Raw genomic sequence first — 63,600 nt, forward strand, 5'->3', positions numbered from 1 at the left:
TGCATATCGCACCCTCAAGGTTAGCTGCCGTAGCCTAGCAGCAACGAACATCGATGACTCGCACTGGAGAGTCCATCACGATAGCATGCTGGCGCTTAGCCAGTTTCCCGAGTGGTCCTCGCCACTCCCTTTGTCCTCGGAAGGCGGGCAGGGTCAACCCCGCCCGCGCCCTACTGCTGAGCGGACATCAAGAACTGATGCCCACATGCAACCCGATCTGACCTGCTGAAGGCAAGGGTATCACTACCCTTCAGGCCTTATCAGCTGCATCCGTAGGTTGCAGACAGCAGGGTCTCACCTACCCCGACCCTTGCCGGGGACCCCTTTCCAACCGCGGGCTCAGATCCAACCCAGTAGACTGACGCCACGACAGCACCGCTACCGGGACTTCCTCTCCGCGGCCACTTAATCGCTGTAAGGGTCGATCTCGACCGCAGGGCACCGGTATGACCTACGAAGCCGACTTCGAACCCCTGGACCACCTCTTGTACTGCATCTGGACTAGCCATTCTCCGAGTCCACGCGCCACCTCCTTTGTAGCTCCCAGACGATATGGGTGATAGCCGTTGAAACGGCATTCCAGCTAATCTCATCCCTACACATTCTCTGGACCAAGTTGTCCGGAGTTGTGTCCTCCCCGCATGTGGCAAGCATGCGGTCACGCATTGTGCGAAAACGCGGGCACACGAACAAAACGTGTTCCGCCGTTTCCTCTAAACCATCCCAGCCAACAAATTGATTCACTTAACTCTGCTACACAGGGCCGGATTTACAAATGTGGGGGCCCGGGGCCACAGCGTTGTGGGGGCCCTTTATAATGAAGATAAATTTTGCTCATATAACATGGAAAAAAAACTATAATATATTAATCTTTCTTGCAAATATGTTAATGAAGGTATTAATGTAGTTGTGGAAGATTGTGAATTTATAACAATAAGCAGAACTATGAAAAATGTCCAACATCCATTGAATTATTTATAACAGACCTAAAATTCTAGCGTGAAAGTAATGATAATTATTAATTATATAAAGTAAACAATTCTTTTCAAGAGTACATTCGCCGCATTGGGTCCCAGATTTAGTCGAAATTCAAGCCAGAGTTCATAGAGAAACTACAAGAATTTATAGCTGAAATGTTCAAGAAATTTCTAGTAAAATTTGTAGCGTTATCGATGGTGTCGTTTTTGTGAAATCCAAAGCAAATTTATATTGGATTTCTGCGGCTATCACTGTAGAACTTGCTGGTCGATCACCATAAATATAGAACACTTAACAAAAACTTGTTCTAACGCGACTGTTAGGGATGGTTTTGGCGGCCTTTCAAAGGAATTTTCCACATTACTCTGGTATCACAGAGAATATTCTTATTTAAAATGCTAAAGAAACTTTGGAGGAAGTTTATGATAAGTTCCTGAAGGAATTTTTCGATTTTTCAATTTTCAATAAAATTTTCTATTAAATTTCTTAAAAATTTCAAGCAGAAAACCTATACAAGTTTTTGACCATTTTCTCTACAAATTTCTACTGAAATTGTCTTAATCCATTTCGTCCGAAGTTCGCCATGGATTCATCCTCATTTCTGTGAGCAAATCTCTGTACTCAAAAAGTTTGGACTGAAACTCTTCACAATAATCTGCCTTAAATTCATGCTAGATTTCCCCTAAAAAATGATTCAACAGATTTGGTGTTCTCCGATTTAAGTAAATCGTAAGCTGTCTAAGTATAATCAAGCACAAGAGTTTCAAAAACAATTCTAAATTTCGAAAAAATTCCTTTGATTCTTTCAAGAACTTTGTAGAATATTCTACAAAATGTTTTCAAAAACTGCATACAAAAAAAAAAAACAAACAAATTTAGCAGGAACTTTATTGTTCTGTAACTGTAATTTGGAGTTCCTCTAGAATTTAGTTGAAATTTTGCTTTCAGGATATCCGGTGATTTTTCTTAAGCAAATGCACAACAAAAATAAATGTTAATATATTTTGGAGGCATGCAAATTTAAATTTTATAAATAGATGGACAAATATTTGCAGTCTTACTCAAAATAATCACAACATATCACATACATCTTGCCAGTAGACAGTAATTCGAAGTTCTTATGAAAAAAATCAAATCAAGAGATATTTCTTGCAATACTCTTTTTTTCTTGCTTCAAATTTTTTTTCGTGAAGTTGAATTTTGTGGGGGCCCCTAAAATGTGGGGGCCCGGGGCCCTGGCCCCCCTGGCCCCCCTCTAAATCCGGCACTGCTGCTACAACTGTGCTAAGTGAACTCCTATCCATCCAAAACACATTATATAAGATGCACCAAATATGCTCTATTCGCACAAATTTGGAGGCCATATACGTACATTTTCGGAAAACAATTTTGAGTTATACAATTTCAGGCGAATTCATTTGGCATGCAATATAACTTCTTTTTATAATTTTGCTTGGCAATATATACGATTTCATTGTCACATATTCAAATATAAAAAAAGAAGTATACACGCCTGGATATTCCAACCTGCACCTTATTAATGAGATACCATACCACTGAGTCAATCACTGACTGTTGTAGGACGTGAAATTTCAGCAAATATAAATAATTAGAATGCTGGTCTGTGGGTATTCAGTATTGGGTGACAAAACACTCAAACCCAACCAACAAATTGGTTGATATTACTCTATTGCAACTCAGTTATGTGCATATTTATTCGTGCAAAAAGGGTTTTTTGAAATGCACATAATTGCTTAATTTATATTAATTGCCGATATCATTTTGATACATACAATTCTACTCGAATTCATTTGGCGTATTATACGATTTCATATATAACTTAGTTTGACACTTTATATGATTTCTTGTTCACAAACAATATAATAACAACAAGTCGTGCAGCCTCTTTGATAAACGTGTGAAAGTTAGCCAAAATAGGTGGTGAAAATGCAAACTAAGTTTGAAAACGGCTTTGGTGGTTTCGTAGATTTCTTCAATTATGCCCAATATTGATTGTGCAGCAGAAGCTGGTTGTATAAACCATTCGCGAAACAAGATAAACATTGACCAATCAGCGGAGCTGCTGATCCGCGATACGGCTTTGTTGGAACTTGCACAGAGCTGCCCTTGGAGTTACCAGTAGGACATTGAGGTAGGTGAATGTAATTCAAATCACATGCATCTGTACTTATTAGAGTTAAGCGATGCGCCAAGCGAATATTTCCAAAAACACTTAATTTTCATCATCTACTGGCTGTCCAACTGGATTCCCTCAACTAAAGACACTGTATGCATATAGCGTCTTTACCCTCAACGAATAATTTTATTTTTACAAATATGGCCTCATATGTAATCTCGCATTTAAGATTATAATGAAGTCGCAACAAGTACATTTGAAGTTGTTGAAGAATGTCAACTTGAAGTTGTGTAATTGTTAACACAAAGTTGAAGTTACTAATGCTGCCATATGAAATCGGATAAAATTGTGGTGTTCGTATACGATTTCACGCAATCTGTTATTGTACCTTATATAATTCTAACTAAATTTGTTCATTAATATAACTTTAGACTAACATCCTTATATGACTTCTGGTTTGCTGGGATTGCACACTGGGCATTCGGGAGAATCCGCATGCCCGAAACGGTGTAGATACTGTCGGAAGCAACCATGACCTGTAAGGACCTGTGTCAGGTGGAATGAAACTTCCCCATGGCGCCTATTAATCCAACTATCTACCCTCGGTATCAACCTATAGGTCCACCTTCCTTTGGTGGAACTGTCCCACGCGCGCTGCCATTTGACCATAGAGGCCATCCTGACAGTCTTGCGTATGCCTCTTGTGCCGCGCATTTCGAAGCACTCCATATCCTCACTGATAAGAATGCTGATGGGCACCATACCAGTAATGACACAGAGAGCGTCGTGTGACACGGTACGGTACGCGCTTGCAACCCTCAGACACATAAGCCTGTAAGTACTTTCCAGCTTCCGTCGGTAGCATTCAGTACTTAGCGCGGTACCCCACGCCGGGCCGCCATACCTAAGTATGGACGTAGCAACACTAGCCAGAAGCTTGCGCTTACTGGCGTACACCGCTGAGCTATTGGACATCATCCGGGACAGTGCCGCAATAGCTGTGGAGGCTCTTTTACAGGCATAATCGACGTGGCTACCGAAGGTAAGCTTATCGTCGATCATCACGCCCAAGTGCTTGACAGAGCGCTTCGACAGGATAGTGCACTCTCCTACACTGATCTCCGTCTGCTGCGCCGACTGCATGTTGTTAACAACCGTCACCTCTGTCTTGTGGTGAGCCAGCTCCAGTTTTCTGGACCGCATCCACGCCTCCACAACCTTGATCGAGTGGTCGGTAGTCAACTTCACCTCCTCGATCGTTTCACCGTAGACTTCGAGCGTAATATCGTCGGCAAATCCGACAATCACCACTCCCACTGGGTACTCTAACCTCAACACCTCGTCGTACATGACATTCCATAACACCGGACCCAGGATGGAACCTTGCGGGACTCCTGAGGTTATGTGAAAGCACTTCCGACCCACCTCCGTGTCGTATACTAGTACGCGATTCTGGAAGTAGCTTCCGAGAATCTTGTACAAGTACTCCGGTATCCCCAGACGCAAGAGCGCATCAGCAATAGCAGCCCAACTGGCGCTATTAAATGCATTCCTTACGTCCAGAGTCACTACCCCGCAAAAGCGAATTCCCCTCCTTTGGTAGTTGATCTGCCCCAGTGGCTTTGTTGTTTTTTAACCGGCCAACCTCCTCCTCAATCTCTTGGAGGTCAGGGGCCGGAAGTCTTTCGTCCTGTGCACATACTCCTAAATCTGTTACCACGACACCTTAGAATTACGTCAAATTAACTTCTATACAATCAAAACATGCGCTGTCGTACCTCTTATATAGCATGTGTGTTGCTAGGGTCTTCCTTTGGTAGGGCCACTGCTAACTGCTGCGCGTAGTTTTGAGCCACTTCTACGTTACGCAGCTGCTCGAAAGTCTTGAGCGCATGCATACAGCTACTAAGTAGTGATCCGAATCTATTATCGCACTGCGGTATGTGCGGACATTGGTTATATCCGAGAAGAATTTACCGTCGATTAGAACGTTGTCGATTTCGTTTTCTGTTTGATGGTCGGGTGTTCTCCAGGTGGCTTTGTGGATATCTTTGCGGGGGAAGAAGGTGCTTCGGATTACCATACCACGGGAGGCTGCAAAGTTTACGCATCGCCTGCCGTTATCGTTCGATACGGCGTGCAGGCTGTTTCGCCCGATTACCGGTCGGTACATTTCCTCCCTTCCTACCTGCGCGTTCATGTCGCCGACAACGATTTTCACGTCACGCGGCGAGCAACCATCGTATGTTTGCTCTAGCTGCGCGTAGAACGCATCTTTCTCGTCATCAGGTCTCCCTTCGTATGGGCAGTGGACGTTGATGATGCTGTAGTTGAAGAAACGGCCCTTAACTCTTAACATGCACATCCTTGCGTTGATCGGCTGCCACCCGATCACACGTTGTCGCATCTTGCCAACACTATAAATCCTGTTCCCAGTTCATTGGTGGTACCACAGCTTTGGTAGAAGGTAGCCGCTCGATGCCCGCTTTTCCACACTTTCTGTCCAGTCCAACAAAGTTCCTGCAACACCACAATGTCGAAGTTGCGGGGATGTAGTTCGTCGTAAATTATCCTCTCACATCTTGCGATACCTAGTGACTTGCAATTCCATGTTCCAAGTTTCCAATCGCAGTCCTTATTTCGTCGCGTGGGTTTTTGCCGATTGTATTGAGTCGTATTTTCTCCTATGTTATTCGCAATGGAGATTTTTACGGGTGGCTTATTGGGCCTACGCCAACACTCCTGTCTCGCCGGAGGTCCATCGTGCCAGTTCTGTTTAACGTCCCAACCAACACTGGGACGACCACGCTGATGTGGCTACCACCTTGGATCTAGCTGGGTGTGGTGCAGCGTTTCTTACTCAGCCGCTGGATGCCAGAACAGACGCTGTTTGAGCCGCACCTCCTTGGTGAACAGACGCTCGGATCGTACCTCCTCAATCTAGCTGAAGTCAGAAGGACAACAGTGCCCAGGCTGCACTACCAGCTAAGCACACAACTCTCAGCTGGCGGTCTTTGTCATCGCTTGACCCGTGGAAGCATGAGGTAGGAACTTGTGAGGTCCAGAGCTATGTTTGACGCTCTCCTTATCGACTCATCGTTTTGCAGCCCGCTCGCATACGCATAACTATAGCAAATATCAAGGCGGCATACGACAGTATCGACCACACGGCTTCTCCGGGTAGCTAACTAGACTGATGAAAGCGACGATGGACTTTTTTTTTGTTTCTATTAACGTATATTTTAACTTATGGCTGATTCTACACTTAATCGATGGACGGTGTAAAAAACTGCGTCAAGACTTCGAACGATCTGTCTAGATCGTGCTATTCAATATCGCCGTGCAAGGTGTTATGCGTGAAGCAACAAAGATCGCACTTGTTGTGTACACGTCAAAAACGAAATACATACTGGCAGGTGGAACCGCGATCGACATAGCAAGTCTAGGCAGCAGTCGAAGTTGTGCCTACAAGAGTTCCACAAGAAACTGTGGTAGAAAAAGAATCACCCTCACACCAAATGTATGATGGATATAACGATGATAAGACGGATGGTTCTGTACGGGCACGAGACATGGACTGTGCTCAAAGGGGACAAGCAAGCGATCGAAGTGTTCGAACGTTGGGTGCTTTGGGCCATCTTTTACGGTGTTCAGGAGAACGGTGCAGGGTAATAAAAGATGGACCACTATACGTCAAACCTAGTATCTGGAAGTCGCAAAAACTGGAATGATACGATGGGCAGGGCATGTTGGGAGAATTCTGGACAACATTTCTGCAAATCTGGTGTACGCAAGAGATCCGGATGGTTCAAGCAGGCCGGGGATATTAATTCAGATTTATTATAATGTTTTAATGCTAAATGAATGAAATTAATTTTCAAAAATTAGGTACTTCTTTTAAACACTAGCAAATAGATAAATTACTCTATCATTTCTAATCCACAGTTGAAGACTACATCCTTGAACAATCGCACACCCCCAACAACAAAACCACCGACACACAGCCAGCGAAAACATCCACTTGGAAAACTCTCCCCTTCTGTTGAAACACACACTTTCTCACTCAGAGGAAATTCAGCTATGTGACGTTGAAAGTTTTATTTTCCACCATTCGAAAAAACGACCGTCACGAACAGGGAAATTTTGATCCGAAATTAAAGAATTTTATATCGAAAAATTCGTCAACTCTGCTAGGTACACTTCATCATAAGTTAACAGTGCACTGCTTGAGCATAAAAAGTGAACTCCAATCGATCCAGTATGGTGTGAAAAAGTGACGAAAACGACGGCAGTCAATCGCCCCTCGAACGCGATACTGCAAAGGAATCCCTTTAGCAAGTTTTTCCGTTTTTCACCTTCCGCCGCACCGCCCTTCTCTCCCCGTCCCTTCCCATCGTGGTCTCGCTCTCGCGTTCAAGCTCGCCCAGAGGGTTCTTTCTTCCTCGGAAAATCTTGCTCGCAGTGGGGCAGAGTCCTTCCCGACCTACCAGCATACAAATCGCTCGGGACGGGAGGAAAATCGACGTCGTCGTCGTCGTTGTCGTCGTCGCCGCGGCAAGGAGAACGTCATGGAGGACGAAGAACGGTTTTACGGATTTTCCCTGTGCTCAGCATAAAATTGCGAAAATTTCAGTAGTGCAGACATGGAAACTTGGAAGTGCTAGAAAAAAAGTGTAAAGGGGGGCGAAAATTGACGAGTTCGTAATGGTGGAAAATTTTAGCCTGGTGTCGTAAATGAAGGAAAGGATTGATGCGTCCAGAGGACAACGAAATGTTGAGTTAACAGCAGTAATGGTAGTGTCAAGGAAAATTCTTTAGGATCGTTCTTTGCCTACAAGAACGACGTGTATGCTTAAGGTGAAAAAGGTGGCAAGAGAGAAAAAGTGAAAATTGCTCGATAGTGAAGAGCGAGGGATTTAATAATTATCAAAATATTTTTTTCGCCACTAATCGATATTTCTAATCTTCGTCGACATTGTTATTGTTGTTGATGCTTTGAGCAACGCTGGTCTTCGTTTCGGAACATAAGTAGAAGGTGTAAGTGCCAGAGGATATCCGTGCAAAACAGAAGAATATGTGGGCGTTAAAAGTGAGGCAGCGAGTTTCGTTTCTCTAGACAATAAGGATATGTCTTCTATGGGGGACTGCTCGGAATATAGCAATCCTCACCACCATTCACAACAGCAGTCACACCATCGACATGGACACACTCAGCAACAACCGCAACAACAGCCGCAGCAGCAGCAGCAACAACAGCATCATCATCAGCAGCAACATCATCAGGCCAAGCTATCAGCTGCGTTATCATCCAACGCACTATCACATCACCAGGCCTCGGGACCGATTCTACAATCGGCCACCGGACCACCGAGTTCGAGTGCCACGCTTACCCGTGGCAGTCGTCGATCGTCCTATGGGCCCAGTCACTATCAGCAACAGCTGGTGCAGCAAACCGTAAATTTTCACGATGGATTGAGTTTGGGCGATAACATTTCCGTGGGCAGCGGCAGTATTATTAGCAACCATTCCGGGCAACGATACATGCCTGACCTCCAGTACGGGACGCTTAGTAACCGGATTATCCATCACAATGAGCGGTACGTCATTGACGATAGCAGCTGTTTGCAGCCACCCTCTCCGGCTCCAAGCAACGATCACTATGTCATGGGGATGCCATCGCCGTCGCCAACCACGGCCGCACATCACTATCCCGATCGGCATTTCACGCTTCAGGCGAGGACAATGAGCCCATCCAAAAATAGGTAAAGATATAAATGTTTCGCATTCTTTGGCTTATTTTTATTGCAATATATGTACGTACATGTTATTTTTTGGAACAGCTTGTGAGATGAACTTCATATTTTATCGAAAATAAACTCAACCGAAATAAACTTACTAAAATTAGAAGTACGATAAATTACACGACATTTATGGAGCAATTCACAGTGGATGTCATCACATACACTGTTGTCCACTGTTTTTCCTTCATAGCGGAATGCCTACCCGAGCAGAGGAAAAAAAAAGCTTAATAGTAGCAAATTTTGATATGGAGATCAGAAAGTGATATGTGTTTGTTTGAGATAAGAGGTCATTCATCTCTTCATTTGTTTAGTTCAACATCAAATTCATGATAACACTGAATCAACTATTTGCCGCCATAATATTCGATTTGCAGCTGCAGCTCTCCAACGTCGGTCACGCCCAACGCTCGTCAGATCACGCTTCACCTGGTCCGCCCATCGTGCTCTCTGTGCTCCACGCCTTCTTGTACCAACCGGATGGTTAGCGCACACCAACTTTACAGGGTAGTTGTCCGGCATTCTTGCAACATGCCCTGCCCACCGTATCCGTTCAGCTTTAACCGCTTTCAGGATGTTGGGCTCACCGTAGAGTGCAGCGAGCTCGTGGTTTATCCTTCTCTGCCACACACCGTTCTCCTGCACGCCGCCGAAGATCGACCTTAGCACGCGTCGCTCGAAAACTCCGAGTGCTTGCAGGTCCTCCTCGAGCATCGTCCATGTTTCGTGTCTGTACATAACCACCAGTCTTATTAGCGTCTTATACATGGTACATTTGGTGCGGGGGTGAATCTTTTTATTGTCATCCGTTGGCAAGGAACCGAAGTAGACGAATCCTTCTACTACCTCGAAATATCCCCGTCTATCGTAACATCGCTGCCAAGGTTTTTCCTGTCTCACTCAGTCCCACCTTCCAGCATGTACTTTTTCTTAGCCGAATTCACCACCAGTCCGACCTTTGCTGCTTCACGTTTCAGGCGGGTGGACTGTTCTGCCACCGTTCCAAATGTTTTAGCAATAATATCTATGTCATCCGCAAAACAGAAAAATTGACCGGATTTCGTGAAGATCGTACCCCGGCTGTTGAGCCTGGCTCGTCGCGTAACACCTTCCAGGGCGATGTTGAATAGTAGGCAGGAAAGTCATCACCTTGTCGTAGTCCCCGACGAGATTCGAATGAACAGGATATTTCACCCGAAATCCTTACGCTGTTCTGCACACCGTCCATCGTTGCTCTTATCAGTCTGGCAAGCTTCCCGGGGGAAGCTGTTTTTGTCCGTGATTTTCCATAACTCTGTGCGGTCGATACTGTCGTATATGTCGCCTTGAAGTCGATGAACAGGTGTTGCGTTGGGACCTGCTATTCACGGCATTTCTGGAGGATTTGCCGTACGGTAAAGATCTGGTCCGTTGTCGACCGGCCGTCGATAAAACCGGCTTAACAACTTCCCACGAACTCATTTACTTTAGGTGAAAGACGACGGAAGATGATCTGGGATAGCACTTTGTAGGCGGCATTCAAAATGGTGATCGCTCGAAAGTTCTCACACATTAACTTGTCGCCTTTCTTGTGGATGGGACAGATTATCTCTTCCTTCCACTCCTCCGGTAGCTGTTCGGTTTCCCAGATCATGACAACTAACCGGTGCAGACAGGTGGCCAACGTCGCTTTGTTGGTTTTGAGCTGGTGGATAGCATCCTTAACCTTCAGCGTGGGAGTTGGTTTGTCCCCGTCCTTTGCTGCACCAACATAGTCATTTTCTCCGCTGCCTTGATCCCCCGTGCCTACATTCTCTTCGCCATTCAGATGTTCGTCGAAGTGCTGCTTCTACCTTTCGATTACCTCACGTTTGTCCGTCAGGAGGCTCCCGTCCTTATCCCTGCAGATTTCGGCTTGCGGCACGTAGCCTTTGCGGGATGCGTTGAGCTTCTGGTAGAACTTACGTGTTTCTTATAAACGACACGACTTTTTCTCTAGGAAGAGACGGGTCTGCTGCTTCCGCTTCTGTCTGTATCGCTCCACATTCTGTCGGGTTCCATGCTGCAGCGTTACCGCCCGCGCTGCGTCCTTCTCCTCCAGAACCGTTCTGCACTCCTCGTCGAACCAATCGTTTCGTCGCCTCCGTTCTACGTACCCGATGGTGCTCTCGGCTGCGTTGTTGATGACTGCTTTGACTGTACTCCAGCAGTCCTCTAGAGGGGCCACAACGAGCACACCCTCGTCCGGCAACGCTGCCTCGAGATTCTGCCCGTATGCGGTGGCGACATCCAGTTGCTTCAGTCGCTCTAGATCGTACCGAGGCGGCCGCCAGTACTGTACATTGTTAATAAAGGAGAGATTTGGGCGCAGCTTAACCATCACCAGGTAGTGATCAGAGTCGATATTAGCGCCACGATAAGCCCTGACGTTGATAATGTCGGAAAAGTCGATGCGGGAGGCTATGCAGGAAGAAGGTGCTACGAATGACCATGTCCTTGGAGGCTGTGAAATCAATGAGTCGTAGGCCGTTTTCGGTCGTCAGCTGGTGGGCGCTGAACTTACCAATCGTCGGTCTGAATTCCTCCTCCTGGCCTACCTGCGCGATCAAATCTCCTATGATGATCTTGAAGTCGTGGCTTGGGCAACTATCGTACTCGCGTTCGAGCTACGCGTAAAATGCGTCCTTGTCATCATCAGTACTTCCGGAGTGTGGGCTGTGCACTAGGCTGTGCACGTTTATTATGCTGAAGTTGGAGAATTGGCCCTTGATCCTCAACCTGCACATTCTTTCGTCGATCGGCCACCAACCGATCATGCGCCTCTGCATATCACCCATCATGATGAAAACTGTTCCCAGCTCGCGTGTGTTGCCGCAGCACTGGTAGATGGTATGATTACCTCTAAACGTTCGCACCATGGATGCTGTCCAACACACCTCCTGCAGCGCTACGATGCCGAACCCGCGGTCCTTCAGTAGATCGGCGAGTATGCGGGTGCTCCCAATGAAGTTGAGAGATCGGCAGTTCCACGTACCGAGTTTCCAATCGCAAGTCCTTTTTGTTCGCTGGGGTCGTTACCGTTGGTCTCGGTACTTATTATTCTGTTGCTGATTTCCGTTACAATGATTTTTTACGGCTGGCTCGTAGGGCCTGATCCCAACCCCCTACTTTCCGGAGGACCATAGTGCACAGTTGAGCTTAGAATCCTTCTCTGGCACTTGGACGTAGATCAGCCGCCCCTAACATGGGGATCAGACGCTCCTCCTGGAGAACAGACGCTCAGGTTTGTCGAAGCAACCCCCCCCCCCTTCCCTGTCAGCCTACGACCAAAGTTCCCACCGGGGTTGGTTACCCGATTTTCCCTAAGGTTGCTCATAGTTTCCGCCCGGTACCACGAGGAGGTATGAATAGGAGTTGCTGGGCAGAGGCTAGTGGATCACAATGGGATCTGAATTGCGCAGCATACCCAGCCTTTACCGTCCCCCTCCCAATATTCATTTATTGCGTTCTACCGGGATATCTTCATAAATATAGCCAAGGTTTCATCTAGACAAGCTTGCTATTTGGTGAAAACATTCGCGAAATGGTGCGATTCGCTTTCGACAACGAATACGTTTTCACCCTTCCTCACATTATCAAACCAACCTCCCGTACGAATAGCATACGAACAGACTCGGCACTGATCAGCACTGTTGGCTGCTCCTTTTCGCCGTTGAGCTGTTGCGTTCCAGTCAAGCCTGTCTTTTCGTCGCTTTCGAAGCTTTTCGATCAGCTTATCGCGAAGCATCGTAGGCTGGAAACGTTATTGGTGTGGTGTCGGTACATGCGAATGTTCTCTTTGTCTCTGGTCATCGCTGAGCAGTTTACAGTTCAATCGCAAGCGATAAAAATAATTAATAAGATGATTGAGCATTCGTGAGGTGAACTGATGCTCACGTGCAACCCGATTTGACCTGCCCGCAAAGGAAGGGTATCACTACCCTTCATGCCCTATCAGATGCACCCGAAGGTTGCAGACAGCAGGGTCTCACCTACCCCCACCCTTGCCGGGGACCCCTTTCCAACCGCGGGCCCCTTTTCAACTGCATCTGGACTAGCTATTCTCCGAGTCCACGCGCCACCTCCTCTGTAGCTCCCAGACGATATGGGTAATAGCCGTTGAAACGGCGTTCCAGCTAACCTCATCCTTACACATCCTCTGGACCAAATTGTCCGGAGTTGTGTCCTCCCCGCATGTGGCAAGCATGCGGCTGTTCGGGTTCGTTTGGAAGTTGACCATCAATGTTAACTTCTTTTCCCGATCAGCCTAGATAGCTGTGTAGTGTCGGTAGCGGTTGTCGCAATTGGCTAAGAATAACACTACGGACCGCCTGATCCAGTGGTAAGAGTCCACTAAACAGGTGACCCCTAATTCATGGTGTTATGCGGCTTTATGCTTACCGTGCCAAAGAATTAATGGTTAGGGGGGTCTAATAAAAACCTAACCACAAACGGAGCCTGTGGAGAATTAGGGCGTCCTCCACAGTATTACGCCCTTACTGCGCTAACCGGAGCAATGGTGCAGTGGACCTTGCGTTTCTCCGAGATAATCAGTTGCCCTTCTTAAGTCTCAAATTTAAGGCTAAATAAGGGCGGGGTTATTCAAATGTTATTAATTAGTTTACATTACTGTCTATATGGGTTCGCTTAATGCGTTTTCGCTATTGGCGTTTTTCAATTGACCAAGGTTTGGTTCGTCGTTGATTTTTCCTTTTTGTGCTGTGATTGTGAAGAGTAATCCTGTCTAGTTTGGGTAGTGGCTACGGCAAGGAAACCTCAGATCAATTTTCAGCGTAAAAAGCGTATGTAGCCCAAGTGTTCATTTTCGTAGGGTAACTTCTGTTTAGGTTACCTTGTGAACCCAGCTTTGCTTTTTTCATTATAGATGAACTGTCGTGCCTCGAGCATGCTCTGTTTTAGAATAACGTTAACAGTATGTTTCAACCTTTCCTTATGGATGCCTTCAAGCAAGCTTTTGTTTTCAGCATCTTTTCGCTGATATTTGGCATCTGAAGTAGCTCAAACATTGATTTGAGATGCTTCAGTTTGATGGAATACTTAGGTAGTACAGTTCATGGCTAACTTAACATAGAAGTGCACCTAACCCAACTCTGCATGAGCAGAATTTGTCATGAGTTGACTGATTGGCATGTGTCAGATAAGGACTCTCCATTTGACCTTTTTGCACTTTGGAGTGTTCCTTCGCAAACTTTACGTATTCAGGCGCCCCTGCTCAACAAGCTAGGGAACCTGTAATAACACAGCGTAACAAAAATTAACTTTTGGTGTGTCTCTAGAGCAAACTTATGTGTCTCTAACAGATTTTGGGTCGCTGAATCCGAATCCGGGCTCAGATTTGCTCTAGCACGTCACAATTTTGAGCTATACCCCAATTTATAGGGTAAAATATGCGATTTTGGGCTTTTTTGACTTCAAGCCATTAAGCATGGAAATATTGTTTTTAAGCAATCAAAAGGTAAATTGCTCATTTAACATCTAAACTAACGACTCATGCAAAATATTTTGTTTTTCCAAATCAAATTTGATAGTTTTAAGCGATTTATGTTAGGTACGATATTTCCCATACAAGTCACCCTCCAGAAGTTGCATGCAAGTTTCGATACTAACATAAAATGCTTAAATCTATGAAATTTGATATGGTAAAATGAAATATTTTGCATGAGTCGTTAATTTAGATGTTAATTGAGCAATTTACCTTTTGATTGCTTAAAAAAAATATTTCCATGCTCAATGGCTTACAGTCAAAAAAGCCCATAATCGCATATTTTACCCTATAAATTGGGGTATAGCTCAAAATTCTGACGTGTTAGAACAAATCTTAGCCCGGATTCGGATTCAGCAGCCCAAAATCTGTCAGAGACACAGAAGTTTGCTCTTGAGACAAAAAAAATGTTGCGCTGTGTGGTTGCGTTCACATTTTATGGATAACTCGCTTCCATTGCTACTCCAAGAGAGTTTTATTATGGTTTTGTTATTACAACGCCCTTCATTGTGGTATACCATAGCTACTGCTTTGAAAGAAGCTTGTCCTCTGCGGTCTGTGCGGACCGCAAGAGGTATTCCTGAATGGAACTCGGACCTGTTCACGTTCTAAATATCTTCGGATAAATCAGTCTTTTGTATAGCTACGAATCTTTAGCTTCTACCCCGAGGATTGTAGCTATAAAATCAATTTAGTGAGCACTAAAAAGCTCTGCTTACTTCAAATCTCCTGGAGCAAATGGGGCTTTATCCTATTTTTCTCCAGAGGGATTTGAGTTTTTCAAACATGTTTTGAACTCTTGAGTTTTCTATTGGGTATTTTCATGGCATGAAATTACTCTGTAGTTTTATCCCGAAAGGGTGCGTGCGTTGTAAAAAGAAGGAATAAATTCCAGATTTATCTGGTTACGTCGTTCTTTCTGAAATGCTCGAAACGCATTGTCGATTATCACATCTGTGATGTTCGTCTGGCTAACATGCCTGTTCATGTGAACTCACATGTCTCCCAATTTGGGATGTCCACAGTGACTCTTTTACATAAAATTACATAAAGACACATAAGCCTGTAAGTACTTTCCAGCTTCCGTCGGTAGCATTCAGTACTTAGCACGGTGCCCCACGCCATACCTAAGTATGGGCGTAGCAACACTAGCCAGAAGCTTGCGATTACTGGCGTACACCGCAGAGCTATTGGACATCATGCGGGACAGTGCCGCAATAGCTGTGGAGGCTCTTTTACAGGCATAATCGACGTGGCTACCGAAGGTAAGCTTATCGTCGATCATCACGCCCAAGTGTTTGGCGGAGCGCTTTGACAGGATAGTGCACTCTCCTACACTAATCTCCGTCTGCTGCTCCGACTTCCGGTTGTTAACAACCGTCACCTCTGTCTTGTGGTGAGCCAGCTCCAGTTTCCTGGACCGCATCCACGCCTCCACAACCTTGATCGAGTGGTCGGTAGTCAACTTCACCTCCTCAATCGTTTCACCGTAGACTTCGAGCGTAATGTCGTCGGCAAATCCGACAATCTCCACTCCCACTGGGTACTCTAACCTCAACACCTCGTCGTACATGACATGCCATAACACCAGACCCAGGATGGAACTTTGCGGGACTCCTGAGGTTATGTGAAAGTACTTCCGACCCACCTCCGTGTCGTAAACTTGTACGCGATTCTGAAAGTAGCTTTCGAGAATCTTGTACAAGTACTCCGGTATCCAAGGGCGTAGCCAGGGGGGGCAGGGGGGGGCCGTGGCCCCCCCCTGACCGAGCAACTATATTCTAACTTAACCGAAAAACTTAGATGATCAGAGCTGTTTCTGACTAGTAAAAATAAAATTCTCCTGCATCCTCGTATTTTTTTTTTCATGTATGCAGGAATTCCTTCGGAAGAATATCTTCGAAAATTCCTGAGGGTATTCCTTCGGAAATATCTGGAGGAATTCCTTTGGAAATTCCTGAAGGAATTCCATCAAAAAATCGTGGAGGAATCCCTTCGGAAATTCCTGAAGGGTTCTTTCGGAAATACCTGGAGCAATTCCTTCGGAAATTCCTGGAGGAATTCCTTCGGAAACTCCTTGGGCAGTTCCTTGGGAAAATCTTGAATGAATACCTTCGGAGATTCCTGGAGGAATTCTTTCAGAAATGCATAGAGAAATTTGTGAGGAAATCCTTAGGTGAATTCCTTACGAAATTCCTGAACAAAAAATTCCAAACTTCCTGGAGGAATGCTTTAGGAAATTCCTGGAGGAATTCCTTCGGAAATTTCTGGACGAATGTCATTGAAAATTCCTGGAGGCATTCCTTCGGAAAGTCGTGGAGGATTTTTTTCCAAAATACTTTTTGGATTTTTTTTTTGGAAATTCTTGCAGGAATTCCTTCGGAAATTCCTGGCGGAATTCCTGGAGGAACTCCTTCGGAAATTCCTAGCGGAATTCCTGGAGGAATTCCTTCGGAAATTCCAATTCCTGGAGGAATTCTTTCAGAAATTTAAGGAGGAATTCCTTCGGAAATTGCTGGACGAATTCCTTTGGAATTCCAGGAGGAATTCATTTAGGAATTCCTGGAGGAATTCTTTCGGAAATTCCGGGAGGAATTCCTTCGGAAATTACTGGACGGATTTCATTGGAAATTCCAGGAGGAATTCCTTCGGAAATTCCTGCAATAATTTCTTCGGCAATTACTGGAGGAATTCCTTCGGAAATTCCTGGACGAATTCTTTTGGAAGTTCCTGGAGGAATTCCTTCGGAAATTCCTGGAGGAATTCCTTCAGAAATTCCTAGAGGATTTTTTTCGGAAATTCTTTTTAGATTTTTTGAAATTCCTGTAGGAATTCCGTCGGAAATTCCTAGCAGAATTCCTTCGGAAAACCCTGAAGGAATTCTTTCAGAAATTCCGGGGGGGATTTCTTCGGAAATTTTATTAGGAATTCCTTCAAAAAATTCCTGGAGGAATTCTGTCAGAAATTTCGGGAGGAATTCCTTCGGAAATTGCTGGACGAATTCCTTTGGAGATTCCCGGAGGAATTCATTCGGAAATTCCAGGAGAAATTCCTTTAGGAATTTCTGGATGAATTCTTTCGGAATTTCCTGAAGGAATTCCATCGTAAATTGCTGGGCGAATTCCATTGGACATTCCTGAAGGAATTCCTTCCAAAATTCTTGGAGGAATCCCTTCGCAAAATCCTGGAAGAATTCCTTCGGAAATTCCTGAAGGACTTCGTTCGGAAATTACTGGAGGAATTCCATCGAAAATTCCTTGGCGAGGTCCTTCGAAAAATCTTGGATGAATACTTTCGGAAATTGCTGGACGAATTCCTTTGGAGATTCCTGGAGGAATTCATTCGGAAATTCCAGAAGGAATTTCTTTAGGAATTCCTGGAGGAATTCTTTCGGAAATTCCGGGAGGAATTGCTTCGGAAATTCCAGTAGCAATTCCTTCAAAAAATCCTGGAGGAATTCCTTACAAAATTCCTGAAGGAATTACTTCCAAAACACTTGGAGGAATCCCTTCGGAAATTCCTTGGGGAGTTCCCTCGAAAAATCTTGGATTAATACCTCCGAATATTTCTGGAGGAATTCTTTCAGAAATCTATAGAGAAATTTCTGAGAAAATCCTTGGATGAGTTCCTTAGGACATTCCTGGAAAAAAATCATTCTAAACTTCTTAGAGGAATGCTTTTTATGATTCCTGGAGGAGAATTCCTTCGGAAATTACTAGACGAATTTCTTTGGAAATTCTAGGAGGAATTCCTTCGGAAATTACTGGACTAATTTCTTCGGAAATTACTGGAGGAATTCCTTCGGAAATTCCTGGAGGTATTCTTTCGGAAATTCATGGAGGAATTCCTTCAGAAATTCATGGAGGTATTCCTTCGGAAATTCCTGGAGATTTTTTTTCGGAAAGTCTTTTTGGATTTGATTTTTGGAAATTCCAAGAGGAATTCCCTCGAAAATTCATGGATGAATTCCTTTACAAATTCCGTTAGGAATTCCTTCAAAAATTCCTTGAGGAATTTTTTAGAAAATTCTGGGAGGAATTTCCTGAGAAATTCCTCCATTAATTTCCGGATGAATTTCTTCAGAAATTTCCGGAGGAAATCCTCCAGGAATTTCCGAAGGAGATCCTCCAGGAATTTTCAAAAAAATTCCTTCTGCAATTTCCGAAGGAATTCCTCCTAGAATTTCCGAAGGAATTCCTTCATAAATTTCCGAAGGAATTCCTTCAAGAAATTCCGAAGGAAATCTTCCAGCAATTTCCGAAGGAATTCCTCCTGGAATTTCCGAGGGAATTCCTGCAGTTATTTCCGGTGGAATTCCTCCAGGGATTTTCAAAGGAATTTCACCTGGAATTTTCAAAGGATTTCCTGCCAGAGTTTCCGAAGGAATTCTTACATGAATGTCCGAAGGAATTCCACCAGGAATTTTCGAAAGAATTTCTCCTGGAATTCCTCACGAGTTTCCGAAGGAGTTGCTCCATAAATTTCAGAAGGAATTCCTCCAAGACTTTTGCGAAGAAATCGCTCAAGGATTTTCTGAAGGAATTCCTCCATGAATTTCCGAAGGAATTCCTCCAGAAATTTCAGGAAAGAATTTCTCCAGGTATTTCCGAAGGAATTACTTCAGGCATTTCCGAAGAAATTCCTCCAGGAATTTCCGAAGGAAATCCTCCACGAATTCTCGAAGGAATTCCTCCAAGAATTTCCGAGGGCATTCCTCCAGGATTTTCCCGAAGAATTCCTCCATAAGTTTCCGGAGAAGTTTGTCCAGGAATTTCCGTAGGAATTCCTCCAGGAATTTTCAAAGGAATTCCTCCTGGATTTTTCAAAGGATTTACTTCTGAATTTCCGAAGGAATTCCTCTACGAATTTCCAAAGAAATCCCTCCCGGAATTTCCAAAGAAATTTCTTATGGATTTGCCTTGAAGTACCTCCAATAATTTCCGAATGAATTCCTCCAAAAATGTTTGACGGTTGTCCTCAAAAACTTGTCAAGGATCCTTCGGTGGAATTCCTTGAGGAATTTCGTAAAGATTTATAAAAAAAACCTTAAATATTCCTCTACGAACTTATTAAACAATTTCTCACGAAATTTCCGAAGGTATTCCATAAGACATTTCAGACATATGTTAAAAAAAATCCATACGAACTCCTTTAACAATTTCCGAATTTTCATTATCAAGGCATTTTTAAAGGAATTCTTCAAAGTATTGCCGAATGAGTTCCTCTAGGAAATAAAAAATCACAAAAAGCATTTCTTCAGGTAATTCCGAAATATTTTTTCAAGGAAGTTTTGAAAGGTTTTTAAAGAAATTCCTTATGGAATTTCAGAAGGGATATCTCATGAGACTTTTAGTGGATTTTCTTCAATATTTTCGAAAGAATTGTTTCAGGAATTTGGGAAGGAATTCTCACAGGAATTTCCTGATGAATTCCTCCAAGAATTTTTGAAGGTATTCCTCAAAGAATTTTCGGAAGAATTCCTCACGAAAACTCCGAAGGAGTTCCTCAAGGAATATTCTAAATCTATTTCAAAGAAATTCCTCAAGGAATTCCCGTAGAATCTTCTAAAGGAAATCGTAGAAGAACTCTCGAAGGAATGTCTTATGGAATTTCCCAAGAAGCTTTAGAAATAAAGGAATTCCTCAAAAAATTTCTGAAGAATTTGTCAAGGAATTTCCGGTGGAATTCCTCAAGGATTTTTGAAATAAATTCCTGAAATTATTCTTTAATTGATTCCTTTAAAAATTTCCGAATGCATTCCTCTAGCAACTTCCAGGATTTTCAGAAGAAATTCCTTTAGAAATTTTCAAAGATTTTTTTCCGGTAATTTCGAAGGAATTCATTAAAGGATTTTTCGAAGAAATTTCTCCAAAAATTGCTTAGGGTATTCCTCAAGGAAAGAAATCTTAGTTTGATTGGAATTTTTGAAAGAATTCCCGGGGAAATTCTTAAAGTATTTTCTGGAGCTTCTCAAATGGATTTCTGGTGGAATTAAGAATGATATTTGTAAAGAATTACTGGGGAAATTCTCAAAAGAATGCATGGTGAAATTCGTAATAAAACTTTTGGAGGAATTATTGAAGAAATTTCTGAATGTATTCCCAACGGAATTACTGCAAGTTTTCCGAAGGTAATTTCTGCTGATATATCTACATTAAAATAACCTGGAAAAGTATTAAAGAAATTTCTGGAGAAACTGCTGGATAAATTCAATTTCATGATGGCATTTGTTAAGAAATTCCTGAAGCAATATCTTGAGGAATTCCTCAGGATTACAATCATATATGATTCTTCCATTGAACCATTCCTGTTAATCACCCATATTTCATACTTCACTTTTATTTTTTTTAAATGATGAAGTATTTGAACTCCTTTTTACTGCAAAGTGGTTTTCAGTGTAAGGGTGCTCGCCCCCCCTGGCCGAAAAGCTGGCTACGCCCTTGCCGGTATCCCCAGACGCAAGAGCGCATCGGCAATAGCAGACCAGCTGGCGCTATTAAACTCATTCCTTACATCCAGAGTCACTACCGCGCAGAAGCGAATTCCCCTCCTCTTAGGCTCGAGTGCTTTCTCGGCGGTTTTTGTAACCGACAAGATAGCGTCTACGGTGGACCTCCCCTTCCGGAAGCCGTACTGGTTGCTCGAGAGACCATTTACGCCCTCAGTGAACTTCAACATTCTATTGAGGATGATCTTTTCGAGCACCTTCCCCGCCGTGTGAATCAAGCATATTGGTCCATATGCCGACGGGTCTCCGGGTGGTTTCCCCGCCTTTGGCAATAGTACCAGGCTCTGCCTCTTCCAAGCTTCTGGGAAAACTCCCTCGTCCAGGCATTTCTGCATAGCAGACCTGAACATCTCGGGAGCCTCTGCAATAGCTACTTTTAAGGCCAGGTTCGGAACTCCGTCCGGACCTGGGGCCTTACCTACGCTAAGGGACTTAGCTATCCCCGCAAGTTCCACATCGGTGACCCTTTCCTCATCGCCAGCCCCAGTCCCCGGCTGTTCTACGAAAGGAGGCCAAGGACTAGGATCATGACGCGGAAAAAGTCCTCCAATGATCCCCTCCAACATCTCTGGAGATTGCTCTGTAGGAGCCATCACACCTCTCGTCTTGGCCATAACGATCCTGTAGGCATCACCCCACAGGTTCGTATTGGCACTCTGACAGCATAGCATAGCATAGCATAGCATAGCGTAGCATAGCATAGATAGATAGATAGATTTGTTGAGCAGGTCATAAGTAGATCAAAAAGCAATTTCAAATCATGAAAAACATTTTAAATGAACGATTAACCCTTTAGTACGCGCGCCGTTGTAAAAGTACAACACCACCAAAAAACCTCGCTCGTCGTATACAGCGCGGACGCGGTGCAGCTTTAAGATGAAACAGGTGCGCGTCCTGAACCAAATTTTCCTGATTTCGTTTGAAATTGTTTAAGATCAATTACTGTAAAATCAACATGTTCTGGAATAGCTGTTCTTTGAAAATACAGTGAAGTCATATCAGACGATTAATTTTACTTCAATTTTAAGTGCATATTATTAGCACTACTCAAACATTTTTTGGTTCTGAGGATATTTACCAATTTCCTCACTTATTAAATTCTTACAAGTGCGCGAAACCCGAATATCTAAATATTTACTTAAAAAACTATATCTAACTTACCTATTTACTTAAAAAATGCATTCTCCATTTGCAGATATCGTCACAGCCTGACTGAGAGCTATCGCGACATGTCACCTCAATGCGATCGGTATATTCCTCCACCAGCACATTTTCTCAACACTACGAATCCCCTCGCAGCTGCAGATAGCTATGGATATCTCAACTCTAACGTGCACACTCCGGTCAAACGCTACGTACCAACCCCTCCACCTCAAGAACCGACCTACCAGCCCCAAACCCAATTGATGACAGCACTACTCACTCAAACAGCTGTCAACGCTTCACAACATAGAAACAATCATCTCACAAGTACCTTGCCGTACCGTTTCCGCGTGAAATCGTGTCCCAACGAGCAAACCATTTCGCCACCCCAGGGCTTCGATACATCCGATCACTACGCCACGCCACCACGTGTTCGTCCCCAAAAATGTCCGTCTTCCCTGACACCCAGCTGCTCAGCTTCTGGTTCCACCCTGTCCTCCCAAGCTGTGAACTCAGGACGTCAGTCCCGCCAGAGCACAGAATACCTGATAGCACGTACTCCCAGCACCGACTTTCTAGATCAACCATCATGTCGTGTTGCCACTCCAGTAAGTGTAATGAGCGAACCAAATGGCAGTGCATCATGTTTGCATTGTAACACACTACGTCGAGCCACTGGTGTTCATCAGACCACACAAACCAGCGGTCCCATAAGCCCACAGCCGTTGTCCATTTCATCAGCCACCGAATCAACAGGTCGTCAATCACCGATGAGTCCAGCTTCCGTATCATCACCCATCACTACAGTTCAATCATCGAATAGTTTACATCAGTCGCAGCACAATCATCACCAACCACAAACGCAGCAACAGCAGCAGCAACAACAGCACCACATGCAGCAAGTTGCATCCAACATTATGACCACAACGCAATCACAACCGCAGATATCTTTAGAGAACTACAATAGTATGGAGCACAGAGATATTTCAACTATTCCTCGATATCACGCCAAACAGCAACAGCAGATGCCATCACAACAACCGTCAGCACACTCATCAGAACAGAGCATCATGACCAACAGTAACAGTCGTTCAATACTAATACAGTATCAACAGCAGAATGTTATATCACAGCCACCACCACAACAGCAACAAATGCAACCACCGCCAGCAGTACAATCCGTACCACCGCAGCAAATGATCCCACAACAGCCACCTCAAGTACAGCAACAGCCATCGCAACCGTCGCAACCACAACCAATGCCAGCACCTGTGGCACAAGCATCACTTCCGGGGCCATCAATGCAGCCCCACTCGCCACCAATGAGTGATTCGCCGGCGTCCACATTACAGCGTAATGCTCAACAACAGATATTACGTCCAATTGGGCCAAATATGTCACGCAAACAGCGTATCAAGGAATACATGAAACACGAAACGGCCAAGTTCTTCGGTGTGGATAATCTCAATGAAGAGTACGAAAGGCACAAATGGGACGACCGTCAAAAGCGTTTCGCTATCCGACGCTTTGGTCAGCTGAAGGACGAATACGATTTCTCCTATCGCAATAATAACGCCAATCAGAACGCTGTCGAAGAGCATGCCCCTCCGGTAGACAGACCCGATGTGCTGCCAGCCCAAAGCCAAGACGAGCGGGATACGGAACAGAACCGTCGTCAACGCGCAAATCCACATTACACCTACGATAACGGGGCTGACAACTTCATGGTCAAAGCGGAACGAAAACCGTCGGTACCGACGGTTATCTGGAATGGCATTTCATTTCTGATTCAAAGCATTACCAGGAAACACCTGCGCAAACAAAAGCAATGGTCGCGTAGTTTTGCTCCGGCACACGTCGAGCTGACAAATGAGGACAACGAACACTGCGACGGTCTGCAGCCGATCCAGGACGAGGAGGCATTTTTCGACACTCCAGTTCCAACTGCCGGCCCACCACCAAATCCGGGCCAAGTCGTGGATAATTCGCGACAACTGTTCGTATCAGATGGCGACCGTGGACTGGGCGGAACGGCCGGAAGCGGCATTATCAACGGCTGGCGAACACGATCCTCCGAACTGCAACTGCAAGCTCGGGAAGGCGCTAGTGGAGCACTCGGTCAACGAATCTCTTCGCACATTTTGGACGGAGTGCTTGACAACTCAATGCGACCAATAGGAAACAAAGTTAAACTACTTAGACCAGATCTGCTCGACGATCGTTACGATTATAGACCTTTCTTTACGTACTGGATTAATACGGTTCAAATTTTGGTGCTGGTTGTGTCATTGATTTGCTACGGTTTTGGACCCGTGGGTTGGGGGATGGAGGACAAGACTGCTCAAGTGCTTGTCACCAGTTTGAACCTTCAAGAGGTTAGTATGAGAGGTTTGAATCTCCCTGAATAGTAACTGATAAGATCTGTTTTCTTGATTTCAGGTTCATCATAGGGAATCACGCAATGTATGGATAGGGTTGAGAAATACGGACATTGTACATTTAGGAGCTAAATACGGAGCATGCATGAGGCGAGACTCCAGAATATCAGACGTTATAGCAAAGACCAGGAAGCACGAAAGAGAAACGGCTTGTTGTATCCGAAACGATGATTCCGGCTGTGTTCAGAGCTCGCAAGCGGACTGCTCAATGCGCGGGCTGTGGCCAACGGTAAATAATAAATTTAGGTGCAGGTTCTTGAAATATTATAAAATATTCACTTTTCATTTCAGAAAACAATTGCCACGTGGAAGAAGTGGTCTCCTGGTGACTCGGGTCCCGGGGGTCGCATTTCCGGTAGTGTATGCGGGCTGGATCCAAAATACTGTGATGCTCCAGCGTCAATTGCGCCGCACGAATGGCCAGATGACATCACCAAGTGGCCCATCTGTCGCAAGAATAATCAATTTACGCAACGATTCCGCTTCAAGGATCACACCGCGGAGCACATGGTGTGCGAAGTGATTGGTCATCCGTGCTGTATCGGCGTCTATGGTGAATGCCGCATCACAACTAGGGAGTACTGCGACTTTGCCTCCGGGTATTTCCACGAAGAGGCTTCGCTTTGTTCGCAGGTTTGTCCTTGAAGGCTGGAGACGTTTGATCAATACTGTATATGAATATCCACGACTGATTTATTGTAGGTATCCTGTCTGAACGATGTGTGCGGGATGTTTCCATTCATCGCCAATGAATATCCGGATCAGTTTTATCGCCTCTTCACGTCGCTTTGTCTACACGCAGGCATCATACATCTAGCAATCACCGTTGCCTTTCAGCATTTGCTGATGTCGGATCTAGAGCGGCTCATTGGACCACTGCGGATGGCGATTCTCTACATCGGTTCGGGGATCGCGGGAAACCTAACCAGTGCAATATTTGTGCCGTATAAGGCTGAGGTACGATCAAATCGTTGGCTTTACCGGAAAGGTAACTCTGCAATGAACGTTGTCTTCGTTTTAGGTTGGTCCACTGCCATCGTTAGCTGGTGTACTGTCATCACTGATGATACAGCTCGTACTGTGTCACTGGAAGAGCTTGAAGAAACCGCACGTAGCTATGATCAAATTACTAGTTATCGGATGTATATTGTTCGGGTTCGGGACACTGCCGTGGCAGGCGAACTTTACCGGCCTGATAGCCGGTCTTATCTTTGGTATTGGGCTGACGCTGACTTTCGTGCCGTTCGTGAACGTGGCGAAGCATAGTAGGAAGAGCAAGGTAAGGTTGATGTCTGTTGGCAATGATGACATGAGTATCAGCTCAAAACATCCCTTTCAAATTATTTCAACCAAGAACTAAGTTAGAAGCTGCTTCTCAGCATAGCGCTTTATTAGCACTAATAGATGGGCTCTTCATACGACATCCATATTTCTACATTTGTGTGCTATAAATATGAGCACCACCTTCACCTGGAGGAAAGACGGGTCGCGGTTTTGGCTGGACATAATTCTTATAAACGATCACATTACGGCGTTTGCTCAGACGCGGCTGATTCTTTATAAATGTGTTTGTTGCTGGAATGTGCTGACCAGTTGAAATGCTGGTTCGAGCACTTTGGAAAGCTTTTTCAAGTGTCGGCCACGCTATCAAGACCTCAGCATGATCCCCCAACGGTTCGACGCATTACCCGTGTCAACACCGAAGCTCCATCAGTGCAGGAGATAGAAACAGCCATCCGTAGCATGAAATCTAACAGGGCCCCAAGGGTCGATCGCATATCAGCTGAGATGCTCAAAGCTGACCCCGTAGTATCCGCACAACTACTGCATCAGCTATTCTGCAACATATGGAAAACCGCGACATTTCCGGCGGACTGGATGCAAGGCGTCTTAGTAAAGGTACCCAAAAAGGGTGACCTGACTGTATGCGATAATTGGCTGGGCATCATGTTACTGTGTATCGTTCTCAAAGTCCTCTGCAAAGTGATCCTTAACCGGATACAGGAGAAGATTGACGCAACTCTCCGACGGCAGCAAGCAGGATTCCGTGCCAGACGATCCTGTGTAGACCATATTGTCACGCTTCGTATCATCCTGCAGGATCCTACCCAGGTAACCAATAGGCAGTTAAAATAGCATTAATTCGGTACCATATGCGCCTTTACAGCAGGTCATTAAATGCTAATCAGCCGTATATGCGCCATTAGTGCTAATTAAATGCAGCTTTTGGCCCAATATACGGCTGAATAAATGCTTATACCTCCTATCCCCCAGATTGTCAAAAATAAAAACAAATATTTTCCCCTGCCCATTTCACGGCTTCCCTTTCTCTACTTTTTTCTCACTCTCCTGTGGAACTTTTGAGGCTTGGGGCACGTCCTGAACTGCTGTTGTTGTTTTTTTAGATGTTTTAGGCGAAATTGGGATTGGATCCCTCGATCCTCTGGTTGACGATGGTGTTGAACCGAGCTACAGAGTAAGCTATAGATGATTAGATAAAGCGCGTTGGATTTTTGATCTATTTAAGGTATGAGTATTACACCGGCAGCAGTTACTTCGTTTTGTTATGAGCTCAGCAGTTGCTGATAATAAAATCGATCATAGGAAACCAACCATGGAATTAATTTGCCATTGACTAAACATGCGAAAAATGATGGCTTCTACAGCCGTGGCACGTAAATTAGAAAGTGGAAATGTGTTATGGTTTTAGCATCACCCATCTCTCTTAGCAGTTTCATGGCAATAAAGTAGCAGTTATGATGCCTGTTGACCAAAACATACCGTGCATTTGAAATTCTACGAAACTGCTGTCAGATTTTAAGTAGCACTTGAATTGTTAATATAGGGCAGTTTAGCAGTCGGACTGCTATGATACGGCAGTAAGCAGGCCGAATGCAGACATGAAACAGAAATACAGCTTATTCAAATGCTTATTGGTTACCTGGGTAGAGCAAATCAATGAATTCCAAGAGTCTCTCTACCTGGTGCTCATTGATTACGAAAAAGATTTCGACCGTCTCAATCACGGAAACATGTGGGAAGCCCTTAGGCGCACTCCCTGAGAACATCATCGGCCTCATTGAAGCACAGTAGAGGGCATTTTTGTGTAGAGTACTGCACAACGGTGTTTTGTCCGATCCCATCCGGCTTGTTGCTGGAGTGAGGCAATGATGTATACTTTCACCGCTACTGTTCCTCATCGTAATCGACGAGATCCTGGTAGGTGCGATTGACCGTGAACCAAATCGTGGATTTTTTTGGCAGCCCATAACCATGGAGCACCTAAATGACTTCGAATTGGCTAATGACGTTGCTCTCCTAGCTCAACGGCGCTCTGATATGCAGAGCAAGCTCGATGATCTTGCCAATCGCTCCTCAGCGGAAGGTCTTACCATCAACGTCAACAAGACCAAATCGTTGGATGTAAACACGGTCAACCCTTCCAGCTACACGGTAGCTGGGAAATCAGTGGAGAATATTGAAAGCTTCCAATATCTTGGTAGCCAAATGGCGGCCGATGGCGGCACCAAGATCGACATAGGTGCACGGATCAAGAAGGCGAGGACTGCTTTTGCGAGTTGAAGAAATGTATGGAAAAACTACCAGATCAGTCGACGCACCAAAATCCGAAGTTTTAACTCGAACGTGAAATCTGTGCTGCTATACGCCAGTGAAACCTGGTGTGTATCAGTGGAGAGCACGCAACGGCTGCAGGTCTTCATCAATAGATGCCTGCGGTATATAATTCGTGCATGGTGGCCTCACAATTGGATCTCCAACGTGGAGCTCCATCGTCGATGTCATCAAAAGCCGATAGCGACAGAAGTTCAGGAGCGAAAGTGGAGGTGAGTCGGCCACACTCTACGCAGGGGCGGAAACGAAATCTGCAAGCAAGCGTTAGATTGGAACCCAACAGGACATCGCAGCAGAGGCAAACCCAGAGGTTCATGGCGGCGTAGCCTCAACAATGAAATCCAGCAAGTCGACAGAAATTTCACCTGACCACAGGTCAAGGCGATGGCTGGCAATCGCCCAGGATGGAAATCTTTCAATCCGGCCCTCTGCACCACCGTGGGTAGGACTAAACAAATAATCTTCACGTTCCTTCAATAATTTCTTCAAAAATTCTCACAAGGATTTCTTTAAGATTTTTTTTCAAAGGATGCCTCACGGAATGTATTCAAGTATTTTCAATCAGGGATTCTTGCAATAAATCCTCCAGGAACTCCTCAAAAGATTTCTTCATTGATTCCATCAAGCAAATATTCTTAGAATATCTTTAGAACATGTCGATCAGGAACTCCTCCGAAATTCCTCCAAACTGCTCTAAGGAATAATAGGAATTACTTTCATGGTTCCCACAACAAATTCCCCCGAGAAATCCTTCAGGAGTTTCTTCATTGATTAATCCTCAAATTCATACAAGGATATCGACAGATTTTTTTTTCAACAATTCATATGTTTAAACAAACGTTACGTTAGGACTTCTTCCACGGATTTCTTTCGGAGTTTATCCAAAGATGCTGCTAGCAATTTATATAAGAATTTCTTCAATAATAATTTAAAAGATTTTTGCAAGGTTACTATCAAGTACAGAAAAACTTGTAGTTAGAATGCACAAATGGTTGCTTATTGACAAAGTGAAAGATGAATTTGTGAAATTTGTGATGGGATTCGAACCCACGACTCCGTATTCGCTAGACCGGCGCTTTAACCAACTAAGCCACAGAACAGGTAATGATTCTGCGGAATAGAAAGCCAAACTGAACCCGAGCCCACATCATGAACAATCCTTTTTTCGCGAACCATCGCTCTTTCGGCTTAGATGCCAATCCACAACACACCCGCGTTGGTGCCCAATAACTACAAGTGAGAGCACTTATTCTCACACTCTGCATACCTATCCACCAAGCAGTCTGTTTGCTGGTGTCTAATTCAGTATGCGTCGAGAGCTCGGCACGGTCGCAAGAATTTCTTCCAACCCGAGCTGAAGAAGATATCAACAGCATAATAAAATATGTTAATTTGGCCTAATAACTGTATAATGGAAACAGTAATTTTTATGTTATCAGCATAACACATTATGTTGTTATAAACTTGTGTGTCATAAGTGGCAAAATAACAATTATCATAAAAAAAATGTTCCTAGAAGAATAATTCAATAACATGTTTTGTTAGATCAATTACAACTTAATAACAGGAAATTTGTGAACTTGTTACTGTTGTGTTATTCTTCATCACATATTTGTACATTCTCTATGGCAGAATAATAACTAAACATGTTCTACAACATAATATATTATTGAAATGTTATCTTGTGGATATATCCCAAAAACTTGAATATATCAAAATAAGATTGCCCAACAAAACATGTTATTAAAAAGATATATTTTGATAAGTTAACAATAACAAATTATGATATAAAAACAGGCTATGTGATTCTGTTGTTATCAATTTGCTATACTCCTCTGCTCGGGAAACTTCCCCTAAGTATTCTTCTGAGTGTTGCTCCAACGACAACATTAAAAATTCCTCCAAGAAATTCTATAGGAATTCCTTTACAGTTTTTATTGGGCTTTTCTAAGGATGTTTCTTTTCAAACATACATTTAACGATATCACCCCTTGGTTAAGTATGTCATCACGAAATTCATATGTATTAATTCATTAGGTAATTCCTTCAAAATTTAATAAAGTATTTTTTTAAGTATTCTTCCAGGAATTATTCAATGATTCCTTTAGGGATTTCGTCAAAGATCAAGAACTCCTTCAGGAATTACACAAATTATTTATTTGGGAATTCCTTCAAATATTATTTACCGTTTTCTTCAAAAGTTCCATCATCAGGCTGCCTCAAAATTATAAATGTAAGGAAGAACGTTACATATTCTTGCAATATGTCCAAATATTCGATCAAGAATGTCTTCCAGACTTTTTGTAGGAATTCCATCAATGTTTTTAATTAATCCTTCAAAGAGTTCCTTGATTAGCTTTATCAAGAATTTCTGTAGGATTTTCTTTATACATTTCTTTAAGAAATCCTCCAAGGTTTCCTTTAGGAACTCCTAAAAATAACTGCAATTAATTTTTCATGCAGTTATTCCACGAATTTTCTTAAAAAATCCGTTCAGGATACAAATGCTTCAAAAAACCTGTAGCAATCTATCAAAAACCCATTCTGGAGATCCTCCATAGAAATCTATACAATTCATAAAAAAAATCAAGAATTTCTACAAAGATGCTTTTAGAAATTATCGAAAAATGTTTGCAGATATTCTTGTAGGAACTACCAGATCAATTCTTGGAGAAATTCTTTAAGGAATTATTGTTGGATTTCCTGGAAAACCCACTAAAAATCAGATAATTAATACTAGGATAAATGCTTGAGGAAATCTAAAATTTTCTTGAAGGATTTTTTAAGGAATTCAAAATCTTTGCAGAAATCGAGAAGAACTTTTTGAATCATTGAAGAAATTACTATTGAATTCCTTACAGGAATTTTTGTGCAGATCTTTGGAAAAATTTCTGATTGATATTTTGCAGAAATTTGTAAAGAAATATTTAAAGGATTTTCTGACAAAAATATTTAAAAATATTGCAGCTCCTTGAAGAATCTTTGAAAAAAATCCTACCGCAATCATTGATGAAATGAATTAGAAAACTCTTCGAAACTTTTTTAATTACATCATTGTAATAATAATTAAAAATCTTATGAATTGTAACAGAAATACTTGATGAAATCCTTGTAGGAATTCCTGAAAAAAAAACAAAAATTCGCAGGAGGACAATTTTTGGAAGAAATACTAAGAATTCAGAGAAGAGAAGAATTTAGGAAGAGCAATTCCTAAAGGCATCCTTGACGAAATCTCTAACATAGTTCTTTGAGGAATATCTGAGAAAATCCTTCAAAAAATTCCCGAAAAAAATCCTTTGACAACATTCCAAAGTAATTGTTTGGGAAATATGTAAGAAAATCATTGAAGGAACTTCTAGATTTATCCATAGAGAAATCATTAAAGGGATTCAAGGAGAAATTCTTAGGGTATTCAAGAAAAAAAATCCTGACGGAATTCTTGGCCAAATATTTAACGACGTTTTTGCTGGAGGCTTTTTTAAAACATTCTGAAAGAATCCTAGAGGATTATACAGGTCGGACTCGATTATCCGGGTGACTCCAAAATTATTTCACCCCGGATAATCGAATCACCCGGATAATCGAGCCATGCTTCTTTTCTTTGGTTTTTGATGTTCTTCAATCAAAAACTGTTCGTTAAACATAGAAGCTGACATACATGACGTTTAAGTGCCTAAACTCAACGTCTGGTATTGTAATAACCATGTATTTTGAAAAATGAAATTTTAGCTGAAAAATGTGAAAAAATAAAAATTATTTTCTAATAGGCTAAATTCTATTTACAGGTGTCGTATTTGATGTTCATCGCAGTTTTTGACATATTTTAATCTAAAAATTTGTAAACAAGGCAGAAACAAACTTTTCCCCGGATAATCGAGCCATTTTTGCCGGATAATCGAGCCCCGGATAATCGGGCCCCCGGTTAATTGAATCCCCGGATAATCGAGTCCGACCTGTATACAGAAATTATAATAAATACTTCATGGAAGAATTCGTGAAGAAATCGGAGGAGAAATTCCTTAAGGATTCCTTGGAGGAAGTTTTGATAAAATTCTTGGATGATTTTCTTATGATGTCCTTAAAGGAACTCCTTGTTGCAAATTTGGGAAAATCCCTAGAGAGAAACGTGAAGCAATTTTTAAGGGAATTTTTAAAGAATTTTCAAAAGTAATCTTTGTAGCACCACCTGTTATAACTATAAATAAACTGTTATTGAATAATGAGGAAAATGTCTGAAGATATTCTAAAGAATTGATTAAAACAATACTTGATGATATTCTTCCAGGAACTTTTTAATTCTGAAAGAATCCTTAAAGTAATCGCTAAAGCAATCCTTGAAGGTACTACTAAAGTAATCTTTGGAGGCATATTCGGAGACACTTCCGAAGAACTATTATAAAATACTTTTATGAGAACTACTGGATTGCTCCTAGGAGAACTGATTGATTGATTTATCTTTATTATAGAGACTTTCAGCCCTTGGCTGGTTTTCTGGAGGAATAGCTGTAAGAATTCATGAAGTAATTCCTGAAGATTTTTTTTAAATTTTAGTTTTCGAAAATCCTGCAGTTATTCCTGGAGGAATTCCTGGAATATTTCTTGTAGGATTTCCTGAGGTATTTCCCGGAACAATTCCTAGAGGAATTCCTGGAACAATTCCAGGATAAATTCGTAGAGCAATTCCTGGAGAAATTCCTGAAGTTATTCCTGAAGGAACTCCTGGAGTATTTGCTGAAGGAATTTCTGAAATATATCCTGGAGTATATCCAAGAGCATATCTAAGAAGAATTCCTGGAGGACTCCCTGGAGGTATTCCTTGAGGAATGACTGATGGAATTCTTAGAAGAACCCCTGTTGGAGTTGCTGGAGGAACCCATGGAAGATTTTCTGGAGGACACCCTGTACAATTTTCTTTAGGAATCCCTTGACAATTTCCTAGCAGTTTTTCATGGAGAAAGTCCTGGAGGAATCTTTGGAGAAATTACCCGGGAAAATTACCCGGAAAAATAACCTGGAGGAATTTCTGGCAGAATTCCTGGAGGAAACTCTGAGGGAATCGCTGGAAGAATTTCTGGAAGAACCGCTTGAGGAATCCCTGGAGGAAATCATGGATGAATTTCTGAAGGAGCTCTGGAGAAATTCCTGGAGAAATATCTGAATGAATTCCTGGATGAGTCCATGGATGCATCCATGGAGGAATTCACTAAGGAACCCCTGGAACAATTTCTAGAGAAATCCCTGGAGGAATTCCTGGGAAATTTCCTGGCGAAATCCCTGGAAAACTAACTCCTGAAGGAATTTCAGCATAGTTCCTGAAGAAAGTAATTTCCGAGAAACTCGTGAAGAATTTCACGGGAAGTCCAGGAGGCATTTCCTCGGAACTCGTAGAGGTTTTCTCGGAGACTCCTGGAAGAATTTCTAAGGAAGGCCTGGAGGAATTGCCCACACTTTAAAATACTATAAAGAACATTTGTATGTCAGTGGATACAGGGGGTGGCCAAAATGTTTGGGATAGTCAACTTTTTTGCTCACACTAAAAAATTTAACATGCTGTAACTTTTCATAGAGTGCATCAAACAATCTCAAATTTTGACTGTTTGTGAACCTATCATATGTGCATCATTGGTACAAATTTGGGCTCGAATGAATAATTTTTCGCGAAGTTAGAACCGTTCGGGTAAAACGCTATTTTTTAGACATCTCATTTTTGGGCTGTCATATCTCGGAAACCAGTAAACCAAATTGAATGCATTTTTTAACGTTTGTCAACAATATATTGATACTCAATACAACATGATAAAATATAAAATTTTCTTACGGCGAATTAAGTTATACCGGGTTGAAATTTTTACCCATATAGAAGAAAATAAATCAAATTTACAATACCACACAAAAATTACCAAATGTGTTCTTCCTTTAATCTAAATAGGCTCTAATATATCTGATTTAAGATAACTTGAGAACAGAAGTGGAAAATCTTTGGACATCAACACTAAAATTTATTGACATTGAAGTAAAAAAAAAAAATATTTTCGAGAAAAATCCAAAAAGTGTCAATCCGTGATAACTTTTTTCAAAGTTCAAAAAGTATCTTTATTTTAATAGTTTGTGAAGCATTTAAATATTGTTAGTGTGCTCAAAATTTCATTCAATTCGGTTTACTGGTTTCCGAGATATGACAGCTCAAAAATGAGTTGTCTAAAAAATAGTGTTTTGCCCGAACGGTTCTAACTTTGCGAAAGTTTGATCAATTGAGCCCAAATTTGTACCAATGATGCACGTATGATAGGTTGACAAACAGTCAAAATTTGAGATTTTTTGATGCACTCTATGAAAAGTTATAGCATGTTGAACTTTTTTGTGGAGAAAAAAAAGTTGCCTATCCCAAACATTTTGGCCATCCCCTGTTTATAATAGGATAAGGATATATTAAAAATATTATGAGAAACAACAGAGGTAATTGTGAAAGAATAACATCGATAAAGTAAAGCGATACAAGAGTAGAGTCTGTAGAGCTTGAAAGTCTTAATTCCAGAATAGTTTGGTTGACCTAGATCACCAAGTGAATGTTGCTAAGTTATCAGAATTGCACTCTGAGGCTCTAAGAGTAGCGTAGATTATATTCCGCAAGCATTAGCTACAATAAAAATATCCTTAGATTTACATATATTGCGACCCATACTTCAAAATACATTGGGTCCATTTTTGTATGCCACTGGGACACCCAAATAGTATCACATAGAGATACTCGTAATATAATGAGGTGCAACAGACACAATCGTAAAGAAATTATGCCGATAGAGTGAAAAGAAACAAGAGAAGAGCCTGTCAGGGTTGTTACGAGAAGCGTGGAAAAAAATCCGCGCCAAATCCGCGCGAGCAAAATTTGAATCCGCGCCAAATCCGCGCGACTGTGAAAATGAATTCGCGCCAAATCCGCGAGTTCCGTAAAGTTTAATTTTTCTACATTTAGTATAAATTCAACCTTAAACTTGTACAGTCTACAATAGTGTATGAAGAAAAGGCACTTTCAACTGGAATGGACTATTTGAGTGCTGTGTGGGAACTGAACTTTTATTTCGTAAATTAACGCAGTCTATCTTAAATATTCTAAGCTTTCTACAATTTAGAGACGTTTTGCCAGAACTTTATTTCATATATTTTTTCAGCAATACTTCTTCATTTTTTAGCGAAATCGCTGTACCAATCTACAGAGCGTTCTTGGATAAATCCGTCAGAACCCGTCATCCAACCAAAAGATACGTGAAGAAATTTCTAGTAAAGAAAATTTATGGAGGTATCCCTAAAACCCTTGGAAAGACCTGAATGAAACGGGAGAATTCATGAAGTTTTTAAATACAGTACCTGATACAAACTTTTTCAAAGAATTCTCAAAATAATGAGTATGAATTTGAGTAGGGTAATGCTTAGAAATTAACTTTGAGAATTTTTTTTTAGTAATATCTGGAGGATCCCAGTGAGACATTCTAGAAAGAAACTTTAGATAAGTATTATCCATGGAGAATACTTTAGGACTCGTTCATGAACTATGTGAACTATTAGGGGGTAGGGAATAGTCTGGCCATAGTCTACGCTTCATACTTATTTCGAAAATTTTATATGGACAAAGTCTGTGAGGATGGATGGGAGGTGGTTTTGGAATGGCCAAAAAGGAGTTTACGTACTTTATGGACAGCGCCTTAAGGAAAAACTGAAGAAATGCCAAGAGGAATGCCTGTAAAAAATTGAAATTTTCAATTCCTCCGCAGTTATACTACTAAAAAATCCCTACAGCAATCATTGGAGGAAACTCTGGGGAAATTCTTGAAAGACAATGTTGCAATGTTTTTTAAAGATTTCCTTGCAGGTTTAAAATTCCTTTAGGATTTTTTTCTAGAATTTCCCCAGTTATTTATCCATTAAATCCTTTGGAGATTCCTCAAGGGTTTTTTCCAAAGTTTTCACATGGATCGATATACATTTTTATAGATTTACTTCATGATGTCTCGACAGATTTTCCTAGGATTCTAAGGATTTGTAAGGATTTTTACTAGTAATGCTTCTAGACCTATGTGGTAGATCACTCTGAAAATTCCAACTTAAATCTGTTCTTACGGAAACTTTTCTAGTGGCTTCTGATGGATGAATTACTCCAGACATGGATTGCTAAGAAATATTTGAAATTCTTAGGAGCAATTTATTGATGATTGATTTTTTTTATTTCATCAGCGTGTACGACTTGCGTCAGCGTGGAGCTGGGGACTAAATACTAACTACAAACACGCATGATCATAACCGTATTGGAAATCTTGGGGAAATAGTTGCAGAATTTCACCAAAGAAATATTGTGTGGAGTTTCAACCAATTTTATAAGGGATTCTAGTATTTCAGCAGTGCTTTACTTGACAATTCAACTAAGAACTCTTATAGTTTTGTCAAAAACTTTCGAGCATTTTCTTTAGTACTTTCTGTCGATATTTCTACAGGATTTTTTTGTTATAAAACAAAAATCAGACACTTGCATTAGCACAGAAAAAAGAGAAGAACAGCAGATGAAAGTTCATTCACAAAGATCTTAAGAATAATATCAAAAGAGATTCTTAAACGAATTCCGGGGATGCACCCTGAAGAAAACCCTTGATGATTTCCTGGATTTTGTTATGGAATTCCTAAAAATTATTCGGAGTAGAGCTCAAGCTCAGTATATTCCTGTAAATCCAACAAGTATTGTTTGCTATGTCAGTTATTATATTATACGTTAAATTATATGATCATTTACAAAGGTGAGGAAGTACTAGCATGTTTTTCTTAAGTACATTGTAAAACTAATTATGCAAAATGAAGTTTATTGCTACGAAATAAACTACATTGATGTAACTAAGCTGGTTTTATTTCAAATTTTCTAGATCAATTTCGTATTGATTTATTACCGAAACATTATCCAAATATTTAAAGGCTGTACGATTCATATCAACCGGAATTTCAAGCACAAAAATGGCTTAACTCTTAGTATTATTACATGCAAGATTTACAGAACATAGTAATTCGACGGGATTCATCAATCGCTGGTTGGTAGATAAAAAGAAGATAATCTCACACAACAAAACTACGATGCAAATAAAATCATGTACACTCAATAAAATTTGCATGATGGTACAGCAAAATCAATTCCGCGCCAAATCCGCGCGAGGGCCGAATTCTAGAGGCAAATCCGCGAAAATCGCGAAATCCGCGGAATTCGCGAAATCCGCGCTGTTGTAACAACCCTGCCTGTAGACCTTGAAGGTCCTAACTCCAGAATAGTTTGGAAAGCCTGTAATATCCCTACATTCATCCCTACATTCAAAAGCATTTTAGCTGAACACTGAGGCTCCATCTGCAGTATAGAGTGCATTCCACAAATATTGTTTACAACTACAGCATATTACAATGTGTAGATATCGTAACCCAAACTTCAAAGTGTATCGGAGGCTATTTGCATTTCACGGAATGTCCAACTACCACAATATCAAGTTGCTCGTAGCATTGCGAGGTATAATGGACATCAACGTGACTAAATTTCTTGAACAGAGTGAACAAAAACGATGGTAGATGTTGTAGATCTTTAGAAAATGAATTTCAGAGTAGTTTGGATGACCTAGATCTCCCAGTTTATGTACCATGAATTTTCTAAGGGTGCTTTGAGGCTTTATGAGTACCGTACCTAGACAATGTTCTGTGATCATTCATCGTGTATAAAATTTGGTTAGGAATGTTGGATTTGTGTCACAAACTTCGGAGTACTTAGTGGAGGCCTTAGAATAGCTCTGGGATCAAAACTTCAACAGACTATGATGGGTACCCCAGCAAAGTCCAACAACATAATGATAGCAAATCCAAAACACGATTTGTAATCAGCAGCAAATTGATATCATATTTTGATATCGGTTTATCTTGATTATATTTGATTTCAAAGTTTGATCTCAATAATTTCAAAACTTCTAGGCATTCTTGTATGGTTCATTTAATCATTTGTACAATTATCTTATTGAATTTAGGGATCCATATTAACCGCAAAAAATCTACATTTAACGATTTTTTTCATTTTTTTCACTGATTGCAAAAACAGTTATTAATTTGCTATCACTGATGGCAGGAGCTGTTTTCAACTTGCTGTTACGGGAACATTTTTCTGCTCTCATTTTTGATGTTTTAACCGTTAAAACGACCAAAACGACAACAACCTGAGTTATCAAAATTAGCAATATCACAACATCAAAACTAGTTTTCAATTTGCTATCAGACTTTATTCGGGTAGTAATACATTGCATGTTAAGGGTCAGTGAAAACTATTGATGATTAGCAAAATGATGAAATTTGAGCAAAAACAAAATACAAAAAAAGCCACGTATTTCCGGCTCCCAGCAAAAGGGGGGAGTGTGCAATAGGGGGAGGTACCATGCATTTCTTAGCACAACTATTCCCCTTGAGTATAAAAAAATCCAGGGTAAAATGTTTTAAAACAAAGAATATATTGCATTTCTACGAAAAGAAGATCGTCCTGGGTGTTTACGGGTTAAAAGTATTGTAAAGTACTTTAACCCTAGTATGATATTGGGGTCAATATGATCCAGACAGGCATGCTGAACGTGCACTACGCCAGCGTGGTTCGAAAATGCTAACATCCTAGGAGGGTTAAAAGAGAATATTTGACAAAATCGGTTAAGGAATCTCTAAATGAATTGCTGAAGTAACCATTGATAGATTTCCTGAAGAAATCCTTGTCAGAACTTCTGATGTTGTTGGTAGAGTTAGAAGAGAAATCGTTAAATGAATTTCTAAATTAATACTTGGATAAATGTGCGATGAAATCCTCTAAGAAATTTCTTGGAAGAGTAACACTGGTTGACATTGGATCCCGCATTTTCACCACTTACTCCATTTTAGATGGATGTTGACCCACTGATTCCAAATCTGACTTCGGATTTGCTGTAACACGTACAATTTTTGAGAAAAATAGAATTTTAATGACAAAATTTAATATTTTCGTTCACAACTTGCGCACAATTCAGTGAATAGAAACGAGTTATGGCAGATTATGAACGAACATTGTATCCTGGCGAATCGAATTCGACCTTGGATTAGGCTGATTCTAACTGAATCCGAAACTATTCGGGAAAAGTGAAATTTAGAACTAATTAGTGTTTGTTGTTTTTTCGTAAAAAATATATATAATACTAATACACATATTTCCTACATTTCAGGTTAATCTTATTTGGACATGCGTGATCGTTCAGCTGATCATCTACGCCGTGATGTTCATCATCTTCTACGTCTTTCCCTTGCTATTTTCCTCGTTCAACTTTATCGACGGAAATCAACTGACGGGTCATGGATCTGCCCATGGCTACCATGACCACTACAATCTGTACGAAAGCTTTCCTAACTACAATCCCATGAGTGGCAACGGCCACGTCCACAACCATGGTAGTGGTGGCGGAATCATTAACAATGGAAATCCGTACGTCACGACGTACGACTCGAACAACAAATACAAATCACTACCGGGCCACAATGGCGGTATCTTGCACAATCATCACGAGTACGGTGGGGGTGGCGGGGGCGGAGGAAGTGGTGGTATCAGCATGTCCGGCGGTATCAATAGGATTAGCAGTAGCAACAATAATAAAAATAATAATTTGATGAAAGGAACTTTGTGTGAGAAGGGACAATGTGTCCAACGTCAGCCGCGTAGCGCTGACACGAATGCATGACGTCGATGTTTCCTCCTGTTTACGTCGTTGGAGTTACTTTTCGTCTTGTTTGTTCTGCTGGCCCTGTACGATGTCGATGATTTCCAGGTCATTTATCAGTTCATCATGTGATACAACCCACAAAGTAGTGACAAAATATTCAAATTTTATATCTAACTTTCCAACCACAATGTGATCTTAAACCGTATCTTAGTTGAAAATACTTAGTTCAAAGGGGGCGTGTAGAATTCGTATGTACACCTTAAATCGAAAAATCAAAAAAAAAAATAACGAAGCGTTACATTATAAGACACCTATCACCCGGTTATGCTTACGTTCCCTAAGTCCCGGTCTTTTTCCTTAACTTTACACGATTTTCTAATACCTATAGTGAATATTATCATATACAAAACACACAAAAACAAAAAAGTTTAAAAACAAGTGAAAAGGCATGCGATTGCGACGAATGTGAGAAAACGAAACCAATTCTTAGAATTGCCCTCAGTTAGTTCGAATAGCTATCCTTCTATGATATTGATTGAACATAAATGATATGAATTTCAGAAGAGCAAAAAAAACAAGAAAGCAAACGAAGTAAACAAGTAAAGTGAATTTTGATTTATAAACTAACACAAGGAAACAAAAGAAAAAAATAACAGAAAACAAGTCAAGGAAGAAGTGTACGCAAATTCTAATAAAACCTCTATTTCAATTTAAACATGTTTACATACTTGTTATAATGGATCAGAAAAGAACTTTCCAAGTGAGCTCAATCATATCTTTGTAAAGCGGCTGTTCGCGTATGAAGAAATGAAGTGTTTCAGGGCAACATATCAGTTTGATCTATTTTCTCCAGAAATGCTTAGAACGTATTGTGGATCATCACATCCGTGATGTTCATCTGGCCAACGTGCCTCTTCATGTGAACCAACATACTTACCAATCTGGATAGTCCACAGTGGCTCTTTCACACAAGGTTGTTTACGACATCAAGAAGGCATTCACTTAAAAGCAACCCTGCTTGGGTGTTTTCTTAGATATCGAGGGTGTTTTTGACAACGTGCCTTTCGATGACATATTGGAAGCCGCACGGGGTCATGGTATATCTCCAATGATTTCCTATTGGATTCACCAAATGTTGAAACACCGATAACTTTTCCCGACATTGCGTCAATCAGCTGTTAGGGAATTGAGTGTTTGTGGATGTCCCCAAAGGGGAGTATTGTCACCATTTTTGTGGAATCTCATAGCAGATACGCTATTGAGGCAACTCAATAATAGCGGTTTTCCTACTTATGTATTAATGGTTTTGCTGATGACTACGTAACATTGCTAGTTATGAATGTGAATCATCAGGGTGATTTCGATCTGAAGCAAAGCGCCTTTCAGGTAGTTCAGGGTTTTTTCGATAATATGGCCTTTCGGTTTATCCAAGAAAATCATCTATCGTTCTTTTCGCGGAGAGGCGAAACGTAATGCCATTAGACCTTTGCATCTCTTTGGTTTTGAAATCGATGTGATTGAACAGTAGACCTGTTCACTTTGAAACTTTTTTTCTCCGATTCTCCGTGACACATCAAATTATCAATCCACATGTAAAACCAAGTCTTCAGTCCAAAATTGAGCCAAATTGATGAAGATTTAAAGGTGTATCAAATCGATTTTGTGTTTTTTTGGCCGTTTTCACAGAAATCTACTCAGAAATTCAAAAAACTGCTCCGAAAAGATGCCGGAGATACCGTTAATATATAGTTAGAACAATACCCAAGCAACCAAAAGTTCGGATAAAATAGCATGTTTGGGCTTAATCAGCTATTCGAAGATATATGAATAGCATTCTATTCAGCTCACTTTTTAAGTGATTAACCGAACTTCAGTTCACAAAAAGTACACTTGTGTCGAAAAAATGAAAAAAAAATGTTTAGTCCTCAAAAGTAATTTATTATTAAGACCCATTAGTTCATGTGGAATCCAAATTGACTAATACCTTGAAATAATGTTTGATGTTTTTTACTTACTGAGATTTGAACTCGGGATCTCCTCGTTGAAAGTCGGTGCCTAACCACTACTCCATGTATGTGTTGTTATGCACTGTGGGATTTTACTCAATGTGCTGATATCATATAGTAGAGCTCAATCAGGTTCGCGTGTGAACTTTCCCTGAACTTGGAATAGTTTTTGAAGTCGAAAGTTCGAAAGAAGTTCACGTGGAACTTCTTGTGAACTTACGCAGTTTGACATTCTCAGTTTGTTGTGATTCGCAGTACAAAGCAATAAATTAAGGCCAGTGTATCGACTTCAAGAAAAGATTATAAGTTTTCAGCTTGGTTTTCAGTGAATACGATTGCGTCGATTACCGGTGCGCTGCAGTGACAAGTGAGACGGGTGGGAAAATATCCAGCAAAGCTGGAAATTTTTTGTGCGCAGCCGAAAAACCCCCGGCGGCATCCTGGGGGGAACAGTTTTCCGCTGCGGGGGCAGCCTTTGAGCCACACAATACGGATCCTTTGCGTTAAGTACGTTCATATATTATAGTGGAACAAAGCGTACTTGTGAAATTAACACAAGCTGTGGCTGCTGGGCTCGATTTCCGAGTGATTTAATTGAATGAGAACTTCTCCCCGGCCCCGCTGTCGCCGAAGTTCAAGTGAAGTTCACTTTTGGTACGGTTAATATTTATCCGAACTTTCAGTAGTAAGTTCAAAACAAGTTCGGAACGGATGATTACAAGTTGTTGGAATATGTTCAAATGAACTATATTTGAATTTTAAAGGCACGCAAAAGTTCAACATGAGTTCGGTTAATATTTGATTGAACTCTGTTTTAAAGTTCAACATAAGTTCTTTTTGAACCTTTTTTCGACTTTAATGTCGTTTTGAAGAGAAGTCAAAAGCTTGTACATGTACTTCCAAGTTCATAAACAATACAAGAGTAACTTTTTGGAGAATTAAGTTCAACGAAACCTGGAATTGAACCGAACTTGAACTTCTGAGTTCGTTCTTCAAGTGGAATCCGAACTTTTGGTTGCTTGGGTACTCTACAACTTTGCCGAAGACACTACGGTGTTTAAATTGCGTATTTCGAAGTTATTCAACAATTATAGTTAAAAAATCACGAAAAAAATACGATATTTTTACGACTTTACATATAAAAGTCATGTAATTTTATATTGTTTTAGGTGACTAAATAATTTAGCGATTACTCCTTTGTATAACGAACATTTTGTCCATACATCGTTTTTGTGTAGGAATTCGTTTTCATTGACTAATTATCAAAAGTATGTCACGTTGATACTAAAAATCGCACAGAGTTACCAGCACGAATTAAAACAAAGTTGCCCATGATTAAGACGTCATGCCATCGTATTCTAATGTCTATTGATTTAAGTATCAGAAATGGTGCGGATGGTAAGGCTCAAGCTTTCGGATCAGAAGGTCCCAGGTTTCAAGCTCAAATACATGATAAACTTTTTTTTTCTTTCTTTGTAGCAGTTAGGATGATGAATCTGCCATGACTTTTACACGCAATCTCCCAAAGAATAATGATCGGGATCTGCCAATTAAACCCATTTCAGGACTAGCTAGACATTTAGTTTATACTTGTTGACAATAAATCGTGTCGGGCGAAATATTGAGCATCTGTTTGATAATGACCAATTTAGCTAAAACAATTCAATACGATGATGGAACTGCTTCTGGATGCAACATTTTACAGACAACTGTGGGTGGAGCTTACTTCTTATCTATCTACCCACAAATCAGCACAACTACACGATGAAGGGAAACTTCATTCTTACTATGCACCTTGACACCGAAAGACCCATAGTTTGAGAAACGCTGAACTAAACTACTCCGGACACCATAGCTTCAGGTCTACACTTGTGATAATCCACTACGTTGAGTAGCGTTACATAATCAACTGTATTTACCAAAGTAGTTCGAGGAACAACAAGTGTAGTTATATATTTTTGATAAAAAAAAACAACCACTGTAACAAGAGGTGACGTTAAACAACCAAATAAATAGGATTCATGGACTTTCAAGTGTTACTCCATGATAGTTTTGTGATAATTTAGGTCATCCTATCTTTCATGGAGTGCACAACTTAATATCAACACTTACAATGCTAGACTGCTACACTGAATAATAATGATACATAATGGACCATACTTACTAATACTTTTCGAAGCCTAGTAGGCATTGTTCTGTATCTTTGAAATATTAAAGATTGTTCAAATTTTTATGGAACTATTTTTTTTGTAATCAAATACATGAATCAGATACCATGTTATGTAACTCAAAACAGCAAAAAAGATATTATTACGACGGCTGTTAGACTCCATGTAATATATTGTAGGACAATGTGTGCAATTCTGAATATCCTGAAGCTCTATTATTATGTTCTGTAAGCTCCAGTAAGTATAATAGATTACGCAACATAACTCTATATAGCCGAAACAGAAACATCAATTGCTGTGGATGCTAGATTTTAAACATCGTAATAGTTTGGATGACCCCAGCTGATCCGATGATGTCTATTGATCATTCACAAGATTTACTGGACATGATAGATTACACATCGTAGGTAAAAGTTACTTTTACACTCGTAGACTTTAGGATCTGAACTCAAGAACAGTTTGGATGACCTAGGATATCCCGACTGATCTGATACTGTCTATAAAACTTTCCGAAGACTTTCTGGACATGATAGACTACAAAGCGTAGCTTTGTATAATGAAAGAAGTTACCGTTACATCCTTAGACTTTAGGATTTAAACTCAAGAACAGTTTGGATGGCCTAGAATATTCCGACTGGCTGCAGTTATGTGTCAGTTATTCGCTCCTGGTAGTGGGGCAACGGCAACGAAAACTTCAAGCGTTGCCGTGGGAGTTAAATAGAACGCTCCAGAAATCTCCATTTGGTACATCCTTTTGGAAGATGGCCTAATTTTAATTGGATCATTCTCACTTCGCCCTTTTGCCACCACACAAGACATCCATACGCCAATATTAGCTGAACAACAGATATGTAAATCCATTTGATATGCTTGGGTTTTAGACCCCAAGTTGTACCTAAGGTTCGGCGGCATTGCCCGAAGGCCATTCATGCTTTGTTGATTCTGAACTCAATGTGAGGTGTCCAGGAAAGCTTCGAATCAAGAATTACTCCAATGTACTTTACCTGTTGTGCCATACTTAGAATCAATCACAAGCAGTAGGCTGTGACTTTCCTCTGTAATTTGAATTCAGAACAAGGGGGAGTCGCTGAGCACATCTTTACTTGCGCCAATTATATTCAGTGTGCCACCGGGTATTGAATTATGCTTCAGTGTGCCCCGAAGTGCCACTGCTTGATGATTCAGATTTTGCTTGGCAACTACCAAGACAACCAACTGTTTGTTTTCATTTTGCAGGTCAAATGCACATGGTTGCCTAGTTTTTTCACCCAAACTCAAGTGTCAAAATTGTGCCTCAGAGTGCCTCGGTGTGGCACACAGCGTGTGAGACGGTGTGCTTGGCACCTCTTGGCACAATGTTCCAAGCGACTAGCCCCTTGATTCAGAATAAATTTTGCGTTTGGAAGTGTACGACGTGTTATTGAATCAGTGTCTCGATTATCATCCGAATCGGTAATTATTCCAATCACGAATCTTCCCAATAATCTGGATCTGGATTATCACACCTGTTCAATAGACATGTTTACTTTTTCTTGACCTACCCGTGTCACATCAAATTATCAATCCACATGCAAAAACAAGGCTTCAGTCCAAAATTGAGCCAAATTGATAAAGGTTTAGAGGTGTATCAAATCGATTTTGTGTTTTTTCGAGCATTTTCACGAAAATGTACTTCAATATCCAGAAAATTGCACCAAAAAGGTACTGAAAATACCGTTAAAATATAGTTAGAACAATACTGTACAACTTTGCCGAAGACACTACGGTGTTTAAATTGCGTATTTCAAAGTTATTCAACAATTTTCGTTAAAAAATCACCAAAAAATACAATATTTTTACGATTTTTCATGTAAAAGTCATGTAATTTTACATTGTTTTAGGTGACTAATTTTATGAGCTATTGCTCCTATGTGTTACAAAAATTTCGTCCATACATCATTTTAGTGTAGAAATTCGTTTTTATTGACTAATTATCAAAAGTTCGTCACGTTGATACTAAAAATTGTACAGAGTTGCCAGCATAAAATAAAACAAAATTACCCATGATTTAAACGTCATTACACTTCTTTGTCTCATCTGCATCAGTTTAAATTTGGTGCAGTTGGTTGAGCATGAGATTGTGGATTCGAAGATTCAAGGTTCGAGTCCTGGAATAGCATTTTTTTGCGTCTCGATCCTGCTATAAGTTGATGAAACTACGCACTGCATCTCATTGCAATTTGGCATCATTGCATTGTTTCGGAACCGTAGAGTAGAATAAGAGTCGTTTACTCCAAAAATTGTGACAATATGTTGGGTTTTTATCAAAAAATACTAATTTGCGATGGTTCTTCCAGCGCATGAATAGGAATTGCAATAAATTCGAATTCGGTATTTTATTTTGGATTGTAACTATGTATTTTTGAAGATTTAGAAAAGAACACTATTTTACACATAGTGAGGCAATAGTTCGAATTGTGGGGCAAGAGACCGAGTCATTTGCCATGTTCAGGTAAAAAAACTAAAATTCTGCAAAATGTACATATTATCTCTAAGAATGATGGAAATTGATGAGATCAACTGATGATGAGATCAACTGATCAAAGTTGTAAAAAATTGCCGTTTTATCTGAATTTGGCAAAAAAAAACTACTAATTTTTGGTGTGGTGAATGTGACCCTAATTTGGGTGAAATCCAGTTCGAACATTGAAGTGTTTTCAACATTCAACAACAAACACAATTAAAATAAAGTACCGTATTCAGCTGTTCTGTTTTCGGTAAAAGTTCAGATTACCGAATGTTCAGCAAAAAATTACCGGTATTCCGCAAAAAATTACCGAACGTTCGGTAAAAAATAACTGTACTTCGGTAAAACTGTGCTGAACTTCGAAGAACGGTAATCCGAACTTTTACCGAAAATGGAACAGCCGAACAAGGGACTAAAATAAATGTGTAGGTTTTAGTTATTCCTGATACTAAAGTGTCAAAAGATTGATACTACGGTTAGCAAAATCAGGCAAACAAAAGATTCGAACTTTTTCCCCAGTCAGTGATGGGGCAAGACTTCGATATAAACGCAAACTTACGAAGCGTGCTGTAACTCAAAACTGAAAAGACATTTGGCGTAACTATGTTCAGCTAAGTTTTAGCTCATGGATTGTAGAATCACCACACGGTATTCATTTATTTTGAACTGCTTCGGTTTTTTTTTTGAAAACAATTGAATTTTCAACAAGGGGCGAACTTTTGCCCCACCTTACTCTATGAGGGTTCAAATTCTGTATTTTTTTCTATTTTTTACATTTTTTTTTTTTTTGAAAATATGTCGCCAAATTTTATAACAATGAAAAGTGGGTCGCAAGCTGGAAAAGTTTGAGAAACCCTGGTTTAGTTTATCTGGAATATCTCAAAAGCATCTTGACATGACTCATGAAATGCCAGGAGGAGTACATATTAAAGTTGGATGTGTAATGTTACAGTTTATTGTGAAAACTACTACTGTTACTGTCAAGAGCCAAACTTCAGGACAGTTTGGACGACCATAAATGTCCTAAAGGTTTGTAATAATATCTAGCGGACTTCAAGTTGGTCCGCGATTGATTATAATTATGCATCGTTACTTAGTATATCAGATATGGCTGATGTTACGAGTGTAGACCTGAAGATCTGGTAAGTAGTTTGGCTGATTTTAAATATCCAAACAGTGTCTCTAAATGACATTTGAGATTTCAAGAGCTTCACGGTTCCCATCAGATTATGCAATGCTATTATTGATAGCGAAAACACATGAAGTTTTTCTTGTAGATTTATAGAACAGTTAGAGCAACCGTGAATGTCCAAAAGATTTAAAATAATATCTAGTAGACTTCAGATTGGTCCAATGAACGTGTTTGGTTATGAACCGTTACTCAGTATAACAGATATGGCTACTGTTACAAGTGTAGTTCTGAAGTTCTGATTTCCAAGATAGTTTGGCTGACCTGGGATATCCCTATAGCGTCTACAAAAGACAATAAATATTTCAATAGCTTTACGAATCCCAGTAGATTATGCACATGGTGTTCTAGGTTGTCATCAAAGTCTCAAATCCATTTTTCCTGAATAGAGGACTCAATTTGCAACAACTTTGCCAAAGACAGTGTTCTGTTTCATTAACTGTGTGAAATTATATAGCCGTTTCTATGCTGGGGTCATATATGACCCTTTCGGCTCCAAAGGGTTGAGAAACTGTTGTTCAACTAGTTATATTTCTTGGGGTATACACTAGATACGACAATTGTATACATGACATGACATAAGCTTTAAACACATCTACATTGTTTTTATAAGATTTTAGATACATAGACTGTCCAATGATTTCCCTAGCAATACAAAAATATGAGACAAGATTTCCAAATATTAACTCGAAATATAGGCATTGACTGCTAACTTTTGTCAATAACTGTATCATCCAGTAAATACATATAGAGATATAGAGATGAGCCGAATCATCAAACGCATCTGCGTTGAATTTGAAAGAAATTTATTTGTTCTTTTGTCTTGCATCGCTCACGGTTATTTAACATCGAAGCTGATAGCAATATAAGAATAGTGTTCCAGTACCTATCAGCAGTCAGTTTGTGTGCGGTTTGGCATCCATAAAGATGGCTTTCTTGGTGGAGAAATTTTGTGCCGTTATCATCTTGCTGGTGTTGCTTTCCATTCGTCCTGCTAGGCCGCTGGAACTATTTCCGAAAAATGTACTGGACAAGGCCAAGGACATCACTAAAGCGAATGTGCGAATCGGCGAGCGAATGGTTTCCAATGTTCCGATGCTTTTGCCCAGCGTGAAGGAAATTCGTGAATTTGGAAAGCAATCACTTCTGGGATATCCCTTCGAAGCCGTAGCTTTCGGAATACATAGCTTTTGTTCGGCCGCCGTGGCATCCAACGGGACGGAACCTTTCTTCGAACCAGATCTAAGCCTAATGAACTACGTTCTGATGACGGAAGCCGGTAATTTTTCGTACCCGTTGGACAAAGCTCAAGACTTGTGGGAAAGTTCGGAGTTCTCAAAGGATCTGGACACAGTGATTGTAGTCACGGGCTGGTTGACCTCCATCAATGAAACAAACGATGCGGTTACTGAATTGTACAAAGCGTATAACGCGAGAGGAGCCCACAATTTTATCGTACTTGACACGGCTGCTCAGCTAACAACGTTGTACACTTGGTCATCGTTCAGCACCAACGCTCTTGGGACCGCACTGGGTGACGGTTTGGCTAAGCTGATAAACTATGTTCCGGTGAAGTCTATTCACGTGATCGGACACAGTTTGGGCGCACATATTAGTGGTGCGGCTGGACGGCGGTTCCAGGTGCTTACCGGAAACGACTTGCCTCGAATCACAGGTCTGGATCCCGCGAACCCATGCTTCAACGAAGGTGAATCCTTGTCAGGTCTGAGCCGTGGAGACGCAAGCTGGGTGGATGTCATACATAGCAACGTGAGAGTGCTGGGTAAACGTGACCCGATCGGCGATATAGATTTCTATCCTAACGGGTATGTCTGCATAACACCTTATCTTCTTTAAATGTTAGCCTTTCAAAAATGCACATGTTCCGTTACAGACTGAATTCCGTCCAACCAGGATGCCTCACCGTGGTCTGTTCGCACAGCCGTGCATGGGAATACTACGCAGAAAGTGTCTATCCGGAAAATGAGAACAACTTTGTCGGCGTCAAATGTAACAGTTTGTCGGCCGTCATCGATGGATTATGCAACTCGATGACCGCAACCATGGGCTACAATGTAAGCCACAAACGGAAGGGTAGCTTTTTCCTAAGGGTTCACTCAAAATCGCCTTATGGCAGAAAGCAGGACTATTGAGAGTGGCGCTATGGAATGGCAAGAGGTGATCCATTGGATTTCATTCATTTTTTTTAAAGATAAATGACCAACAGATTTAAGTATGTATTAATATTTTATTTTTGTATGATTAATGTTTTCCAAATAAAGACTGTTTCGAAGAAATTGATTCAATCGAGCACAAACTGTACCAGTAGAGCAGTGGTCACCAAACTGCGGCCCGCGGGCCGCATGCGGCCCTCGACCAGATTTTATGCGGCCCGCGAACTGATTTTCAAATGTATAAGAAAGCGGCCCACTCAAAGATTCCATATGAAAATCATAAATTTCATCATTTTTTAAAACTTTTTTGAGGATGAATTTTGTCAAGGAGGTGAACCAGCCTATGGCTGAAAGCCTCACTAATAAAGAAATGATAATAATAATAATTTTGTCAATATCACGGAGAACTTTTTAAAATAAGTAAGATATTTGGAAGTTTTCCAAACTGTAAAAGGCAACTTTTTCGAATTTTGTTTCGAAAATATTCGAATGTTGTTAAGAACGATGAAAATCTGCCGTAAATTTTGGTCTCGTTATTAGTAATCTGTTTAATTTCACGAAAATTAACTTAACATAATTTCCATAATGTTTCTACTTTATATTCACCACTTCTGCCAGGAAACTATTCCAAAAAATTTACAGACTTTTTGCCTATAATTTCTTTGGGAAACACTTCCTGCCCAAACTTTTGGAATTTCGCTAAAAAAAATCAGGGATTGGGCAAGATACTCTTTATTCTCCTAGTAATACTTTTGTTGGGAATTCCTCTTAAAATATCTATTCTAAATCAGCTACAAATACTTGTTTACATTGCTCAGAAAATCATGTCTGCAAGTTTTTCTTCATTGGCTTCTTAATTTCTCAAAATCCACGAGAAGTCCCAAAAAAACTCACAGTTCCAAGGAAATCCTTAAGCTGCAGTAAGAAACTCAATTCGAAAATTAGTCATAACTGGATCCAGAGGTTTTACAAGAAATAAGTCCGTGATCGTGTCTAGGACTTTCATAATTCTGCACTTATAATCTGCGCTATAAGTACGCTGTAAGTTTATCCACAATATTCTTAAAAAGGTCCATATTATTCTACCCAGCGTCGCTACTGCTTATTTTTTGTGACTTTAAGTAGCTTGTCTGAAATAATTTGCTCAACATTATTAATACCAAAATCTGCAAAACCATAATGTTACGGTCTTGAAAACTCTGTTTTAAATACCCTACGATTTTCAGGATTTTTCAAAGTAAAATAAAATTTCCTGATAATTCCAGGTTGTCCAGTTCTTTGCTCTTGTTCAATGTTAAAAAAAACGTTTTTAATTGTAAATTTTAACTAAAGCTAATTCTTTACACTCTCAAAAAAATCAAACCAATGTATTTTTTGTTGAATCTTGAAAATTGTTGAAAATAAAGTCTTGAATGACTTGCGGCCCGCAGTCTCTTTTCAAAATTCAATTTTGGCCCGCAAAAACAGTTAGGCTGAGGATCACTGCAGTAGAGGTACTTGGGTAGTATACATTAAACCGATATTAAAGTTAGTAGACAGATTCGATTCCATAGTCGTTTTCTGTAACTATATAATATCGACAAGTGATGGTAATCAGCAGTACCTCCTCCGCACATAAGAATAGCCGAAAGCAAACCTGGCGACACCCGAGTAGTGACACTTGATCCCAGATACGCATCACGTCCTGGTCGATGGGCGACTTTTTTCGGACATCTTGGATGTGAGGCCCAATCAAGTTCCGAACGTTAACTCGGATCATTTTTTCATAGTCGAAAAAATTCCGGCACGAGTTCCTGTAACAACTGAACCACGCGTTCCATACTGTTATGTGTTCTGTTCAACCGACTTAGACTTCTTTGGGAGTCCTTCGTCGACGAATACCAGGCTGGTTTATCGTGAGAACTGAGTAACGACGGATCAAACGTTGAACCTGCGGATGAACCAAGACAAATTTCGGGAGTATAACTTGCAGACTCACCATCTGTTCTTGATTGAAAAACAGCATACGATTTAATAAAAGTAAATGAGCTTTAGCAGATAATATCAAAATATGGTTTTCCAACGAAACAAATTAGGCTGATACGAACAACACTGGATGGTTCAAAATCAAGAGTTCGGATCACAGACGATGTGTCTGTCTCGTTCGTGACCTTGGATGGATTGAAGCAGGATAGCAAATTTACTGTTCATAACATTGCACTCGAAGGAGCGATTAGGTCATTTTCAGGATTCACAATTTCACATGCATGGGAAGAATATAGGGTGGGGCGGGGCAAGACACCCGTAACCATTGAGAGACTAGCGCGCACCAGTGAGACACTAATGCTCTGACGGGTGAAGCACAAGCAATGCGACCGGGTGGGAGACTACCGAGTGCTACGATAAGTGGAAAAGTTTTTTTTAACTACCGAGTCATTAGAAAAATGTATGAAACACTTGAAGTGGCTCATTCAAATGTTGCATGAAAGTGTATCATTGAAACAAAATTGTACGCCCCTGACTAATACTACTACCTACTACTACTACTACTACTACTACTACTACTACTACTACTACTACTACTACTACTACTACTACTACTACTACTACTACTACTACTACTACTACTACTACTACTACTACTACTACTACTACTACTACTACTACTACTACTACTACTACTACTACTACTACTACTACTACTACTACTACTACTACTACTACTACTACTACTACTACTACTACTACTACTACTACTACTACTACTACTACTACTACTACTACTACTACTACTACTACTACTACTACTACTACTACTACTACTACTACTACTACTACTACTACTACTACTACTACTACTACTACTACTACTACTACTACTACTACTACTACTACTACTACTACTACTACTACTACTACTACTACTACTACTACTACTACTACTACTACTACTACTACTACTACTACTACTACTACTACTACTACTACTACTACTACTACTACTACTACTACTACTACTACTACTACTACTACTACTACTACTACTACTACTACTACTACTACTACTACTACTACTACTACTACTACTACTACTACTACTACTACTACTACTACTACTACTACTACTACTACTACTACTACTACTACTACTACTACTACTACTACTACTACTACTACTACTACTACTACTACTACTACTACTACTACTACTACTACTACTACTACTACTACTACTACTACTACTACTACTACTACTACTACTACTACTACTACTACTACTACTACTACTACTACTACTACTACTACTACTACTACTACTACTACTACTACTACTACTACTACTACTACTACTACTACTACTACTACTACTACTACTACTACTACTACTACTACTACTACTACTACTACTACTACTACTACTACTACTACTACTACTACTACTACTACTACTACTACTACTACTACTACTACTACTACTACTACTACTACTACTACTACTACTACTACTACTACTACTACTACTACTACTACTACTACTACTACTACTACTACTACTACTACTACTACTACTACTACTACTACTACTACTACTACTACTACTACTACTACTACTACTACTACTACTACTACTACTACTACTACTACTACTACTACTACTACTACTACTACTACTACTACTACTACTACTACTACTACTACTACTACTACTACTACTACTACTACTACTACTACTACTACTACTACTACTACTACTACTACTACTACTACTACTACTACTACTACTACTACTACTACTACTACTACTACTACTACTACTACTACTACTACTACTACTACTACTACTACTACTACTACTACTACTACTACTACTACTACTACTACTACTACTACTACTACTACTACTACTACTACTACTACTACTACTACTACTACTACTACTACTACTACTACTACTACTACTACTACTACTACTACTACTACTACTACTACTACTACTACTACTACTACTACTACTACTACTACTACTACTACTACTACTACTACTACTACTACTACTACTACTACTACTACTACTACTACTACTACTACTACTACTACTACTACTACTACTACTACTACTACTACTACTACTACTACTACTACTACTACTACTACTACTACTACTACTACTACTACTACTACTACTACTACTACTACTACTACTACTACTACTACTACTACTACTACTACTACTACTACTACTACTACTACTACTACTACTACTACTACTACTACTACTACTACTACTACTACTACTACTACTACTACTACTACTACTACTACTACTACTACTACTACTACTACTACTACTACTACTACTACTACTACTACTACTACTACTACTACTACTACTACTACTACTACTACTACTACTACTACTACTACTACTACTACTACTACTACTACTACTACTACTACTACTACTACTACTACTACTACTACTACTACTACTACTACTACTACTACTACTACTACTACTACTACTACTACTACTACTACTACTACTACTACTACTACTACTACTACTACTACTACTACTACTACTACTACTACTACTACTACTACTACTACTACTACTACTACTACTACTACTACTACTACTACTACTACTACTACTACTACTACTACTACTACTACTACTACTACTACTACTACTACTACTACTACTACTTGAAAATCGATGTTTTCACTAAAAAATTATCATAATTGTATGTTATAATTTTGAGCGTTCATTCCGCTTGATTGAAGTCGTTTATAAGATAGTCTTGTAATAAAAAATAAATATTTTTTGAATGCTCCAAAAATACGTCCAAAATTGAAGGTGACCCATCTTGCCCCGCGGCCGTTTATATGGAGATTATATGGAATGTGTGGTGACCTGTTAATGAAACATCTAGATACCTTGGCACTTGGGTTGATATTGGCATCGAATGGGTAATTCGGACTTGAGTGTGTTGCATCAGTTGCATCAGTCAGTGATTGAGCGGGAGGAATAGCAAGCGGGAGAGTTACGACAGGTGAGCCAAAGACTGGTTCCCGAATCGAATCCGGAGGTTCCCGATAGAATTCGGAGTATCTAGAATTCGCGGTCACAGAGATCCCCACAGTGGCGACAGGGATGGGATTGTTGTGGCTGTTTATTGTGTAACTATCCATTTAACAGTGGCTTGTGAAGTTTCTGGTGGAAGAGGGTGATTGGGTTGTTGTGAAAGTGAAAGTGGAAAATGGCTGTCCTAAAGGAAATATCGGAAGGCAATGTATCCGCCGCAGTGCGGAAGGTATTTAAGGTTATTTGTGATATCAGGTTGTGCGATTGTTGTTGATCTGAGAAAGGGAGTGTTTGAAGTTGACAATTCAAATAAAAATGCCCTCGGAGAGCGTGGTCCCGGAGACCGAATTACCGAAACGGCTGGTGCAAGGCACGGCGGAGCTCCCGGAGAGCGTAACAAGAAAAGTGGTCCCGGAGACCGAAATGACTGAAACGGCTAGTGCGAGGCACAGCGCAGCGCAGCTCCCGGAGAGCGTCCCCAATGAAGAGGCGAATCGATTTTTTTGGAAATTGGATAAAACGACACAGAGCCTGGCGAGGGTTGGAGTGGAGTCGTTTACATTTGGAGGTGAAACAAATACAGCTTTTGGTAATGCAATGGCAAGCGCAAGCGTGATTGCATTTCACCAGAGTTGACGCCATCGACATTTTTGAGACAAAGATATCTGAGTCTTACAATGGAGAGGAAGTAAACCCGATGATGAATACTGGCCCCTTGACTGGCCCATTTGTTACTATCATAAATATGTATAGGGTGTGAATGAACGTCTCCCTGTTCATATGTGTTTGGGATTAGCACCAGAAATAAGCTGATGTTACTACATACAGCTAATGCCGAAAGGAGTAGGTTGGCTAAGAAGAACACAAACAAGAACACAAAAAAATACTGGACTGTAGACAGTGACTCGTCTGTTTGTTTATGGTTAATCTATAGGACCAAAAGAGTTGTAAATATGTACAAGGCGTTTGTGAAATGGTATAAACATAGTATTTTCGTCAAGGATTTTGCCATGGAAAGGCACACAGAGAAATCTTTCGTTTCATAATTGAGATGAAATGGGTGCGAAGTTGTGACTGAAGTCGTTCTAAATTCTTTAGGAACAAAAGATGTATGGGGAAAACATGAAATCCGTATGGCAAGACGGTCAATTGAAATTTGTAGAAAAAAAAAACAAATGGGTTATCTGAGAGAGTATATACCTATATATACATGGATAAGTCTCCAGTTAGCTAGGTGGTAACTCAGGATTGCCAAACCAGAGATGGTGGGTTCGATTTCCATTCCGGTTGGGAATATTACCTCAACTTCCTGAGCATAGTGTATCATTGTGTTTGCTTCATAATATACAAATTCTTATCATGACAGGCAAAGAAGCTCTTTAGTCAAAAAACTGTGGAAGTGCTCATAGAGCACTATGCTGAAAAAAGGCAGACCAAGTTCCAGTTGGAACGTCAGGCCGGAAAAAAGAGGAGGAGGTCTACATGTCTGAGCTAAAAGGAGAGATTGATAAATCAGAGGCTATTTGTAGAGAGCAATAACAGGAACACCATTTTGTCCTGTAAAAAAATAAAATAAACTAATGGAGATGTGTAAGTAAATGCAGCAAGATTGTAGCTTGATAGAAGAACAGTGAGTTCTCTGTACACAGAACCTAGGGCCAAGACACTGTGAAATCCGGAGCAACTCTGAGCAATCCTGAGTAACTCATTCTGTGCGAATCCATTCAGAAACGTCTCTACGAAGCGGGAAATCGGACAAGACTGCTCGATTTTTCACTGGTATCAGGCAACACTACGGGAAAACCAGAGTGATCCAGAGCTATCCAGAGCAATTCTGAGCAACACTTCGATAACAAAGTTACTCTCGTTGTATCTGTCTTGCCACTAGCACAGAACTGTGAGTCGGAAGGAAAATATGATGATGTTACGACGTTGGTCAGATAATGCAGTGTGTGATGCAAGAAACACATAATAATACCAGATAGTACCCTCGTTCTTAACCCAAGAAACAGAACTAGTTGAATAACAATTTCTTAAACTAAAGTTTGTTTAAGAGTGGTTTATTGCACTCTTGTACTGCAAAAATGTTTGTTGGGAAGGTACCCAAGCAACACGACTTGTTGCTAATCCAGTAACAGCAACCTTAGTGCAATTTATTCACTGTCCGTATTACGGACGACAGAACACAATTGCTTCTTCTTTGAAACCCAAAAAGCGCAGATTCTGAATTCTTATGCATCATAAACGAGGAGGAATGATAAAAAAAGTTGGGAAAAAATTTTGTCCAGACTTGAACCATGGACACCAGGAGTATTATCTACTCACCTTACATACTACACCAAACGCTCTGTGAGAGAATCGATGCTCAACACACTATAAAAACTACTGAAGTTACTTGTTACTTTATTGCACCTTCTTTGTCACAAGTTAGAGAACTGTCAAAATGAAAAGACGCTCAAGTTTTCTGTAACGCATATGGAACCTAATCTGAACAAACAAACCAGAGTTAGATGTTTCAGGCATGTTACATAACACATTTAATGTAAGCTGACTGTATTATCACTTGCGAGCAATATGTAAGCTCCGCCTCCACAGATCGATGTCAAAGACGTGGTAATTTGTGATTTCTATGAAACAAAGCCACAACTTAACAGATTTCGGAGTTTAAATGCAACTCAACTGACAAGATGGAAGTTTCGTGTGCTTCTAGTGCAACTTATTTAGACCAAAGCATAGAAAGCCTCAATCTGCATGATGTTGCATGTGCTGCTTGGGTAGGTGATGTGAGCCGTAATGAAGAGAAATATATAATATACAAAACTGAAATTTGTGTTGGGAAAGCCATGAGGTAAGCATCGTGAGAAACTACGAGGAGATCAAAACGACAAAATATCAGCGTATAAGTGGGACGGAGAATGATAGAGGGGTTCTTGAAAAGTTCTGAATACATTCAGATTTGTTCAGAATTAAAATAATGAGTCTCTTAAGAATGTGATACATTCTGTCAGAGATTGGACTTCGGGCTTCATTTAAACTTGTTTTGAGTTTCGGAAGTGAAACATTTGTTTCGGAGAAAAAAGGAGATGTGGTGACCTGTAAATGAAACATCTAGATACCTTGGCACTTGGGTTGATATTGGCATCGAATGGGTAATTCGGACTTGAGTGTGTTGCATCAGTTGCATCAGTCAGTGATTGAGCGGGAGGAATAGCAAGCGGGAGAGTTACGACAGGTGAGCCAAAGACTGGTTCCCGAATCGAATCCGGAGGTTCCCGATAGAATTCGGAGTATCTAGAATTCGCGGTCACAGAGATCCCCACAGAATGTATCGCATAAGAAAAATGGCTAGAAACCATTTTATTTTTGATTTCCAATGAGAGGGAATATTTTTTCAATCAATGCCCCAAACTTTTGTATATTCATGCTGGTCATCTAACAAAATTATTAACATAATCAAAACATGAGTAATGCGCCCGAAAATGGCACTGACCCATCTTGCCCCGCGACCCATCTTGCCCCGCCCCACCCTATCCTCTAAAAAAATGAAGAATAATGAAGATCACAGATTCCTCTAGGAGTGCCGCCTGGAAGTTCTCTAGAAGTTCTTCCGGGAATTCTTCTAGCATTTCCACTAGATATGCCTCTAGGAGTTCCTCCGGTAATTTCCGGTAAAAACGAGAATTCCCCTAAAAGCTTCTCCGGGAATTCCTCTAGAAGCGTCCCTCCGAGAATTTCTCCTAGAACACCATGCATCTCAGAGTTCCTCCGGGAATTCCACAATGTGTTCCCTCGGGAATTTCTTTACGAGTTTTTCCAGGAATTCTTCTAAAAGTTCCTGTGGGAGTTCGCTCCTCAAATTTATACTGATACATACTCTAATGATTCCGCTGAGAATTCTGCACGAGTGCCACTGGGAGTTCCTCCAAAAATTCCTCCAGCAATTCTACTGATAATTGATGAAGTAGTTGCATTGGAAATTCCTCTAGAAATTTCACTGGGAATTATGTTTGGAAAATCTACAGAAGGGAGGAAGTTTTTCCAGCAGCTATAGGGATTCCTCTATCAGTTGCGTCGAAAATTTCTTCTAGAAGTCTCTCCGAAAAGTTTTCTAGAAGTTCCACCGGAAATTCCGGTAGCTTTATTCAACTATATCTCTAAGAGTTCCTCCGGAAATTCAACTCGGAGTTGAACAGGCAATTTTTCTAGGAGTTCCTCCGGGAATTGCTTAAGGGGTTACTCACGGAATTGCTTTAGGAGTCGCTCCGCGAATTTCTCCAGAACTTTCCTCGGAGTTTCTTGTAGGAGTCACTCCGGAAATTCCGCTACGTGTTCCACTGAAAATTCCTCTAAATATTCCTCCTGGAATTGATCTAAGAGTTCTCCCAAGATTTTCCCTAAGAGTTCTCCGATACCACCAGGAGTTTCTTCGGAATCCCTCAAAAAGTTCCTCCGGGAATTCTTCTGAGAATTTCTCTAAGAGCTCCTTCGAGAATACCTCTAGGAGATCTCCGGGAATTCCATCAAGAGTTCATCCGGTAATTCCTCTAGGAGTTCTACTAATGATTGATTTAACAGTACCACTGAGAATTCTCCCGGAAAACCGGGAGTTTTTTTTTTCGATAATTTCTCTAGGAGTTCCACTGAGAATTGCTCAAGGAGTTCTTCCAGGAATGCTGCAAGGAGTTCTTCCGGGAGTTCCTATAGTTCTCCTTAGAATTGATGAAAGAACAGTTCCACTGGGAATTCCTCTAGAAGTTTCACTGAGAATTCCTCTACGAGTTCCTCCGGGAATTCCTCTAGGAGTTTCTAGGAGCTTCTCTTGGAGTTCACCCGAGAATTTCTCCAGATGCTCTCCAGGATTTCCACCGGCAGTTCCTCCGGAAATTCCTCTTAAAGCTCCTCCGGGAATTCCTCTTAGAGTGCTGCCAGAAAATCTTTTAGAATTTCCACTGGGAAATCCGGGAGTTCAATTTTAAAATTTCTCTTAAATTTTCACTGGAATTTCTCCAAGAAATCCTCAGGTAATTCTTTTAGGAGTTCCTCCGAGAATTCTAATGAGAATTGCTCCGCGAGTTCCATTGGGAGTCCCTCTAGGAGCTCCACTGGGAATTCCTTTGCGAGTTCCTCCAAATTCACCTGGAGTTCTTCTGGGGATTCTCCTCGGAGTTCTACTGGGAATTTCTCCAGCAGATTCACCTATAACTTTTCGAGGAATCTATCAGAAAAACCGCAAGCTATTCCTTCAGGATTTCCCTGAATTTCATGCGGAAGTTCCATCCGAGGATTCTCTAGCAGCACTAAAAATTTCTCTGGAAATTCCTCCCGAGAGAACTCGAGCAGTTTCATCTGGATTTCACCAGAAATTACACCTAAGATTCCATCAAGAGTTCTATCAGCGATTTCTTCAAGGGTCCTGTACATGATTACTTCCGCAGTATCGCATAGAAGATCCACCTGAGATTTCTCAGACAATTTCAGCTGATATGTATTTCTTTAAGAATTCTGTATATCGAAGATCTATTCACCTGGTACTCCTTTAGCAATTGCCCTTGGGATTGCTCTATGAATACCATCTTGAGTGTGGGAATATTTAAAAAATAATATCGAAAAAGAAAGCGGAATAACAGAGAAATATTCAGAGCAACCTCTAGAGCAGGCTTTTTGGAGGAACTGCAGAAGAAATTCCCGAACAAACTATGAGTGTAATTTCTGGAAGAATCTTACAGAAAATTTTCGGTGGAACTTCGAAAGACACTTCAGAAGGAAGTTAGGAAACATTTCCGGGAAATAAGTTCTTAAAAAATCTGCGAAAGAAAATTCGAGAAAAACACCTGAAGATTTCCCAGGAAGATTATTGAAAGAAACTACTAGTTGAAGAGAGAGTTTCCGGAAGCAATTTTCAAAAGAGCCCTTGAAAATCAGATGGAACTGCGGAAACATACATATCCTGTACTCTGGAAGATATCGAAAGAGTTTTCGATGGAATTCCAAAAGGAAGTCCCGGAGGGACCCCGAAAAGTATTCCTGGAATTACCATTAGGATCGCAGCTAGGATTCTCGAAGGATCTCCGTAGGAGCTTCCGCAGAAACTCAGAAAAAGTTTCCGAATGAACTCCGAAAATAATTCGGCAAAATTTCGGAAGGAATTCCCACCGTAATGGTAAGTTTCCAGTTCCCAAGTAGAGCGCTCAAGTAAAATTCCTCCTTTTTCCGTAAGTAATTTTGACATTTGTTTAACCGCCAGCATTTTTACGAAACGATGCTGTAAGAAGGATGTGAAGAAAAGGGCACTGCATACGGCGGTTGCTAGATAAATTGTTCGTTGTTCGTGTGGCGTTTCGTGACCTTGTTGTTTACGATTTGGACTTAGAGAAATTTTGTTCGTTTCCTCAGGAAGTGTGATTGAAATTTAAATTTAATTTTTACGCGCGTATGGGAGTGAGATTTCAACGTCACGGTGTCAAAATCTCGATTATTATCAAACTTTCATGTACCTCGGATTTTTCTTCGGAAATTGTTAGTATTTGGGCTATATATTCATAATCGGAAGACGAGAAAATATTTTATCGGTGAAAATTTTCCCATACATTTTGTATGGGACGTTTTTTGGTTAAAATCAGTATTTAATTTATTTTAGTATGGAAAATAGCCAAAAACTTAGATAAAACAAAATTTCCCCGATGTAATATTTTAAAACTTTCCAATTATAAAGTATAGCCAAAATGCTGACTTTCTGTGAAGAAAGATTCGAGGTACATGGAAGTTCGATAATAATCGAAATTTTGACACCGTGCAACGGAGTTCCAAGGGAAATGCTGATGAGAGACGCTGGGATTCTGAGGGAACTTTTAATGGGTGTGTGAAGAATTAGCCTAAGTTAAAATTCACAAATAAAAAGAAATTTGAAAAAAAAACTTTTAATGGTATTACAGCGAGAACTATGGTTGGATACTAATTATAAATTCTGCAATATTGGAGTTCGGACTACGGTGGGAGGAATTCGGCTGGGACTCTGACGGTTACCTTGTGGAGTTTTAGATGAAATACGAGGTAGGACAAAGCTTTACGGGGAATTTAATGAAGATCCACGAAAGATTCTTTGTGATGAATCTTTTGGCATTCCGTACGAAGGTTTTTCTTTGGGGTTTCACAGAAAGTCCTCTTGAAATTCTTCCAGATGTTCCACCGAAAAATCCACCAGAAGTTCGCAGGGGATTATTATAAAATGTCTCTGAGATTTTCATTAGAAGTTCTACAAAAAATCCCTCCGTGAGTTCCTTCTAATTCAGGATTTATTTATTTTGTTTTTTTTTTTATTTTGGGATCTTCTAGGAGTTCCTTCAGGGTTTTCTCCAGAGGTGTTTTCTAAGATTCTACCAGGAGTTTTTTCGAACTATTCTACAATAATTTCATCCGGGATTTCTTAAGTATTTTTTATCCGGAGTTCACTCAGATATTTATTCGGAGATTGCCGCAGGAATTCCTTCCGGGATCATTTCAGGAGTTCCTTCAAGGATTTCTATAGGAATTCATTCTTAGATTCGTCCTGGAGTTCTTTCAGTGATTCTTCCAGGATTTCTTTCTAAGATACAACTTTTTGAGATTCGTCTAGGTTTTCTCTGGACGTTTCTCATGTGAATCCTCAAAGAATTCCTTTTGTAATTCCTCGAGCTTCTTCCGGGATTCCTCCAGGAACTCCTTCTAGGTTTCCTCTAGGAGTAAATTTATGGGTTCCTCTCATAGCTTCTTCTGGTATTTCTCCAGGATTTTCTTCTAAGATTACACCAGGGGTGGCATCAGGGACCTCTCCAGAAATTTTACCCGGGGTATCTTCCGAGAATTTTTCAAAAATTCTTTCCGGAATTTCTTCAGAACTTCCAGACTGCTGGAAAATAAGTCAAGGTTCTTCCAGGAGTTCCTTCTAAGATTTGTACAATAATTTATCCAGGATATCCTTCCGGGATTCCTCCAAGAACTTCTACTGGGATTCCTTGCAGATTACATATTCTGAAATTCATTCTGGAAGTTTCTTAAATTTTGCTCATGGAAATACTCCAGAAGTTTTTTTTTTATTCTTTATGGAAGTACTCCAAGACTTGCTCTTGAGTTCCTTATAAAATTCCTTCAACAGCTTCTTAAGGAATATCTCCAGCAGTTTTGCAGGGAATATCTACACGAGCGATTTCAGAGATTCTTTCAATAGTTTCTTCCCAGATAAAAATCTGAAGACATTCCAAAAGGCTCTGGAGAAATCATAAAAAAAAACTCGTGAGAGACTCCCTGAAAGAACTTCTAGAATAATTTCATAGGAATCTTCTGGAGGAATCTCGGAAGGAATTTCTAGAGAATTCCATGAAGGAATCTCTGAAGGAATCCCGTATGGAGTTACAGGAGTAATCCTGGAGAGAACTCCTGGAAGTTCTGAACAAATCCTAAACAAATTGCTGGAATAATATCTGAGGGAACTCCCTTAGGTATCCCAGAAAGAACGGCTGGAGCAATTCTGAATTAATTTCGAGAGAGATCTAGGATGGAATTTCTGGAGAAATCCCAAGCAGAAATTCTGAGGGAATCCCAGAGCAATTCTCGTAGGGATCT

At 40.6% G+C, this 63,600-nt stretch overlaps 2 protein-coding genes across 2 annotated transcripts; both read left to right on the plus strand.

The window, feature by feature from the left end:
* The first annotated feature begins 7,189 nt into the window (after positions 1 to 7,189).
* On the plus strand, positions 7,190 to 40,606 carry LOC115269560 (inactive rhomboid protein 1). The gene is made up of 7 exons (XM_029878364.2): positions 7,190 to 8,877; positions 22,138 to 24,460; positions 24,525 to 24,752; positions 24,815 to 25,156; positions 25,226 to 25,480; positions 25,545 to 25,802; positions 39,400 to 40,606. Exons 1-7 carry the CDS (start codon positions 8,243 to 8,245, stop codon positions 39,907 to 39,909), a joined length of 4,551 nt encoding a protein of 1,516 aa, XP_029734224.2. The 5' UTR covers positions 7,190 to 8,242; the 3' UTR covers positions 39,910 to 40,606.
* An 8,004-nt stretch (positions 40,607 to 48,610) lies between these two features.
* On the plus strand, positions 48,611 to 50,042 carry LOC109622074 (vitellogenin-1). Its single transcript, XM_020076300.3, has 2 exons — positions 48,611 to 49,586; positions 49,655 to 50,042. Exons 1-2 carry the CDS (start codon positions 48,688 to 48,690, stop codon positions 49,911 to 49,913), a joined length of 1,158 nt encoding a protein of 385 aa, XP_019931859.3. The 5' UTR covers positions 48,611 to 48,687; the 3' UTR covers positions 49,914 to 50,042.
* Positions 50,043 to 63,600: the final 13,558 nt, after the last annotated feature.

Source organism: Aedes albopictus, chromosome 3, assembly GCF_035046485.1.
Source record: "Aedes albopictus strain Foshan chromosome 3, AalbF5, whole genome shotgun sequence".
In the NCBI taxonomy this organism is placed as follows: domain Eukaryota; kingdom Metazoa; phylum Arthropoda; class Insecta; order Diptera; family Culicidae; genus Aedes; species Aedes albopictus.

What these genes read in the sequence shown, in the direction of transcription:
- LOC115269560 (XM_029878364.2), top strand. Translation starts at nt 8,243, where the DNA reads ATGTCTTCTATGGGGGACTGCTCGGAATATAGCAATCCTCACCACCAT. An exon ending in CCAGTTTGAACCTTCAAGAG is followed by an intron (nt 24,461 to 24,524) that starts GTTAGTATGAGA and finishes TCTTGATTTCAG; the next exon opens with GTTCATCATAGGGAATCACG. An exon ending in AGCATAGTAGGAAGAGCAAG is followed by an intron (nt 25,803 to 39,399) that starts GTAAGGTTGATG and finishes CCTACATTTCAG; the next exon opens with GTTAATCTTATTTGGACATG.
- LOC109622074 (XM_020076300.3), top strand. Translation starts at nt 48,688, where the DNA reads ATGGCTTTCTTGGTGGAGAAATTTTGTGCCGTTATCATCTTGCTGGTG. An exon ending in ATAGATTTCTATCCTAACGG is followed by an intron (nt 49,587 to 49,654) that starts GTATGTCTGCAT and finishes GTTCCGTTACAG; the next exon opens with ACTGAATTCCGTCCAACCAG.